Genomic DNA, 72,089 nt, shown 5'->3' with positions numbered 1-72,089 from the left:
AGTGGATAGTAGATTTGCATAACTGTCTATTCTTGCTATCCCTTCCTTTTTTTCTCTTTCTTCTTCACTTGGACTTGGTTGTGATTTTTTTCATGGACTGGAGACATTTTTTGGCTAACTGGTAGTGATTAAACTGCTTCAATACTTGCTTCAGTTGCTATTGTAACTCATGAGGTTGGTGAGTGCAATTGTCATAAAGGTATTTAGTACAGTGTTGCTTGTACTCAAGACACAACAACTGAGGAACAACAGAGCATAAAAATAAGAAACACATAAATCAAAAATATGGGTAGATCAAAAACAAATAAAACTGCTACTCCAATGAATGAAGACAGGAGCCCAGAAGAAACTACAAATCAGCCAGAAGTAACCATAGATAAGAAAAGTATGCAAACCCACAATGACCCTGGGTCCATGCTCCCAGAGGGATAGAGAATGGGAAAGCTATCAGGGGAGGGGGTAGGAAATGGAGATTGGGTGGTGGGAATTGTGTGGAATTGTACCCCTCCTACCCTATGGTTTTGTTAATTAATCCTTTCTTAAATAAAAAATTAAAAAAAGAATCTGTCAAACACAGTTTAAAAAACAAATAAATAAAATAAAATATTAGACTGTAAAAAAAAGAAAAGTATGCAAGCAATAATAAACTTATTAATCACAGAAATGAAAACAACATTGGAGGAAAGGAATGGAAGTATTAGGGAAACATCAGTTGAGACCCCCAAGGAAAATACTGATTATCTTGAGGCAATTAGAGAACTGAAAGCTGAAATAGCTGTAATGAAGAAAGAAGCTGAGGCAAGGGAAAGCAGACTAACAGAAGCAGAAGACAGAATTAGTCAGACAGAGGATGAGTTATAGAAAACTAAGAAAGAGGGAGTCGGGCTGTAGTGCAGCGGGTTAAGTGCAGGTGGCGCAAAGCACAAGGACCAGCATAAGGATCCCGGTTCGAGCCCTAGCTCCCCACCTGCAGGGGAGTCGCTTCACAGGCGGTGAAGCAGGTCTGCAGGTGTCTATCTTTCTCTCCTCCTCTCTGTCTTCCCCTCCTCTCTCCATTTCTCTCTGTCCTATCCAACAACAACGACAACAACAATAATAACTACAATAATAAAACAACAAGGGCAACAAAAGGGAATAAATAAATAAAATAAATGTTTAAAAAAAAGAAAACTAAGAAAGAGGTGAAAGAGCTCAAAAAAAGATTGAGAGATACTGAAAACAACAAACAACAACAGAGACATATAGGATGATCTCAAAAGAAGTAACATTCGTATAATTGGCCTGCTAGAGGAAGAAAGAGAGGAAGGGGAAGGAAACATTCTAGAGGAAATAATAGAAGAAAACTTCCCAGACCTGAGTAACAGAAAGGACATCAAGATTCAAGAGGCCCAGAGAGTTCCAAACAGAATCAACCCAGTCCTGAAGACACCAAGACACATCATAGTCACAATGAGAAGGAGTAATGATAAAGAAAGGATCCTAAAGGCTGCAAGAGAGAAACAAAATGTCACATACAGGGGAAAACCCATAAGATTATCTGCAGACTTCTTCACTCAAACTCTAAAAGCCACAAGAGAATGGCAAGATATCTATCGAGCCCTGAATGAAAAAGGGTTTCAACCAAGGATAATATATCCTGCTAGACTTTCATTCAAACTAGATGGAGGGATCAAAACCTTCTTAGACAAACAACAGTTAAAGGAAGCAACCATCACCAAACCGGCCCTGAAAGAGGTTCTAAAAGACCTCTTATAAACAAGATCATCACTATAATACTTGAAATATATCAGAGCAAAAAAAATTTATTTTGAACAATGGCACTACAATATATTAATTCCATAATTTCAATAAATGTCAATGGCTTAAACTCACCCATAAAAAGGCACAGAGTAAGGGGATGGATCAGAAAACATAACCCAACCATATGTTGCTTGCAAGAATCCCATCTGTCACAACAAGATAAACACAGACTTAAAGTGAAAGGATGGAAAACTATCAACAGGCTAACGGACCACAAAAAGGGGCAGGAACAGCCATTCTCATCTCAGACACAATAGATTTTAAATTAAATAAAGTAATAAAAGATAGGCAAGGACATTACATAATGATTAGAGGATCAATCAGCCAAGAAGACTAACAATTATTAACATATATGCACCCAATGAGGAACCATCTAAATACGTCAAGTACTTACTGAAAGAATTTCAAAAATACATCAATAGTAATACAATAATAGTGGGAGACTTCAATACCCCACTCTTACACTTACACAGATCAACAATGCAGAGAACCAACAAATATACAGGAGAATTGAATGAAGAGATTGACAGACTAGACCTCTTGGACATTTTCAGACTCCTTCACCCCCAAAAAGTGGAATACACCTTCTTTTCAAATCCACATAACACATACTCAAGGACAGACCACATGTTAGGCCACAAAGACAGCATCAATAAATTCAAGAGCATTGAAATCATCCCAAGTATCTTCTCAGACCAAAGTGGAGTAAAACTAACATTTAACAACAAACAGAAAATTATTAAAAGTCAAAGAATTTGGAAACTAAACAACATACTCCTAGAGAACCACTGGGTCAGAGATCCACTCAAGCAGGAAATTCAAATGTTCCTGGAAACAAATGAAAAGGAAGACACAACCTATAAAAATATTTGGGACACAGCTAAAACAGTACTGAGAGGGAAACTTATAGACATACAATCACATATTAAACACCAAGAAAAAGCTCAAATGAACGACCTTACTGCACACCTCAAGGACTTAGAGGAAGAGGAACAAAGGAACCCTAAAGCAACCAGAAGGACAGAAATCACTAAAGTTAGAGCAGAAATAAACAATATCGAAAATAAAAGAACCATACAAAAGATTAATGAAGCCATATGTTGGATCCTTGAAAGATTAAACAAAATTGACAAACCCCTAGCCAGACTCACCAAACAAAAAAGAGAGAAGACTCAAATTAATAGAATTGTAAACGATGGAGGAGATATCACAACTGACACCACAGAAATCCAGAGAATCATGTGAAACTTCTATGAAGAACTATATGCCACCAAGCTAGAGAATCTGAAAGAAATGGGACAATTCCTAGAAGCATATGCCCTTCCAAAAACTGAACCAAGAAGAACTACAAAATCTAAATGCACCAATCACAAAGAAATTGAAACCGTTATTAAGAATCTCCCCAACAACAAAAGTCCCCAACCAGACGGCTTCACAAACGAATTCTACAAAACTTTCAGGAAACAGTTAGTGCCCATACTTCTTAAGCTTTTCCATAATATTGAAGAAACAGGAATACTCCCTTCCACCTTCTATGAAGCCAACATCACCCTGATACCAAAAGCTGATAGGGACAGAACAAAAAAGGAAAACTACAGACCAATATCTCTGAAGAAGAAGACATCCAGAAATCACTCCCATTTACTGTTTCAGTAAAGTTAATAAAATACCTAGGAATAAAGTTGACCAAAGAAGCGAAAGATTTGTATACTGAAAACTATGAGTCGCTACTCAAGGAAATAGAAACTGATCCAAGAAATAGAAAGATATCCCATGCTCATGGATCATAAGAATAAATATTATACAAATGAATATTCTCCCCAGAGCCATATAAAAATTTAATGCAATACCCATCAAAGTTCAAACAAGCATCTATAAGAGAATAGAACAAACACTACAATTATTTATCTGGAACCTGAAAACACCAAGAATTGCCAAAGCCATCTAGAGGAAAAGAAACAGAAATGGAGGCATCACATTCCCAGACCTTAAACTATATTATAAAGCCATCATCATCAAAACAGCATGGTACTGGAACAAAAATAGGCACACAGACCAGTGGAACAGAATTGAAAGCCCAGAAATAAATCCCCACACCTATGGACATCTAATCTTTGATAAGGGGGCCCAAAGGATTAAATGGAAGAAGGAGGCTCTCTTCAATAAATGGTGCTGGGAAAACTGGGTTGTAACATGCAGAAGAATGAAATTGAACCATTTTATCTCACCAAAAACAAAAATCAACTCCAAATGGATCAAAGACCTGGATGTCAGACCAGAAATAATCAAATACTTAGAGGAAAACTTTGGTAAAACACTTTCCCACCTACACCTCAAGTACATCTTTGATGAATCAAACCCAATTGCAAGGAAGACTAAAGCAGAAACAAACCAGTGGGACTACATCAAATTGAAAAGCTTCTGCACACTCAGCAAACTTAGTACCAAAAAAGCAAATGACCCCATCCAAAAATGGGCAGAGTATATGAACAAAACATTCACCTCAGAGGAGATCCAAAAGGCTAACAAACATATGAAAAACTGCTCTAGGTCACTGATTGTCAGAGAAATGCAAATTAAGACAACACTAAGATACCACCTCACTCCTGTAAGAATGGCATACATCAAAAAGGACAGCAGCAACAAATGCTGGAGAGGATGTGGGGACAGAGGAACCCTTTTACATTGATGGTGGGAATGTAAATTGGTACAGCCTCTGTGGAGAGCAGTCTGGAAAACGCTCAGAAGGCTAGACATGGACCTTCCATATGATCCAGTAATTCCTCTCCTGGGGTTATACCCCAAGGACTCCATAACACCCAACCAAAAAGAGGTGTGTACTCCTATGTTCATAGCAGCACAATTCAAAATAGCTACAACCTGGCAGAAACCCAGGTGCCCAACAACAGATGAGTGTCTGAGAAAGCTGTGGTATATATACACAATGGAATACTATGCAGCTATCAAGAACAATGAAGCCACCTTCTCTGACCCATCTTAGACAGAGCTAGAAGGAATTATGTTAAGTGAACTAAGTCAGAAAGATAAAGATGAGTATGTGATGATCCCACTCATCAACAGAAGTTGAGTAAGAAGATCTGAAAGGGAAACTAAAAGCAGGGCCTGATCAAATTGTAAGTAGGGCACCAAAGTAAAAACCCTGTGGTGAGGGGTAGACATGCAGCTTCCTGGGCCAGTGGGGGGTGAGAGTAGGTGGGAGGGATGGGTCACAGTCTTTTGGTGGTGGGAATGGTGTTTATGTACACTCCTAGTAAAATGTAGTCATATAGATCACTAGTTAATTAATATGAGAGGGAGAAGTTTTTTAAAACACAGACTGAGCCTTTTTAATATATAGGCTGTGTATTTGATATGCGGACTCCCTCAAAAGCCTAGACCAAGTAGATCAGAGGCAACCAATAGCACAGCTATATACAAGATACTGGGTACTGTACAGCAAACCATAACAAAACGACTTTTCAAAGTTAACCCAATTACCAAATAATGTGATGATAACATTAACTATCGATTGTCTTTTTGAACCCTAAGACAGCAGGAACCTCACATCTCCACTATAGAGCCTCTACTTCCCCCAGTCCTGGAACCCTTGGATAGGGCCCACTTTCCCACATGCCTCTCCCAATCCATATCGAATAATATTGCATCTGCTGATCACAACCTAATCAATACAATGATTGCCACCTCAGCATGCTTCACTTCAGACTGTGTCCAGAGTCTTCACGTGTGGAATGACAACCCTTCAGCTTCATTACTCAGATGAGACCTTTCCTTTCATGGTATACTCTAATTCTATCTCAGGTGGTTCACTTTCTAACAAAGTCCCAAAACCTAGATATACATCAGTTTCTGTGAAAGAGAGCATATGTTCACATGTATCCATAAACTACTGCAAAATATATACCTGAAAGCAGAAGTACACTAGAGTTTGCAGTGAGTATCCCCCTAACACTTCCTCTCCACTCTTCCAGCCTTTGGGTCCATGATTGCTCAACAATTTGTTTGCCTTCGTATATTAACTCTCTTTTCAGTCATCAGGTTCCAGATGCCACCAGGATGCCGGCAGGCTTCCCTGGACTGAAGACCCCACCAATGTGTCCTGGAGCTCCGCTTCCCCAGAGACCCAACCTACTAGGGAAAGAGAGAGGCAGACTGGGAGTATGGACCGACCAGTCAACGCCCATGTTCAGTGGGGAAGCAATTACAGAAGCCAGACCTTCCACCTTCTACAACCCACAATGACCCTGGGTCCATGCTCCCAGAGGGATAGAGAATGGGAAAGCTATCAGGGGAGGGGGTGGGATATGGAGATTGGGTGGTGGGAACTGTGTGGAGTTGTGCCCCTCCGACCCTATGGTTTTGTTAATTTATACTTTCTTAAATTAAAAAAAAAGATAAAAAGGAAAAAAAAAGAAAGAAAGAAAGAAAGAAAGAAAGAAAGGGGGTTGGGCGGTGGCGCAGTGGGTTAAGCGCATGTGGCGCAAAGCGCAGGGACTGGCGTAAGGATCCCGGTTCGAGCCCCCAGCTCCCCACCTGCAGGGGAGTCGCTTCACAGGCTGTGAAGCTTGTCTGCAGGTGTCTATCTTTCTCTCCCCTTCTCTGTCTTCCCCTCCTCTCTCCATTTCTCTCTGTCCTATCCAACAACGAACTGCATCAACAAGGGCAATAATAATAACCACAACGAAGCTACAACAAGGGCAACAAAAGGGGGAAAAATGGCCTCCAGGAGCTGTGGATTCATGGTGCAGGCACCAAGCCCAGCAATAACCCTGGAGGAGGAAAAAGAAAAAAAAAAAAGAAAGAAAGGTAGCACAGCAGGTTCAGCACATGTAGCGCAAAGTGCAAGGACAGGCATAAGGATCCCAGTTCGAGCCCCCAGGTCCCCACCTGTAGGGGAGTCACTTCACAAGTGGTGAAGCAGGTCTGAAGGTATCTATCTTTCTCTTGCCCTCTCTGTCTTACCCTCCTCTCTTGATTTCTCTCTGTCCTATCCCACAATGATATCAATAACAATAATAACTACAATAATAAAACAACAAGGGCAACAAAAGGAAATAAATAAATATAAAAAAGAAAGAAACCTAATAAAGAAGGAAGAGCATGAACCAAGGAAGAATGGAAGGAGGGAAAGGTTTGGGGCTAAATTATATGTTTACATATGAGATACTATCACTGAATATGGTGGGCATAACAGTCAGAGAAATAGATATACTGATCAAAAAAACAGGGATGAATAGTGTGTTGTCTCTGTGAGACTGGGAGCAACTTACTTGGACTTGAAGTCCATTCAGCACTTGTGTATTCATGATAGATGCTGCACATTTGTGCTTTTATTCACAAAACAACATCATTAGCATTGTAATGTTGGTGCCAGTGATCAGTAATTCATCAGAGACATAGGACTACATTTTAGGTTCCAGTCATTTTGTGCTTTTTTTTTTTTTGCCTCCAGAGTTATTGCTGGAGTTTGGTGTCTGCATTACAAATCCACTGCTCCTGGAGGCTATTTCCCCCTTTTGTTGCCCTTGTCGTTTATCAGTTATTATTGTTGTGGTTATTGCTGTTGTTGTTGGATAGGACAGAGAGAAATCTGGAGAGTATGGGAAGACAGAATGTGAGGAGAGAAAGGTAGACACCTGCAAACCTGCTTCACTGTGAAGCGACACCCCAGCAGGTGGGGAGCTGGGGTCTCAAGCCCGGATCCTTATGCTTTGTGCTTTGCTTCATGTGCACTTAACCTAATGTTGTGCTATCACCCAGTCTCCAGTCACTTTGTACTTAAGGATTTTTTTCTTGAGTCATCTACACAGGCCAACTATGAACCACGTCCGTGACTTCTTTAAAAGACATATCTACTGCACACAAAGAAGCAGAACATATGGGAATACAGGTATCCCTTTCTTCCGGACCCCTAAATTAGCTATACAGCATGGAACACCTACACACATCACTCAGAGTGGTATTGCTGAGCTCCATCCCTAGAAAGAACTTTATCTTCTGCATTTATCATCTAATTTCTGACTTGACTACGTATTAGTGTTATTTTAGGTTTTACATGTTATGTGATACAATTTGATAGATTATGTACAAGATCTTGAATTGCTCATAAATTTTCTTCTTTATTATCTTTATTTATTGGATAGAGACAGGTAGAAATCTAGAGGGAAGAAGGAGATAGAGTGTGAGAGAGACAGAGAGACACCTGCAGACCTGTCCAAACACTCAAAGCCTTCCCCCTCCAGATGAGGACTGGGAGTTCAAACCTGGCTCCTTGCTCATTGTAATGTGTGCTCAACTAGGTACAACGCCATCCTTCACAGATCATATTTTTTACATATAAAATAATAGTAATTGGTTCTAACTTTTAGCCATTTTGATTTATTAAGGGGTTCCATTGGGATATTCTACTTTAAAACCGAGGAAAACTGCATGTAGACTCATCTGGAGCCAGAAACCACTATGTTTTGCCTAGTGGAAGGCTATGCTCACTCATCCTTCACATTTCTACTGGACAATTAGCAGGTATACTAATAAGCATGCTTTGTGAACCAATTGCTTCTCTCAGTCTTCTGCAACCACTGTGTTTTGAATACCTGATGGACTTCCAATGGTAGGTACTGTGCTGATTCAAGGAAAGCAGAAGTATTTCACCAAGACTCCATGCCTTAAAATTTATTACATGAAGACAGAACTTCATACAGACTCTTGATTATAGTGATGACAGAAATAAAGCCCAAGCGGCTTTTTTATTTCACTCCTATGTAACTGTGGATAAGCACTAAGAAGCAGAAAAAAATACTTCTCAGCAGAGGCAAGGTTCATGGGGTAGTTACTTGTTAAAATCACATATTAGAAATGGGATATATCTAGGTTAGAGATAATCACTTGCTGAAGGCTGCATAGCTACTGAAGGAGTCAGATTTAGAGTCTAGCCATTTGGGCAACAGAAAACCAGTTAATCTTCATCAACTATGACACAACCTTCCCCCCAACAGTGTCTCCTTTCACATATCCAGAAAGTTTCTAAAGTGTGTTGAGGGCACTTCCTAAACACAGTGTACAGCTGTGTACACAGTAAGACTCCAGGTACTTCTGGTATATTTTCTTTCCAGGCAGATTGTTCAGGACATCTCTCTTAAAATTGTCCTCCACTTAAAGACATGACAGGTGTGGTTTATTGCCATCTCACTAAGGAAGGCATCCAAATTCCCACCACAATTCTCTATCAATGGTGCAGTCACTTTACAATCTGAGACCTCCTTCCTAGATTAAAAAAATACAAATGAAATTTTTGCACATGGTAGATTTGTATATTTCAATGTAGACCATTGTTGCTTTAGAATTTCACATGGAAGCTATGCTTTCCTGACAGATTGAGAATTTTAAGAGAGTAAAAAAAGTACAAAGGTAGGACCACAAATGAGGGCATGTGCTTGCATCTTAGCACCTATTATTAATGTGAAATCTGTCATAGAGATAGAAGGATGATTCCCAGCTGGTGATGCACGTTGGATTGCACACACTAGAGGGAGAAAGGACCTGAGTTCAAGTCACCACAGTCCTCAACTACAGGGAGGAAGCTTCATAGCAGTGAAATGCTGCTGTTGGTGTCGGTCTCACCTATCTCTCTGTCTCTCTCTCTCTTTCTCTCTCTCTCCCACCCTCCCACTCCAACTCCCTCTCTCCATAACTTCCTTTTCTTCTCAAGTTTGTTCTGTCTCTATCCAAATTAAACAAAAATTCAATAAAATTCTTTTTAAAGGATAGAAAGGCATATGGTTGCCTTTGAAGTCAGACAGGCCAAGGTCTGTGTCTCTGCTCCAGCATGTACTGCTTGACTTAAAGGTATCTTGGGCCAACTCACATCCTTTTCAAGGGGGGGGGGGCTTTAAGGTTTTCTTTTCTCTGGGTAGCTCCTCAAATAGAGCAACCCAGCAGCATATCAATCATTGCCTAGAGTGACAGCAAAAGAGAACAGCTCATTTTCTGTGTCTCTTCATACCCTTGTATGTTGGCAAGGAATATTAAATATCCAAAAAGGTAATATGTGTATTTCACAGACTTTATTGGTCAGAGGGAGGTAATAGCTCAGGTGACCTTTTCACTACATAGAGCAAAAAGGAACAACGACATGGACAGCACCAGTCTTTGAACTCAAGTGACCGTCAGCAAATGAACAAATTGCTGAAGCATCAATTCTGAACATCACCAAGGTCTGACAGAACAAACTGCAGCTCTAAATTAGAACAACAACATCTTTTTGACAGGGCATAGGGATGATGTGAGAACATGGACTATGGAGACAGATAGACTTGAATTCAAATGTAAACTTAACCGGGAAACTGATTTGAGTGGACACCTTAGGGATCTGTTTAACTGTCAGCAGTCACAGGACTGGGTGCAGGTCACAGCACACACTCCACTGGCAAAAACAAAACTGAACAAACAAACAAACAAAAAACCGTTTTGGAGCCGGGTGGTGGTGCACCTGGTTGAGCACACATACTACAATGCACAAAGACGAAGGGGATTCAGCCCCCGGTCCCCACCTGCAGGGGGGAAGCTTTGCAAGTGGTGAAGCAGTGCTGCAGGTGTCTCTCTGTCTCTCCTCCTGTCTTTCACCCCTTCCCTCTTGATTTCCGGCTGTCTCTATCCAGTAAATAAAGTTAATAAACGTTTCTTAGTGTCATTACTTTCCATGTGACTGCAGTGAAAGCTCAAGGGTTCCCTAATCAAGCAAATATATGTATTTATATATTATGTAAAATGTTTCTCTATTTCTGGTTGAAATTTGACCCATGGCAGATAGTGATATCTGCTCTCTTTTGATGCCTAGCAAACCGTCTCTCAAATTAGAAGTCACAAGCTAGCACCAGTTCTTTCGCTTGCAGTCTGCGATCAACACTTAAGCTGGGCTTATCTGAGAGGTTTTTCTGCTGCTTTCATGAGATGTTTTTCTGCAGCTGTGGTCACTGGCCTGTCAGCCAAGTGGTTCTGCTGGGGGCTGCATGGTCTGGGAAGATCTCAGCTACAGCTCTGGTAATTGAATCACTGCCAGTGGGGGTGGGAAGGTTGAATGGGTCAGGAGTCTCTCATTGTTCACCTAGCCCTGACTTCTTCACGTTGTTGTCAATGTGTTTCAGTCTCTAAAGGAAGGGCAAACCCTAGTATGCAAGCAGTTTTTGAGTTTTGTGTGCTCATTGTCATTGTCCCTTTGGACAAAGCAAATACCACTGTCAAGAAGGCTGGGGAAGGAGACACAGGGGAGAGGAGATACAGGTGGATCAACAGAGGCAAACTGTAGTTGTTAGTGTTAACAGACTGCTCCTACAGTGGTTTTTATTCATGAGTTAGAAAATAAATCCATGGGGTCAGGTGATAGCACAGCGGGTTAAGTACACCTGGCATCAACTCAAGGACTGGTGTAAGGATCCTGGTTTTAGCCCAGGCTCCCCACCTGCAGGGGGTCGCTTTACAGGTAGTGATGCAGGTCTGCAGATGTCTATCTTCCTCTCCCCTCTCTGTCTTCCTGCCGTCCTCTCTCCATTTCTCTCTGTCCTATCCAACAACAACTACAGCAATAACAACATCAACAATAATAACAACAAGAAGAGTAAACAACAAGGGCAACAAAAGGGAAAAAAATAACCTCCAGGAGTAGTGGATTTGTAGTTTAGGCAGCGAGCCCCAGCAATAACTCTGCAGGGAAAAAAGAAATCCATGCCCTCTAAGAGTCTCTCAGTAGGAAAATGGAAAAAGTAAAAAGAGATCTACATGATATGGCAAACACCATGAATTCATTTCAATATCCCAAAGTAAGTCAAGGAAGTAGGCTAAACTATGTAGAAAAAAGAATATCATGAATAGAAGACAAAGAAAACACAGTTGTTGCCTTGAGAGTAGAAGGTGAAAAAAAAGCTTAAACCCTGTTATCTTATGATTTTGTAAATCAATATTAAGTCACTAATAAAATTAAAAACACAAAATGTAAACATAGACTTCTTATTTTAAAATAATGTCAATTAAATTTCATTTTTACACCAATAAAAGAGAGAGAGGGAAATAGAGACTTAGGAAAATGCAGCAACTCTTGGAGAGACTGAAGATTGCATCACAAAAGCAAATAGAAGAGTTCTGGGGGGGTTGAGGAGGAAAGAAGGGGCAGAAGGCCTTTGAAGCAAAATTTAGGAAAATAATAGCAACAAGTTTCCAAATTTGAGATATGGTCAGGATGTAGATGCTCAAGAAGCAGAGAGAATGCACGCATTCCTAAACACAATTAGACTTACACAAAACCACAGCATTCTGAAACTATTAAAAATCAAGCACAAAGGAAAAATATGTAAACAGCCAGAAAAAACAAGAATGTGACTTTGAAAAAAATTATTTTTGTCCGTCTCTCTCTCTTTTTTAAATTTTTTATTTATAAAAAGGAAACATTGACTAAACCATAGGATAAGGGGGTACAACGTCACACAGTTCCCACCACCAGAACTCTGTATCCCATCCCCCTCTGATAGCTTTCTTATTATTTAATCCTCTGGGAGTATGGACCCAAGGTCATTGTGGGATGCAGAAGGTTGAAAAATTTTTTATATTCATTGGATAGATGCAGCCAGAAACTCAGAGGCAGGGGGAGATAGAAAGGGAAAGAGACAAAGAAACACCTGCAGACCTGCTTCACCACTCGTGAAGCTTTCCCCCTGCAGGTGGGGAATAGGGGTTTGAACCCGCATCCTTGTGCATGGTACAATGTGCACACTCAACCAGGTGCACTATAACCGAGCCCCGGAAAGTGACTTTTAAAGGCAGCATAAGCAGAGCCATAATTAGGCTTTTGAGCAGGAACCATGGAAGCCAGGAAAGAGGAGGATGGCATATCCAAGGCCTCAAAAGACAACAGCTCCCAGCCACAAGTACTTCACCCCACAAGACTATCACTCAAATAGGAAAGATTAATTAATACAGTAGCAGAGAGAACAAGATTGGAGGAGTTAATCATTACCAGACCTGTCTTGAAGAGTTACTGAACCAAGTGTGATAGGAACAGAAACAAGGAACATTTAATTCTCAGTAAGGTGATACACAGCCAAAACAGACCCAAAACTCTAGCCAAAGAAATATGAGAAAACATTGAAATTTGAAAGGGGAGAAAGAAATGGTGTTAAAACAAGGAATGATGAGCAAAAAACATTTTTAAAAAGACTCTCTTAGAAGCATTTTTATATAATACACTTATGTGTAAATGTCATATGTCTTTTAAATACTATATACTTATACATAACTGTACTCTATGTCTTTGTAAATGATATAATATTTTTTCATTCATTTTCATTTTTATTTATAAAAAGGAAACACTGAAAAAAAAAACATAAGATAGGAGGAGTACAACTCCACACAATTTCCACTACCAGAAGTCCATATCCCATCCCCTCCATCAATAGCTTTCCTATTTTTTATCCCTCTGGAAGTATGGACCCAGGATAATTACGGGGTGCAGAAGGTGGAAGGTATGGCTTCTGTAATTGCTTCCCAGCTGAATAAGGGCACTGACAGGTTGCCATACTCCCAGCCTCTCTCTCTTTCCCTAGTCAGGCTGGGCTCTGGGTAAGCTGGGCTCTGGAACACACTGGTGGGGTCATCTGCCCAGGCAAGTCCATTTGGCATCATGGTAGCATCTGGAACTTGGTGCCTGAAAAAAAGAGTTAACATAAAAAGCAGAACAAATTGTTAACTAATCAATGAACCTAAAGGCTGGAATAGTGCAGATGAAGAGTTGGGGGTCTCCATTCTGTAAATAATTAATAGGCCTATTTTAGTTATATTCCAAAGGACCCATGACTAAACTAGTTTTCTTTTTTTCCTTTTTTCTGAGCCTGACGTCTGATATGCAGGTGGTTCCATGACTTTCCATTCTTTATGACTTTTTAGCCTTTCTTATATTTCTCTTTCTTATTATCCTCATATAATATCTATAATTTTTTAATTAGGCAATTCTTTATGGAATCATTTTATGCTTTTTTGTATTTCTTTACAATGTTCTTCCAGTGCCAGTTCTTGTTTAGCCCATCTTTTTAAAGAACAAACACCTCCAGATAGCTAGCTTTTTCTTTCTGTAGCTTTCGTGTCTTTTCTTGTCTAAGGCCATAGCATCCAGAACACGCTCCAACTCCTCTGGTCTCAGCAGCTAGACAGGGTCAGGCCTGTTTAGTATTTGAATGGGAGACCATGTCTCTTCTTGTATGAGAACTCCCAGAATGCTAGGAATGGACCTATTATGACCCAGCAATTCCTCTCCCGGGGACACAGTCGCCCCTCCTTCACTGCTGTTAGTCAGTTCCAGACTCTACGAGATAAGTGAATCTCTGTGAAATAGGATTCATTATTTATGAATCAAATATTTTCAGAGTTAGAGACCCTGTTTAAGACCTCCTGAAAACAGTTTTTAATATTATTAGAGCCCAGTAGTCATGAAACAATACCCATTTAGCTTTGCTTCCTTGTTGTAAGAGACAGTAGCCATTGCACAGATGTTCTTTTCATCTTTACAGATGGAGCAAATGGGAGACTTGTTCAAATTAAAATGGCGGGTAACCTCCACAATTTTCTTGCCATCTTTGATCATATCCAAGAGTTTCACCTTCTCCTGGATGGTAAGCATCTTCCTCTGGCACTTAGTTTCATCATCAGAAGGATTAGAAGTAGCAGCACGATTAGGAGCTATTGTGGGGCTTAGATAAAGGTGCTCATAAATTGCAAACACTTAGTAGGGCAAAGATGCTCCCAATGCTTAGTGATGTAGAAGTGCGTATGAGAGAAATACGCTCTGATTGGCTTGGTTTCAACGCACCAGTTTTCAGACACAAACTAGAAGCGTTCTGCAGCTGCACCTGACATTGAAGGATTTGTGAGGGCGCTCAGATGCATAGGCATACAGTCCATACATACAGTAATTTAAATTACAATTGTAATGCAATGGTGTATAATGTATAATTGACTCAGTCGATTTAACACACATGCTGTATTATTTTCACTATCTCAATCAACTTTTCAATGAATATATTTGAAACAACTGCAATAGACTGAAGCCACAAAAGTAGAAGTGTGAAACTCAAAGTGGTGATGGACGCCTGTATATCCTAAAGAAATACACACAGAGATATATATCTGAAAGCAAAAGTACACAATAGTCTGCAGAGAGTACCCCCCAACACTTCATCTGCACTATTGCAGCCTTTAGGTCCATGAGTGTTCAGCAATTTGTTTGGCTTTGTATGTTAACTCTCTTTTCAGCCTTCAGGTTCCAGATGCCAGCGTGATGCCATCCAGACTTCTCTGGACAGACGACCCCACCAATGTGTCCTGGAACTCCACTTCCCCAGAGACCCACCCAACTAGGGAAAGAGAGAGGCAGCCTGGCAGTATGGATTGACCAATCAACACCCATGTTTATCAGGGAAGCAATTACAGAAGCCAGACCTTCCACCTTTTGCAACCCACAATGACCTTGGGTCCATACTCCCAGAGGGATAAAGAATGGGATAGCTATCAAGAGAGGGGATGGGATAAAGAGATCTGGTGGTAGGAATTGTGTGGAGTTGTACCCCTCTTATCCTACGGTTTTGTTGATGTCTCTTTTTTAAATAAATAAATAAAAAGATAATAAATATCTTCAATAAGATTTGGCTTAATCTCAAAAAAAAAAAAACAGAAACACACACACACACACACACACACACACACACACAGGCAGATCTATGCAGATAGCAGCACAACTTGTAAGAGGCCAAACTTGGAAGCAACCCACATGTCCAGGGACAGATGAGTGGCTAAGAAAATTGTGGTATATATAGACAAAGGAAGACTACTCAGCTGTTGAGAATGAAGTCATCTCTCCTTTGACTGATTTTGGATGACCCTTTAAGAAATACTGTTCAGTGAGATAAGCCAAAAATAGAAGGATAAATGCAGGAAGATCTCACTCATAAGTGGAATGTAGGAAACAGAAAGGGGAAACAGAAAGTTAAAATTGGATTGGGTATGGTGTATTGCAACAAAGCAAAGGTCTCTGGGGAAGGAGGGCAGTGACAGGACTGCACAAGTGTGGGTGGGTGGCTTTGGGGTCTTGGTGCATTATGTTGGGAAAGGACCTAAGTTATTGGTGAGAGTAGTTTTTCAGACAACTATCATGGAAAGATGAGAATTTTTACCCATGTGTCAACCACTATTCTATAAACAATTAACCTCCAATAAAATCATAAAAATAAAAACTGTAGGCAGCGGCAAGAGGTAAAGCCAATCATTTTTATCCTGTGTGTGTGTGTGTGTGTGTGTGTGTGTGTGTCTGTGTGTGTGTTCAATTGCTCTCATTGTGATAGTGTATATCTGTTATGAAATAACCTGCGTTTTCCTGAAGCACACCTTCTGCATGGTGTCACTCTTATTTTTTATTATTGATTTAATAATGATAGAGGAGAATATCGGATAATAAGTGTACCAATTGCACACCATTGCCATCACCAGAGTTTCGAGTCCCATCCTCTACATTGGAAACTTTTCTGTTCTTTATCCCTCTGGGAGTATGGACCCAGGATCCTTATGGAGTGTAGAAGGTGGAAGGTCTGAATTCTGTATTTGCTTCTCCACTGATCATGGGCATTGGCAGGTCAGTCCATACTTCCAGTCTGTTTATATCTTTTTTTTATTTTTTAAATTTTTATTTATGAAAAGGAAACACTTACAGAAACCACAGGATAAGAGGGGTAAAACTCCACACAATTTCCACCACCAGAACTCCGTATTCCACTCCCTTCCCTGATAACTTACCTATTTTTAAAAAATCTTTATTTATCAAAAAGAAACACTGACAGAAATCATAGGATAAGAGGGGTACAACCTTCTGCACCCCATAATGTTCCTTGATCCATACTCTCAGAGGGATAAAGATTATGAAAGCTATCAGGGAAGGGGATGGGATACGGAGTTCTGGTGGTAGGAATGTGTTTTTAAAACATTTTCTCCAGAGAAGCAAACACAGCTTTTATTTGATGCCACGTCATCTACATCATAGTTACTAGAACAGAATAATAATAAAAAAAAAAACCAAAAGCAACTCATTATTCACAGATTAGTTTAGGAAGGACTATTTTGCCCCAGTTACTTCCAGTATAACTTCATTTGTATCTGGCTTTGGCTTCACTTATAGTGGCTCACTTTATAGTTTGTTTCTATCTTTCCCTAGTGGGACAGGGCTCTGGGGAGGTGGGGTTCCAGGACACAGATAAGTCAGGTTGGCATCATGGTAGCATCTGTCACTTGGTGCCTGAAAAATCATTAAGATATAAAGCAGAAAAAACTGTTTAATTATCAGGTAAGACTTGAGCAGATCAAACTTGGGGTCTTCCTTTTGGAAAAGCTAGGAAATCTATTTTAGGTATATTCTCAAGGGGGCCATGACTATTAATTTGTGTTTGACCACGATAGCTAACGTGCAGTTGGACAAGAGGTATTGTCTCTAGAGATGATGCCAGAACTGGGAAGAGAACTAGAAATGTGGATTAGGGAGAAGAGTAGTTCCCAATGCGGGAAAAAAATATAAATTCTGATGAATGTAAACACCATAGAGCTGATCTGGGGCCCATATTCAAGCATAGTAGCCAGTGTAACCTCTGCATCCCTATAGGTCCGTGCTTGCCTTCCTTGGTCATTGCTAGGAACATTCTAGGCTTGCATTCATCTCCAGACCCATCTTCCTCATTCAGAAGAATATGTTCACCCAGTCTCCCTTTGGAGACTGGGCCAGTCCCTACCATTGTTGTTTCACATTGAGCACAAGGTCCTGTTGAGGCCAGGGGTTGGGTCACGATGCTGTTCCTGTTGCAGATGACCAGAGATGGTGGAGAGAGACATCTGTTAGAGGTGTAGACTTATCAAATCTATCTGGGATTCACAGGATTCCCTGACTAGGGCCCCAGATGATGGAGTGGCCTGGAAGTGCCCAAATGAGCCATCATGAAAGTATACCAATCTCTTGTCTTTATCCAGCTTCTGTAGTCCTTACTTTGTCTGATAAGGGTAGCCTTAGAGTGACCGAAGGAAGTGTAATAGGAAGTAGATGAGGAGGGTATCTAGGTCTTAGTAGACACAATTTCATTAGGTGTTTTATAGCGTCATTTTTAGGCCTTCCTACATGCTTGCTGCATTTATTATTGAGTCACTGAAACTACTGTGCACTTTTATTTTAAGGTCTGTATTTCCCCCTAACTTATGGATGCATGTGCACATGTGCTCTATCTCATGGGCCCTGGTCTATATCTAAGTTCTTTGTCTTTGTTAGGAAGTGCACTGCCACCCAAAATGGAATTAAGGAGTCCCCTGAGACCTTAGGTAAGGTCTCACCAGAGTATAGACCTGGAGTCTATGGACACCGGCCTGCAGTGAAACATACTGAGGTGGTAGTGGTTGCTGAGCTCAGCAGATGCAGTATCAAATGGTGTGGATCGAGAGAAGCATGAAGGAAAATGAGCTACAAACCAGAGTTTCCAGGACCGGAAGAAATATATATATATATTGGTAGTTAAAAAACAGAAATTTATTACTTTAGGACTCCCGTGGAAAAAAATTCATGGCTGATATAACCCTTGTATGCTTAGGCTTGTACCAGTCTGTAATTCAGATCATAGTCTCAACTGTGATTTTACTTAAGGCTAAGAGTCTTCTTTCCAGAATTCAACATTTAAGTTGTGTGTCAATTTTTTTTGTTCTCTCGAAGTGTTTTTTGCTAGGAACCACTTTCTTTTTGAAATTTAATTTATTTACAAAAGAAAAAATATAAAATATCGACAAAACCATTGGATAAGAGGGGCAAAATTCCACACATTTCCCACCACCAGAGTTCCTCCACTGGAAACTTTTTTCACTGAAGCCTGGGACCATTGGAACCCTCTCCTCAACCCAAACCCCTGGATCTCTTCATCTGCAGGCAGAGGCCAAAGTCTCTAGTTGACTTTGCTTGTCCCCTTCCTTTGTCTCTTCCTTTCCTCCAGATGAGAGTGAGCACTCAGCACCTTTAGTATTTCTTGGAGAGCAGGATTAGTATTGGAGAGCAGGATTTAGTATTTCTTGGACAGCGGTCCCTGGGCCGCTGGAAGGGCTGCATGTCTTCATTACTCTTGCTCACCGGATTGATAACATAGCAGAGTAGTGTATTCCTGGGTGTAACTCATCCCCTTGCAAACACTGCAGGTGCCCTGCCAGTCTATCCTGGCCTTTAGAGTTTCTGTGGACACTGTCAGGTGGCAGTCTCATGGGATTTCCCTTATAGGAGACACTTAGCTTTTTTCCCCACAGCATTTAAGGTTCTCTCCTTGTTGTTTTCTGTTGCCACTTGAATTGAGATGTGTCCCTAAATGCTTAGGCTTGCATGTCTTTATTGTTTGACATCTTTGAGCTTTCAGGGTGAGAGGGTCAATCTTTGTCCTCCATTTGGAGGTACCACTTAGCTAAGAATTCCATATTTTTTATCAATATTTTAGTTATTTATATATTTGCTTATTTTTGGCTAGAGATAGAGGGGGTGGTAAAGACTATGTGAGAGAAAGAAAGACACCTGCTTCACTGCTTCATCACTTGCGAAGCGTTCCCCTGCACAAAGGTGGGTCCAGGGGCCTTGAACCTTGGTCCCCGAGCACTAGTAATATGGGCATTCGACCAGGTGTGCCACACCCCGCCCAAGGGTTACATCTTGGAAGAAGAATTCAGTTTTCTCTCTCTTCTCCTCCTGGCGCCACTCAGGTGAGAGTATCATTCCTCTTGGTGTTGACCCTGAAAATCCTGAGTTATCTTCCTTTGCTTCAGTTTTTTCTCCTGGTATTTTTGGGATTATTTGAGTGACCTGGACCTCGTCCCTCCACTCCCAGCTTTAATTTCATGGCTTGTGTCTCTGTAGCTATGGGCCCTTTATGCCTGTTTTTTTTCTTTCATTCCTGTCACTTTATATCTCTGATCTCTGTCATATGTCACCATTTTCCTGACTCTAGAGTTGAATTCTTCTTCTGGTAGCCTTTTTAACATGTTTGTGAACATGTATAGGACCATAGCCTTGTCAACCACCTTAGGAATTCTCTGTAGTGCCATTGAATGTGGGGGTTTCTTCAGGTGCAGTCTTGGCTCATCATTGTTTGTGTGTGTGTGTGGGGGGGGATTTTCCCTCACTGCTAAATTGATGTGACACTCTGCCAGGACCACGGCCATGGGCCTGCCTGCAGTGGAGCAGGTCTGAGTGGTGACAGGGGCATCAGAGTCTCAGGTGCTGGGTGGACCCTAGGCTATGGAGGTGTGCCTGTTCAAAAGTTTGAGTCTGCAGCCACAGACAGGCTGGTGGGAGAACAGCTATAGCAGACTGGGCGTCACCCATGCACACAGTACTCTGCTCTAGCACCCGTCTCCTCCCTTGTGTGCCTGTGGAACCCCACAGCCCAATATGGCCGAGTCCACCCCGGGTCAGGTCAAGGAAAGGTTGTTTCTGCCTCTGAGGCTGCTGAGCTGAGGTTGTGAATCCCAGGATGTCTAGGCTTGGGTTTCCATTTCCCACTGTTGTAAAGCTGTAAGCACAGAGACAGGGTTGGGGTGCCGGTCTCTCTGTGTAGCCTGTGTACCGTGATCACCTGATTGAAGATCTGTGTCTTTGGGGTCTGTCTCTTGTGGGTGGTAATAAGGTGGCGCCCAGCAGAGGAGGTCTTTCTTTGCCTTTGGGTAGGAGTCTCTTTATCTCTATTTCTCTGTCTCTCTGACTCTCTGTCTCTCTCTCTCTCTCCCTCTCTCTCTCCAGTACCCCTGCCTTGATGCTGAACCTTTGTTCTTCCTTGTGCGAGTTTATCTTAGTTCCCAGTCCATCCCTATCCTGGATAGATGGTCCAGGTATGCTGTGGCTTTGCAGTTGCTGTCTGTGGAGGGCAAGGGCAAACAGGTACTGTGAGCCTGCTGACTGGGCTCAATCACACTTCTGTTTTCTTTTTCTTTTTTAAATATCTTTATTTTTTGGATGGAGACAGCCAGAAATTGAGAGGGAAGGAGGAGATAGAGAGGGAGAAAGGCAGGGAGACAGGGAGACACCTGCAGCCCTGCTGCATCACTTGTGAGGCTTACCCCTGCAGGTGGGGACTGGGGCTTTGAGCCTGAGTCCTTGAACATTACAATGTTACAAACATATGCGCTCGCTCAACCAGGTGTGCCACCACCCGGCCCCCACCTCTGTTTTCTACACAGTCATTGCTGCAGACACCAAACCTATTGATTTCCCTATTGTAAGGCTTCTCTCTACTAGGGAAATAGGTCATTGTTTGCATCTGTACTGCCTGTGGCCCAAGGACACACCCACCCTCTCTACTTACACTGTCAATTCTTGACCTGACAGAGGCTTTACTCTCTGCACACTCTCCGCCCACTGGAAAGAGCTCCTGGCACTACATATAACAATTCCAGGGATAAAACACGAATTTTCCCCCTCAGATCCTGACTACAATGTTATTTTTTCCCTTCCAAGTTATCGAACACCTTGTGTGTAAGCTGTCTGTATGGCCACCCAGAGGAGCCCAGCCTGCTCCAGTCCATCTCCTGAGATTGCTTTCACTGGTGGGCTGTTGCACCTTTTCAAATGTTCTCTGATAGCCAGCATGCATGTAAAAAGCTATCAGGGGAGGGAATTGGATACGGAGCTCTGGTGGTGGGAACTGTACCCCTCTTATCCTATGGTCTTGTCAGTTTTTCCATTTTATAAACAAACAAATAAATAAAATAGCATCTGTAGAAGTTGTCTCTCTGCTTATTGAGCAGAGAATTTTATGAATTTCTCCCATATGACCGACACATTATTGTGTGCTAAACCCTGCATTTGCCAGTCAGAATGAGGTGATGATGATGATGAGGAGGAGGAGGAGGATAAGGGTGAGGATGAGGATGGGAGCTATTTGGGATATTATGTGGTAATGAGATAGTAAGGTGCAGTATTTGGGATATTATGTGGTAATGAGATAGTAAGGTGCAGTATTTGGGATATTATGTGGTAATGAGATAGCAAGGTGCAGTATTTGGGATATTATGTGGTAATGAGATAGCAAGGTGCAGTATTTGGGATATTATGTGGTAATGAGATAGCAAGGTGCAGTATTTGGGATATTATGTGGTAATGAGATAGCAAGGTGCAGTATTTGGGATATTATGTGGTAATGAGATAGCAAGGTGCAGTATTTGGGATATTATGTGGTAATGAGATAGCAAGGTGCAGTATTTGGGATATTATGTGGTAATGAGATAGCAAGGTGCAGTATTTGGGATATTATGTGGTAATGAGATAGCAAGGTGCAGTATTTGGGATATTATGTGGTAATGAGATAGCAAGGTGCAGTATTTGGGATATTATGTGGTAATGAGATAGCAAGGTGCAGTATTTGGGATATTATGTGGTAATGAGATAGCAAGGTGCAGTATTTGGGATATTATGTGGTAATGAGATAGCAAGGTGCAGTATTTGGGATATTATGTGGTAATGAGATAGCAAGGTGCAGTATTTGGGATATTATGTGGTAATGAGATAGCAAGGTGCAGTATTTGGGATATTATGTGGTAATGAGATAGCAAGGTGCAGTATTTGGGATATTATGTGGTAATGAGATAGCAAGGTGCAGTATTTGGGATATTATGTGGTAATGAGATAGCAAGGTGCAGTATTTGGGATATTATGTGGTAATGAGATAGTAAGGTGCAGTATTTGGGATATTATGTGGTAATGAGATAGTAAGGTGCAGTGTTGGTCTCAGATGGCTAGTTCTACTCACAGTGCTGATTCCATTTTCCTTCCCGGAGTGGATGGCTTCTTTGGTCAAGTGAGCTTCTATGAGCTTGCCTGCCAGCTGCCAGCAGTTTTTGGTGAGAGAAAGTGTGCCTGTGGAGGGTGGGGTGGGGTGGTGGCAGGGAGACCAAGATTGTGGCTGGGGTTTGCAGTATAGCCAAAGTACAGGGATGTCAGAGATTCTCTCCAGAGTCTAATGTTAGAGCAAAAGCAGAATGGGACCAGCCTGTTGGTGGTGCAGTCTCCCAGAGCACACAGGTAACCACACAAGACCCTGGTTCAATCCCTGCTCCTCAGGTCCAGAGGGAAGCTTCTTCACCAGTGGTGGAACAGTGCTACAGTCCTCTCCCTCTCCCTCCCCCTCTCTCTGTGTCATTCCCTTGCCCTCTCCCTCCCTCCCTCTCTCCTTGTCTTTCTTATTCCCTCTCCCTTTGCCCTTCTTTCTCCCTCTCTCCTCCTGCCCACTCCCCCCCTTTCTCTTTGTTCCTCTCTCCTTCCTTCTGCCTCCATTTGGTCCTTCCCCTCTCTTCCTCTCTCTAATTCCCTCTCTCCCCTCCCACCCTCTCTTTCATTCCTTCTTTGTCCTTCTGTCTCTCCCCCTCTATCCTTCTGTCTCCCTGCTCTTCCTAACCCTCTCCCTCCCTCTCTGGCCTACTCTCTCTAACTCATTCCCTTCCCCCCCCCCCCCCCCCCCCCGCCTCTCCTTCTCCCCACTCTCCCTCCTGCCCACCCTTCCTCCCCTTTTCTTATTCCCTCTCCCCTTCCTCAGCTTTCCTTCTCCCTCTCCCCCCTACTCCTTCTCCTGCCCAATCCTTCTCTAATTCCCTCTACATCCATTTCTTTCTCCCCCTCTCTTCCTATCTCTCCCATTCCCTCTCCCTTCCTCCCTCTGCCTGTCTCCTCCTATCCCCATCCTCTCCCTCTTGCTAACCCCCCTCTCCTGCTCCCTCCTCGTTTTTAAAAAAAAAATCTCTTTCTCTCACCCCTAATGAAATGGCAGACAGCAGTGTTGGAGATCTGCAACCCCTGGGCCCCAGCAGTAGCCCTGGTGCGGGGGGGGGGGGGGGGGGGGACGGACAGCAAAAACAAATAAACAAAAACTCCATAAGGCTGAGTGTAGGGAAGGCTTCCCTGAGGTAGCATGTTGGCAGTGGGGTCCCTCTGTGTGGCCCAGAGAAGCCCAGGCCCACACTGCTTGACTGGCCCTGCTGCCAGGGCCTCAAAGGGAGACAACCGGAAATGAACACAGCCTAGGAAGGGATTTCTACAGGCATGTTGTGCAGACCCTTCCCTGCCTCCTTGCAGTGCTCAGCTGTGAGAAAGAGAAGGGTGGGCTGTGTGGACAGTGGAGTCTTGGGATGCCACAGAAGGCAATGAGGGGCGGGGGTCTCCAGCTGTTGGCTGACAGCCAGAGCAAAGGGCTGCAAGGGACAGGCCAGGAGCTCAGAGCCAGGAGGATGTCAGCAGGCTCCACCACACTGGAGAATGGCGCACAGCCATGGGCCCGCCTGATGCCTGGCAAGGGAAGAACCTGTTGCAGACACCAAACTGCATGAGGTGACTCAGCACAGAGCAGGTGCCTCTGGGCTGGGAAGAGGCAGGAGCCCCAGAACAAAAACCAGGCAGGCCTATAAATAAGCCCGCGGGGAAGATGCCACTGGCTGGCACTCAGTGTGCATGTGCGTGTCCGTGACAGGACGTGGGTTTCCTGGGACCCGGGCGGTGTGTATGTGTGTGTGTGTGTGCGTGTATGTGTGTGTATGTGCCTCTGTGTGTGTGTGTGTGTGTGTCCGCGCGGGGAAGGGGGTGGCGGCCGGAGGGGGGTAAGTCCGCGTGCGCCGCGGCAGCCGGGTTGTGCGAGGGGCTCACGTGGACCAACCCTGCCCGTCCGTGTCCCCAGTGCTGCAGTGCACTCACTCCACACACAGAAGCCACTGGGGCCTGGAGGTGCAGCGCGTGCGCAGTGGGCCTCGAGCGCGGGGCCCTGCGGGAGCCGAGAGACCCCCCCTCTGCCCCTCCGCCCCTCGCCCTCCGCCGGGGACGCGCACGTGCGTGGGGCCGCGAGCGCGCACGCGAAGGCGCTTCACCTCGCTCAGCCCCGCCAGGCGAGCTGGGGGTAGCGCGGAGACCGCGTACATGCGCGTGGGAGCGCGCAGGGCGAGCGCGGGTTTCGGGCGGCCAAGGAGGCTGAGGCGGCCCGCGGGGGCGTGTGCGGGCTGTGACCCTCCGCCAAGCAGAGCCCGGGGCCCGGGCGGCTGACGTGTGGCTCCCGCGCCCCGCCCCTCCGCACCCCGCCCCGCCCCGCCGCGCCGTGCCGTGCCGCGCCGCGCGCGCGCTTCGTCCTCCTCTGCGTGCTGGGCTGCTAGCTGGCTCGCTCGCTCCCTCGCTCGCCGCCTCGCCCCCTCGCTCCCTCGCCGGCTGCTGGCTCTCGCGGGCCGGGCGCTCCGTCTCCCGCCCGTCCGCCCTCCCGCCCTTCTCTGTCTCTGCAGGCGGCGCCTCTACTCAGCCCCCGGCGGCCCGGCGGCGGCATGAAGTGCAAGCCCAACCAGACGCGCACCTACGACCCCGAGGGGTTCAAGCAGCGGGCGGCGTGCCTGTGCTTCCGCAGCGAGCGCGAGGATGAGGTGCTGCTCGTGAGCAGCAGCCGCTACCCCGACCGCTGGATCGTGCCCGGCGGCGGCATGGAGCCCGAGGAGGAGCCCGGCGGCGCGGCGGTGCGCGAGGTGTACGAGGAGGCGGGCGTGCGGGGCGAGCTGGGCCGGCTGCTGGGCGTCTTCGAGCAGAACCAGGACCGCAAGCACAGGACCTACGTCTACGTCCTGACGGTCACGGAGATGCTGGAGGACTGGGAGGACGCGGCCAGCATCGGCAGGAAGCGCGAGTGGTTCAAGATCGAGGATGCCATCAAGGTTCTCCAGTGCCACAAGCCCGTGCACGCCGAGTACCTGCAGAAACTCAAGCTGGGCGGCTCCCCGACCAATGGCAACTCCGTGGCCCCGACCCTCCCCGCCGGCGAGCATCCCTAGTAAGTCCCGCTCCTCTGCGCGCCCGCTGGTGCCGGTGTCGGTGCCGGTGCCGGTGCCGGTGCCGCCCGCCCCTCCTCCTCGCCTCCCCGCCTCCCCGCCTCCCCGCCTGCCGCCTCGCTCAGCAGCCAGTGCCCGCAGCTTTTCTGCCGGTGCCATGTGCTGTGCGGGCTCACCGGGAGGAGGGAGGTTCCTTTTGTCTCCTTGGCAGACCGCTGGCTCCCTCGCTCGCGCTTGCGAGCTGCCTCGGGCTGTGCCAGGCGCGGCTTTGGTGCGGGCTGCGCGCTCTGCTCCTTTCTGACGGGGGCAGCCTCTGCCTGTCGCCGCCGCTGTTGTGGGGCGGCTTGTGGGAAGCCACAGCCTGCTGGGGCTCCTCTCCTCTGGGGTGTCTGCCCTGCTAGGGGCGCCTGCGCCCGTGTCTGTGCCTGGGCCACTCTGCTTGGGGCGTGTGCCTGTGTGTGTGCATGTCTGTGTGCGCATGTGTCTGCATGTGTGTTTGTGTCTCCGTGTGCGTGTGTCTGCGCCTGTGTGTGTCTGCGTGTGTTTGCCTGTGTGTGTGCACACGCGCATTTTGATGGCAGCCTGTGCTTTGCTTTGTTGCCAGGGGCTTTCAAGCCTGGGCTGCAGGTGGGAGGGCAGCTGTCCTGCCTTCCCCCACTGCTTTCCTCAGGAGCCCTGAGCCTCGGGCCTTTCTCTGATGGGCACTGCTGTGAGCCAGCGACCATTGTCCAGTGAGTGAGTGAGTGAGAAGCCACACCTCTGTGGTGTCCTTGGTGGTTCACATCCTGTGCTCTTGCCACACTCAGCTGTCCTGTCTTCGCGGGGGTGGGGGCTGCTGCGGTGCGATCTGATGCACCCTTTTCAGAAACGCCTTGCTGCAAACCTAGGTCTTGGGTTTTCCAACCCTTGTCACGACTCCCAGCTTTACCCTGCGCGTACATCACATGACTTTTGCACATCAGGCCCAAGCGTTGTTGAGCCATCTGTGGCTCGATAAGGTATAGATAGATCGATGGATAGATAGGTGGGTGGGTGGGTGGGTGAATGGATGGATGTATGTATGAATGGGTAGGTAGGTAGATTAGATAGATAGATAGATAGATAGATAGATAGATAGATGGATGGATGATAGATGGATGATAGATGGATGGCTTCGCCAGACACACCCTGGCCTACCCATTTTCTTTATGTATGTATTTATGGAGTGGGGCCCCACCACACACCACATTCTCCTGCTCCTGGACTCCTTCCTTTTTTTTTTTTTTAAAAATTTATTTATATGATAGAGATAGCCAGAAATTGAGAGGAATGGGGAGACAGAGAAGGGGAGAGACAGAGAGACTCCTGCAGACCTGCCACACCACTTGTGAAGCTTTTCCCAGCAGGTGGGGAGCAGGGCCTTGAATCCAGGTCCTTGTGCATTGTTGTATGTGTGCTCCACCAGGTGGCTCACTGGCCCCCCTCCTTCCCTTTCTCTGTCCTTCCCTGCCTCCCTTCCCTCTCCCTCTGTCCCTCCCTTCCTCCCTCTCTCTGTCCTTCCTTCCTTCCCTCTCTTCCTCTCTCCCTCCCTCCCTTCCTCCCTTCTTTCCAGCATAGCACTGCTCAACTCTGGTTTTTGATGGAAGGGAGATAGAACCTGGGGCCTCAGAGCCTCAGGGGAGAGAGTCTGTTTGCATAACTCCCATTATGCTACCTCCCCTGCCCCTGGATTGATTCCTCATGGGGACAGGTGGACAAGGAAGCCCTGCAGTTTTCCTTATGTACCATGGCACCTCCCACGTGGTGCCAGCATTTGAGCCTGGCCTGTGCACTCTACCTGGGGAGCCACCTCCTGGCTAGCTGGCCCCTTGGAGACATCTTGTCTGCACTCCAGAGTATGGTTTGGTGGGCTCCACCTCCAGCTCCACCCCCACCACACCCCCATTTTTTTTCAACATTTTTTTTCCTCCAGGGTTATTGCTGGGCTTGGTGCCTGCACCATGAATCCACAGCTCCTGGAGGCCATTTTCCCCCCTTTTGTTGCCCTTGTTGTTGTAGCCTCCTTGTGGTTATTATTATTACCATTGTTGATGTTGTTCGTTGTTGGATAGGACAGAGAGAAATGGAGAGAGGAGGGGAAGACAGAGAGGGGGAGAGAAAGATAGACACACCTGCAGACCTGCTTCACCACCTGTGAAGCGATTCCCCTGCAGGTGGGGAGCTGGGGGCTCGAACCAGGATCCTTACGCTGGTCCTTGCGCTTTGCGCCAAGTGCGCTTAACCCACTGCGCCACCACCAGACCCCCACACACCTCCATTTCTTACTACCTCAGAAGGACCTTGGTTCTCCCAATATGAGTCCCTTTTTAAAACACAATTCTTCTCGGTAGTGTAGTTCCTGAAGCCTCAGTGAATCTTGTCTGCATACCAGGAAAGGAAGTCATGGAAAGCGATATGGTAATGACATCTCAGTCCAGGGGTTTCCATGTCCTGGTATTGATTCTCCTTGACCATGGCAGACTTCTCAAACTCTTAGGACACCTGAACTGCCTCCCTTATGTTTGGGATAGATGTTTTTCTCTCACACCACTTACTTTTCTGTGTGCCCAATTACACTCTCTTACATTTATTTGTCCTAATGGTCCCTTCTGAGCAGGGATTTCATCTAAGAAGCAGAAGTCTGTTCTGAATCTTCATTCCCCCCCAGCCATGCCAGTAGTACAATGAGTAGTAGGATTAGATAGTTTCTGATTAATAGAGTATGCCACACTGCTTAATCACTCAATATTTGTGTGTTTGTCACACCCTCTGAATTAAAACATTTTGCTTATTTACATTTCCTGGGAGCTTTGATCTCTCAGAAAATAGAGTTTATGGCTTTGAATAGCTTATTAATGGAAATAGCTTTTTTTTAAAAAAAATAGAAAGTGAGACATAGAGATAGGGAGAGAGACAGTAAGAAGGGGGGACATCTAAAGATGAGCTCCACTTCTTCAAGACCTTCCCTCATTCTGGTGGAGACCAGGGACCTGAACCTGCTGTGTCTTGTGCTCTATAATATGTAAACTCTATGATTTGTACCACCACCCAGCCCATTGGCAAGATCTTTGTATTGATATATTTTACAAATATCCATAATATGGCCAGGTGGCATCACAGTTGGTTAATTACACACATTACAGTGTACAGGAACCCAGATTCAAGTTCCTGGTCCCCACCTGCAGTGGGAAAGCACCATAAGTGGTGAACCAGGGCTGCAGGTATATCTTTGTCTCTTTCCCTCTCTGTCTCTCCTCTCAATTTCTCTCTTTCTCTATGCAGTAATCAGTGAAAAGATAAAAAATATCTATAACTAAAACAAGTAGAAAACATTTTTAATTTAAATATTTTTACTCTTCAAATTTACCTATTATAAATAATACAATTGCTATTAAATTTGAATATTATTTTTCTTTTGTTTGCACTGTTTAAAATAATATCATTGCAATATTAAATATGTCTAAATAATGGATTACAGTTAAAAATTATGTCAAAAGTATAAGTAAAATAAAACGGACCAATTGGGATTCTGGCAGTAGTGCAGCGGGTTAAGCACACCTGGCACAAAGCACACGGACTGGTGTAAGGATCCCAGTTCAAATACCCGGCTCCCCACCTGCAGGGGAGTCGCTTTGCAGGTGGTGAAGCAGGTCTGCAGGTGTCTATCTTTCTCTCCCCCTCTCTGTCTTTCCTTCCTCTCTCCATTTCTGTCGTATCCAACAACTAGGACATGAATAATAACAACAATATTAAGTACAACAGTAAAACAACAAGGTCAACAAAAGGGAATAAGTAAATATCTAAAAAAAATTTTAAAATATTTATTCATTTTCTCTTTTTGTTGCCCTTGTTGTTTTATTGTTGTACTTATTATTGTTGTTGTTATTGATGTCTTCGTTGTTGGATAGGACAGAGAGAAATGGAGAGAGGAGGGGGATACAGAGAATGGGAGAGAAAGACACCTGCAAACCCGCTTCACCACCTGTGAAGCAATTTCCCTGCAGGTGGGGAGCCGGGGGCTTGAACCAGGATCCTTATGCCAGTCCTTGTGCTTTGCGCCACCTGCACTTAACCACTGTGCTACCGCCCAACTCCCCCCCCCCAAATTTTTAAACAGACCGATTATATGGTTTAATATCATGGAAAATATTTAATTTTGTGTGTGTGTATGTGTTAAGAAAATTTCTAATTAAAACCTAATATCAAACCAAGGAAGCCCCAGCCTGGTATCATGAAGAGGTTAGAGGCTCCAGTACTCAAATCTGACCTCTCTGGGAAATACTCAGTTTTTAAAAATCGTCAGTTTCTTTGAACAGAAAAAGGTCTTGTTTTGTCAACAATCTTTATAAATCCTACAGTAATAATCCACATCAAGTAATGATTTTCTCAGTTACCTAAGATTTTTCAAAATTTACAGGTACTGCAGAGAAACTGAGTTATTGCTTTATGACTGATTCATATATAAAACTGCCTTCTGAAATGGGACACCTGAAAGGTTTGATTTATACAGACTGTTCTTAGAGGCAGTCATGCATAATGTTATGAATGTGATTTTTTTTCACTTTTCCCACAAGAGTTTTGCTGGTAGGTTGTGCCTACAAAATTCCACTGTTCTTGGTGGACTTCTTTTATTTACCTGATAAAGGATTGGAGACTGAGAGAGAAAAGAAAGACACAGAGAGGGGAGATATCACAACACTAGTCCCCCACTCTTGAAGCTTCCCCTTGCATGATGCTCCCACGAGTGACCTAGGACCTTGAATCCAAGTCCTTCCTGCATGGTAAAGTGTGCGCTTCACTGAGTGAACTGTTTGCTGGCCCACACAATAGTGTGACTTTAAAACTATGTGTTTGACAAGTTTGAAAAAAATATAGTGATGCCCTAAGGTGCTCATTTCTAAATGGCAGCATTCTAGAGTTATCACCTTTAAGTTAAAATTCACCGGGGCAGTTGTTGTTATATTGTCTTCTGGAGTTCAGTCTGGAAAAAAGTAAATGAATCCAGAACATCTTTATTTTAAAATAAAATGAAATTAGGCTAGAATAGTTGACAGTCAGGCAGTAAATTAAATTAAATTCTTATCCCCATCCTCCTAGAGGAATGCACAGTTTGAATTTTCACTGTACACTCATTAATTATTTAATAATAACACTAAAAATGTACAAATGAATTTCTTGACTAGTGTCTCCCAAATGAAAAGAGTACACTAATCAAAGATAGTTAAGACTTAGAGAGATAGCATAGTGTTTATGCAAAAAGACTTCCTTGTCTGAGGCTCCGAAGCCCCAGGTTCAGACCCTAGCATTAACTAGAGCTGAGCAGTACTCTAGTGAAAAACAAAAATAGAGTAAAGACTTTGAGACATGAGATAGAAATTTTGTTTTGACATATTTTTAAAAGATATTTTTCACTGGGAGTTGTGCGGTAGTAGTGCAGTGGGTTAAGTGCAGGTGGCGCAAAGTGCAAGGACCAGTGTAAGGATCAGGGTTCCAGCTTCTGACTCCCCACCTGCAGGGGAGTTGCTTCACAAGTAGGGAAGCAGGGCTTTCTCTCCTCCTCTCTGTTTTCCTCTCCTTTCTCCATTTCTCTCTGTCCTATGCAACAACAATGACATCAATAACAACAACAGTAATAACTACAATAAAACAACAAGGGCAACACAAGGGAATAAATAAATAAATAATTTTTAAAAGATATTTTTTCACCAACTGCATACATGCCTACTTTTTAAGAAGCAAAGTTTTAGAACATTTGGGGGTGGAAGTAATTTTTAATTTGCCTATTACATAGTTTCTGTGGCTGTCTAATCATTTATTTTGTAAAACCTGTGTTGATCAGATCATTGTTGAAAGAAGTAAATAATGGAGTGGGGACTATCCAGACATATTTGGTTTACTTTGTATGGTTTTATTTAAGAGAATTTAGGTTTTCAATATCTGTATTAAGAAACTAAAGTAAGTGTGTACATATGCGCGCATGTATGTGTGTATAAGAGTTGGAACAAGTATTTCCTAAAGTAGCATCAGTATTAGAGGACCTTTGTGGGACTGACAGTTTAAAGGTTTACAAATTGGAACTGCTTTTAGTTTCCTTTAAGTGGAATCCAATTCTAAAAACATAATAAAAAATAAAAAAATAACATGATGTCTTCATCAGTTGTTAACTGGAAAAAGGGCTGTAAATATGTAAAAAAAAAAAAAAAATACTGGTTTGGAGTCTATGGTGCCAACTGCTGGCCAGAATTTTCTTTTTCAGGATTTCTTTTGTGGAATCACCAAACAAAGGAAAATATTAGCAGTATTACTTAAATATTCTAATTATCTGAATCACTGGTGGTTTCTTAGACAATGAATTCTTCAAAGACTAGGATCCCACTTTCTGTGAGCCTAGACCAGTGGCTAAAATTTGAAGACATCTATTATTGACCCACAGATTAGTAATACTTAGTATTGGTGTATTCCTGATTTCTTTTTATGGCATCCTAAGGACTCACTCATGCACAATTGCGCTGATCAGGGCCTAATTTTTCCCAAGTGGAGACATAGAGAGAAAGAGATAGAGACACTACTTTACCGAAGCATTCCCTGGTGCCATACTATTCTCATGTGGTCTGCTGGGGGCTCAGACTTGGACCCATGTGCATGCCAAAGGAGGTATTCCACCAGATGAGCTATTCACCAACCGCATTTTTGATTTTTAATTTTAAATTTTAGCCCAGAGAGTTTATTATTTTTATTTCTTTATTGGGGAATTAATGTTTTACATTCAACAGTAAATACAATAGTTTTTTACATGCATAACATTTCCCAGTTTTCCATATAATAATACACCCCCCACTAGATCCTCTGTCATCCTTTTTGGACCTGTACTCTTCCCTACCACCCACCCCAGAGTCCTTTACTTTGGTGCAATACGCCAGTTCCAGTTCAGGTTCTACTTGTGTTTTCTCTTCTGATCTTGTTTTTCAACTTCTGCCTGAGAGTGAGATCATCCCTTATTCATCCTTCTGTTTCTGACTTATTTCACTTAACATGATTTTTTCAAGCTCCATCCAAGATCAGCTGAAAATGGTGAAGTCACCGTTTTTAATAGCTGAGTAGTATTCCATTCTGTATATAGACCATAACTGCTCAGCCACTCATCTGTTGTTGGGCACCTGGGTTGCTTCCAGGTTTTGGTTATTACAAATTGGGCTGCTAAAAACATATGTGTACACAGATCTTTTTGGATGGGTGTGTTGGGATCCTTAGGATATATCCCCAGAAGGTGAATTGCAGGTTCATAGGGTAGATCTATTTCTTTCTCTCTTTTTAAAATATTTATTTATTCCCTTTTGTTGCCCTTGTTTTATTGTTGTTGTAGTTATTGTTGTTGTTATTGATATTATCATTGTTGGATAGGACAGAGATAAATGGAGAGAGGAGGGGAAGACAGAAGGGGAGAATAAGACAGATACCTGCAGACCTGCTTCACTGCTTGGGAAGTGACTCCCTGCTTGTGAAGTGACTCCCCTGCAGGTGGGGAGCCAGGGGGTCAAACCGGGATTCTGCTGCCAGTCCCTGCACTCTCTGCCAGGTGTGCTTCACCAGATGCGCCACAGCCAGGCTCCCAGGGTAGATCCATTTCTAGCCTTCTGAGAGTCCTCCAGACTGTTCTCCACAGAGGCTGGACCAATTTGCATTCGCACTAGCAGTACAGGAGGGTTCCTTTGACCCCACAACTTCCCTAGCATTTGCTGCTGCTACCTTTTCTGATGTATGACATTCTCACAGGAGTGAAGAGGTATCTCATTGTTGTCTTTATTTGCATTTCTCTGGCTATCAAAGACTTGTAGCATTTTTTCATGTGTTTCTTGGCCTTTTGGGTCTCTTCTGTGGTGAATATTCTGTCCATGTCCTCTCTCCTCTCAGACTCTGATCTGATCTTAATAGAACTGCACTAGATAATTCACTAAAATCTTTTCAAAAACAAAGTAGTTCATTAACCACAAGAGACCCTCAGTAAATGTTTTTTGGCTAAAGGAATCAGTGAACCAATACAACTATTAATGATATATTTATTTATTTTTTAGGTGAATGACATAGCTGTCCAGATTTACTTCAAAAGAAATGAGTTTGTGAATTCAATGATGAGCGGAATTGTGAAGCACAGGTGAGCTCTTTCATACTCCGGAGACCACAGCTCATCCTATACTTCTGGACACTTCTCTGTTGCTTACAATGCCTATTATCCAGTTTGTAACACTATCACTATATTTCACTATCTCTGTACAGACTTCTAAGTAGGCACCTGTGGCCTTTTTTGCTATTATGATTATTTGTCTGTATTTCCCACCAGGCTATATGACCTTGAGTGCAAGTACCTTGTTCCTTTAGTTTTTTTTTATATATATATCTAGCATACAAGATATAACTTGAAACATTGTAGGTATTACCAAAGGTTTGTTTAAATAATATTTTGTAATTACACTGAGTGGTAAAGCTTTTGCTCTCCGATCTGGTGTTAGTCCAGTAAATATTGTCTGTGGCTTCTATATATCAGATGTCACACAAATGTGTCAAGGAAGCTGTGAGATATTAAAAATAAAACAGTTCCAACCTATGTGTCTATGTTATCCCAAGCATTATGTGCCTCTTGGTGCAAGTACACAACACCACGTATGAAATACATTTGCTAAAATTTTGATTGTGCCTCTAGACATATTACATAATTTGTGGGAAGTACTGGTTAAAGAGAAACACTACTCTGCACCACAGAGATGATTTTAGTAGTATTCTAACTGTAAGAAACATGAATGGAGAAATGACCCAGTTTTATCAGAAATTATCAGTAGTTCCTAGGGTGAAAGATGGCAGGCTGACCTATAGATTAAGAGAGACTTAAGGAAACATAACAAACAATTGTAATATTTGGATCTTTTGAGATCCCTATTTGACCAAATTGTAACATAAATACATTTATGAGACAATCAGGATACTTGATGACCTGATATTTGATATTAGTTGGAATAACAGTATTGTTTTTACATTGAAAACAAAAGTCTATCTTTTAGACATGCATTCTCAATAATTTATAGTTGGAATAATAATCTAGAATTTGCTTCAAAATAATAAGTGGATGTTAAGTGCATTGGAGATATTCATAAAATAAAATTGGTATTGAGTTTGATAATTACTGTAGCTGGGTGATAATTAAACGATGGTTCATTATAGTTGTTCCTCTACTTTTGTATGTTTGACATTTTCATAATAAAAAGTCAATAAAATTGTTATTGGAGTTCTTTTTTAATGTTTTACTTATTTATTTATTGGATATAGATAGAGAGAAACCAAGGTTGAAGAGGTTGATAGAAAAGGAAAGAGAAAAAGAGACATCTACAGTACTTGCTTCACTGCTGGTGAAGCTCCCCCACCGTAGGTGGGGTCCTGGGGTTTGAATCCAGGTCCTTACACACTGTAATGTGTGCTCAACCAAGTGTGCCCAGGGTTCTCATTAAAACTTTTTTTTTCATTTTTAAACTGAACCATTATATATTCTTTTCATTTTAATTAATGATTTTTAATAGCTTCTTGGCCTATTGAATCTTTTGTTGTTTATCATTTTTTATTTTCTTACTAATGATTTTACAGTTATCCAAAGTTATAAGATTTCAGCATTAAGAATTTTTACACCGGGTGGGGGTATAGCATAATGGTTATGCAAAGAGACTTTCATGCCTGAGGCTCTCAAGACCCAGGTTCAATCCCCCACACCACCATAAGCCAGAGCTGAGCAGTGCTCTGGTAAAAAAAAAAAAAAAAAAGAATTTTTACACCATCTAATTCTTTCAGATTGACAGAAGTTTTTGTTTGTTTTTGTGGAAGCTAGACTCTTACAAATGTGAAATATCACCAATCCTGAATTAGCTTTTTATTACTAAGATAAAGATTAAAAAGGAGAGTTGAGGAGGAGAGACACTTCGGCACCAGGGTTGCCCCCAGTGGCGTGGCACATCCGTGTAGTGCCCTGACTTAAACTTGGGTTATGTACCCACCTTACCCAGTGAGATAGCTCCACAGTCCCATATTAAAGATTTTGATTACTCATATATTTTTTTAATTTTACAGAATATTTCTTAACAACTTTTCACCACTGAGTATCAGCTCTCTAGAAAGTTATTAGATACTACTTTCTCAAAAAAGTCTGTGTGGATATAGTGGGTTAAATACAGCTTTTAATATTGGAAAGTTTCCTATGGATCTTTGTTTTATACCTCAGAGACATTGCAGGTTTGGTTCCAGGTCATCACAATGAAACAAATATTGAAATAAAATTATGGAAATGTAAAACTAAACTTTAAGACTTAAACAGGAAAAAGAAAGAAGGGAGGGAAGAAAGGAAGGAAGGAAGGGAGAAAGAAGGGAGAAAAGAAAGAATAGTGTCGTTTAAAAAGTGACTCAAGGTTAAGTTACCCCCCCAAAAAAAAAGAGGGTAATATTCCATGGAATGGCTAATGTCTCCCTAGCTGAAGATTAGTGTTAGTAGTTTTCTTTTAACCTGCCTCATTGAAATATGAAGTTAAGATTTTATTTATACCTGTTACAAAATGGAAAGAGATTCTATTGTTCTTTTAAGCAGAAGTTTCAACAGCACTTACACTCCAGTTCACATCAGTGTGAAAAATCAGAGGTGGAGGCTCTGAGGATCACATTTATGAAATTTTATAAAAATGCACATGACTTCTTAAATAGCCATTTCTGAATGGAATGGTGACTGTAGACTTTCTTGTTGTGCATTCATTAACTTTAAAGTGAAATTTGAATGTAGTAAAATAAGAACATTTCTAACCATTTTGTATTTCAAAGGCTGTGGATAGTCCTTTGATTTTGACTAAGAATTTGCTAAAAGCTAAAAATCTTCCAAGTAAGAGTTAGTGAAACTCTACTAAAACAATGGACATGGGAAGCTTGCCCTGACATTTTGTGGGAGTCAAGAAGGAAGCAAGCTGAAAGTGGGGAAAAAAATTAAAACTCCCTGCCAGGATCTATAAACACCTTCAGAAGTGTAAAACGCTATGAAACTAAAGCTACCCATTCCATTCCTTCTCCCTAAGTGTGTTTTGATCCCCCTAACAAGCAGTTCCCTGGAAACAACTGATTCCTGGAAAGGAATAGATGAAAGGTTTACCCCCAAAGCCTTTATTATCTACCTCAAAGCTGGGCAGAGCTCCCAAGATACTCTTGTTAGAAGGAATCATAAAATACTTGAACAGGGTTCATTAGTCTTTTCACCATAAAATGTTTCCTAACGTGAGTTAGCTCTAATTTTAGAAGATTTATTTAAATGTAAAGACAAGCCTGCCCAATGGAACTGGAACTAGAAGTGCTAAATATAAACTTAAAATTAATAGTGGTTTGGAGTTTGTCATGCCATGGCTCAAAGTTTGTTCGATCTACTAGTTTTTGTTTTTTTAAAGATAGAGACAGAGAGATAGAATTAAAAAGATCACAGCATCAAAGCTTCCTTCAATTTGGCAGGGGCCGTGCTCCAACCCAGGTCACATACATGACAAAGCAGCACACTATCCAAGTGAGCTATTTTACCACACCCTGAGCTACTTGTTTTGTGACCTCTACCAAATTTATTTACCTATTATTTTAAAGATTTTGTTTATTCTTTAATTACAGAGAGATCAAAGTGCTGCTCTGGCCATGTGTGATGTGAGGGAATGAGCCTCACTCTCTAATTTTTAGTTTTCTCATCGGTAAATAGTAAGCTTTTGAAAAGCCCTTCTTGATCTGCGAAAACAATGTGTTCATTTTAAAAATTGCTTCATTGGGGGAAATAATGATTTACAAGACAATTGTCACATGTGTACAGTCTCCCATCTCCTTGTAATAGGTATCTGCACATCAGTCCTAACACTAGTGGACAACCCCCTTTCAACTTCCTCTTCCTTTTGATTCTGTTGAGGTATAGTTCCCTTATAATTTATATTCCCTGGTACTCCATTGCTTTGTTATGTCATAGTTCTTATCAAAACCACATTAATTAACCTAAATAGCTCTGCCTTTTCACCTCCAAGATTCACTGGACTTGGGACCCAGTCTAGAATATCTCTGCCCCAGAATCTGACATGGAACACCTATAACATATTTGATATATATATGGCTATCTTACTACCTGCTTGTAAAAACTATATTGCTATTATTTTACCAGGTATCTACTGGAAAAAGTGAAAAATGAAACACCATGATGACTCATCTGTACTTGATTTTTTTGTTATTGGGGAGAATATTTTGTCTGTAGATTTTGTTTCCGTTTTTTTAAATATCCTATGATCAAATTAATTCCTTTTAAGATATTATTTATTAATTATTGATAGAGACAGAAAAATTGAAAGGGGAGAGGAGATAGGGAGAGAGACACAGAGACACCGACAACCCTGCTTCACCACTCGTGAAGCTTTTCCCCTACCGGTGGGGACCAGGGGTTTGAACCTAGGTCCTTGAGCACTGTAATGTGAGTGCTTAACTGGGTGTGCCACCACCATATCAATTATTCCTAAAATATTCTTTTTTATCTCAATAGATGTAGATAAAGCCTTGCTTTCTTTTTTTAAATTTTTATTTATAAAAAGGAAACAGTGACAGAAACCATAGGATAAGAGGGGTGCAACTCCACACAATTCCCACCACCAGAACTCCGTATCCCATCCCCTCCCCTGATACTTTCCCTATTCTTTATCCCTCTGGGAGTATGGTCATTATGGGGTACAGAAGGTGGAAGGTCTGGCTTCTATAACTGCTTCCCCACTCAACATGGGCACTGACAGGTCAAGCCATACTCCCAGCCTGTCTCTCTTTCCCTAATGAGGCAGGACTCTGAGGAAGCAGGGCTCCAGGACACATGGTGGGGTCCTCTGTTCAAGGAAGTCTAGTTGGTATCACAGTAGCATCTGGAACCTGGTGGAAAAAAAGAGTTAACATACATATAGAGTCAAACACATTCACTAATCATGAACCTAAATGCTGGAATAGTACAGATAAAGATTTAGGGGTCTCCGTTTTGTAGGCCTATTTTACTTATATTCCAAAGGGCCCATGACAATACTCATGTTTTTCTTTTCTTTTTCTGAGCCTGACATCTGATATGAAGGTGGGCCCAAGATAGAAACTAATGTACACTCTCTACCGTTGTTGATCCATGTTGAGAGCAAGGTCCTATGGTGGCCCATTAGAGGGGTCTATTGTGTTGTTTCTGATAGAGATGACCAGTAACAGTGGAGAGAGGGATTTATTCAAGGTCTAGGCCCATCTTGTCTCAACAATGGTAGAGAATGTTCCATCCTCTGAAGGGATGCTGGAAAGCATACTTTTATTTTCCACCTGAGGAAGGTGGGTTCTGAAATTGGGGCAGGTTGGAACATTCCTAATCATGACCACAGAATGTGAGCTCAGATCTACAGAGATGCAAAGGTCACATAGGCTTCTAAGCTGAATATGGGCCCCAGATGAGTTAAAATTGATGGGGTTTACAGTCAACAATATTTATGTAACTTTCCCATATTTGGGAACTACTCTTTTTCCCTGATCCAGATTTCTGGTCCTTATATATCACCTTATCCAGGCAATTATGCAAAGTATCTTGTATATGAATAACCTTGTAACTCGCTGCGCATGTCAAATACAACAGTGAACATACTATTGCTTGACAGCTAGCTGAGCCTCTCTGTACAGTGCTTAGGTTGTCTCTCTGGTTAACTAACAGAAAAAAGAGTGAAGAGGTGTTCTTAAAATCACATAAATAATTTTGATATAGTGCATTTTAAGATTATTTTGCAATAATGTCAATATATTTGGTTGTCCGAAAAGTTATGACATACTTCATGCAAAAATGCAACATGACTTTTCCAATAACCCAGTATTATGAATAATGAATGCAATGAACTTTCATTAAAGTTCCCAGCTTCCTGAAGATCAGTTCTACATTCCAAATACAGCACATTTGATTTAATTTTATTCCTAATATCTGAGCTCCATAAAGTAGTATGTGATATTCCTTGAAGTGTTTAACTGGCTGTACATTTGATTATTTACCAAAGGTTTCTCAAATACAAATGATTGAAGGACACGGTAATTCCCCAGTCATTATTCAGTCTGAAAAGTAGACTATTCGTTTAACCTGCCGAATAAAGACAATTATGCTAATTATATTTTATGGCTAGAAAGTATAGATAGAAATCAGAATTATTTGGTGACAAATTCATACATAAAAGATAAGGCAGTGTCAAGATCCGATTGATTTGACTAATATTCCCCAGGTCTTTGTTCAACATCTCCTAAAAACAATAAAGACAATATTGACTATATGACTAACACATATTTTGGGATAATATATTGATGATGACTCAGATATAGACTACATATGAGTAGTGTTATGCCTTACAGCTCTATTCTGAAAATCATAGGACAGAAAATCCCATGTAGGGGATGAGACTCTAATGACAACCTCTTAGGGAGATGGTAAGGAGGTGTGTAGGAGGACTAGCATTTAACATTTAGAATATCAATTTAAGTTATTAGTGTTTTGTAATAACACTTAGTGATAAAACATCATTTTCCCTTTTTAATTTTTATTTATAAAATGGAAACAATGACAAGACAATAGGCTAAGAGGGGTACAATTCCACACATCATTTTCTAATGGCCCATCCCCTTTTGTGAACTCATTTTAGCATATTTGTATGTTATGCTTCAGGAGATTGCCAAAGATATTTGTACCCCAAAATGGACAGTCTTGGATAAGGAATTTATATGGCTGTCATTTGCCAAACCAGATAACCAGGCCGTTTGAAATAGTCTAGGATTCTAAAAATTTGCAAATAGGGCCAATTTCTGGTTGGCCAGGGCATCCAGTGCTAACTCTCTGATGTTTAGTCAGTTATGCTAATCTTTGAGACAGACTATTTTCTGAAACATACTGAAAAAGAGCAACAATATGCTGAGTTTTTCATGTGAGATTATGATGTTGTTTTCATAAAATGTACAAATTTCCATTGGTACCCACTCAGTTGATCCCAAGAAGGTCCCCACATAGTTAAGAGGTAACCTTTAACACTATGATATCTGACACATGAAATTGACGATGGAAAGACTATCCTTATTTGCAAAGCTGATATACCAGAGGACCTAGTATGGCTCCATCCTATTGCAGAGAGGTATCATTACAGTGATGAGTTTGCAGGCTGCTTTCTCCCAGGTCCAAGACTATCAATTGGAAGTATATGATCATGAGCTTAATGTCAATGAAAATCATTTTTAGGAGACTTCAGTGTTACCACTCTAATGACACAATATGGAGGTCTAAGAGGGACATTTCTTGCATCAGAATTTCATGGGCAATTTATGGCAACCATAGTTGATCCAGAGACTCCCAGAGGTGTGAGATGACATTACTAAGCCCTCATAATGAAGTCATTTCTAGGGAATACTGATAAGAATGCATATAATACTGTAGTCTAAAAAAAAAAACTAGAGCCTTTTGTTAGAGAGAGATTACATTAGTCTATGTGCAGGCAACATTATAAAGGGACTATATGTAAGTGAGGAATATGTTGCCTACACACACACACACACACACACACACACACACACACACACTCTGTTTTAATGTGGGTGATGATACATTCAGTCAGTGCTCTTTTTGCCTTTTTCTTTTCTTTTTTTTTCCAGTGGCAGTGAGGGAATAGCTCTCATTTTACCTAGTAATTTTCAGGAATTAATTCCAAATGTTGAGGATTTCACTATAGGTAGGGCAATGCCCCCCCCCCCCACTTTTGAGCTCCTTTTTGAATATTTGTATGTCCTGAGTGAGTGTTTTCAGGAAAATCCCTGGGAAACATATGGTGTCAATATAGTGTCATAGCTGTGCTCTTGGGGAAAGCTGAATTAAAATAAGATTTTCCCTGCAAAGATTGTGTGATGTAGATGAACTTTTTAGGCAGTATTCTTTTTAATTTTTTTTTATTTATTTAAGAAAGGAGACATTAACAAAACCATAGGATAAGAGGAGTACAACTCCAAACAATTCCCACCACCAGATCTCTGCATCCCATCCCCTCCCCTGATAGCTCTCCTATTCTTTATCCCTCTGGGAGGATGGACCCAAGGTCATTGTGTGATGCAGAAGGTGGAAGGTCTGGCTTCTGTAATTGCTTCCCCGCTGAACATGGGCATTGACTAGTCAATCCATACTCCCAGTCTGCCTCTCTCCTTAGTAGGGTGGGGCTCTGGGGAAGCGGAGCTCCAGGACGCATTGGTGGGGTTGTCTGTCCAGGGAAATCCGGTTGGCATCATGCTGGCATCTGGAACCTGGTGGCTGAAAAGAGAGTTAACATACAAAGCCAAACAAATTGTTGAACAATAATGGACCTAAAGGCTGGAATATTGCAGATGAAGTGTTTGGGGGTACTCACTGCAGACTAGAGAAAATGAGGCAGATAGAGAAGAAACTATGGCACCAAAGCTCCTTTCAGTGTGATGGGGCTCAGACTTGAACTTGGTTGCACACATGGCAAGACTAAGGTAAAAGATTTACCATTTACCTTTGAAGGGGAAGGGATTTTTGGCTGAAAGGCTTTTGAAATGGCACTAAACAGATTGTATTAGCCAAATCTATAATTAAGATCATTTATCAGTTGTTGGCAGGACAGAGATCATACTTTTCATAATATTAATGATGAGGGCTTTAATGAGTAAGATCACTGCATTGAGGCTATGGTAATAAATAGTGAAGTGATATTCACTGTTTCCAAGCAAAACAACAGGTCAAATTAGGCAGTCATATGAAAAAACAAAAAACAAAAGGTGGTAAGGATGTTAACCCACCCCTATCTTTACAAATTTTTTTTTTCGGGAGTCGGGCTGTAGCACAGCAGGTTAAGCACAGGTGGCACAAAGTGCAGGGACCAGTAAGGATCCCGGTTCAAGCCCTGGCTCCCCACCTGCAAGGGAGTAACTTCACAAGAGCTGAAGCAGGTCTGCAGGTGTCTATCTTTCTCTCCCCCCTCTGTCTTCCCCCTCCTCTCTTCACTTCCCTCTGTCCTATCCAACAACAACAACAATAATAACTACAACAATAAAACAACAAGGGAAACAAAGGGAATAAATAAAATATTTTAAAAATATTTTTCTTTTTTAAAATATTTATTTATTCCCTTTTGTTGCCCTTGTTGTTTTATCATTGTAGTAATTATTGATGTCGTTGTTGTTGGATAGGACAGAGAGAAATGGAGAAAGGAGGGGAAGACAGAGGGGGAGAAAGAGAGACACCACCTGCAAGTGGGGAGCTGGGGGCTCGAACCGGGATCCTTAGGCAGGTCCTTGTGCTTTGTGCCACCTGCGCTTAACCTGCTGTGCTACTGCCCGAATCCCTTTACTTTTTTTTTAAATAAGAGAGATATAAATAGACAGAGACAAAGAGAGATACCCTTGAGTCTCCTGCATGAAAGTCTTTTTGATAGCCATAACTATGCTATCTCCCCAGTGCCGCCTCCTTTTCTAGGAGTCTTGTATAATGAATTTCAATCATGAAGACTTTGTTTTAAATTCATTGGGCTGTATTGACTAAAAGTGGGAAGAATGTCCATGGGTTCCTATTTTCTTCAAGACAGGTTTTAATTGACAAAGATTTAATTTTGATTTATTATTAAACAACTCAGAGTATCCATGTCCAGAGTTGTTTATTTTAGGGCAGTGGGGCAGTGGTGCTATGACCAAGGCAATAGCTGTGAAGATGAAGGTACGGCCTACCTACTTGTCCTCTGTTATCCATTAACTACCGTTTGGAGTTACCATGTACACTACTTAGCTTCTCTATAGAAAGAGAACCAATGAATATGTATATATCTAGATTTATTATAAGGAATTGGCTCGTGGAATTATGGATACCAGTGTTTTCAAATCTGAATTATAGGTTAGCAACCTGAATATTTAAGAAAGTTGATGGTACTTTACAAAGTTAAAAGGTTATTTACTGAATTACCTCTTTCACAGGATACCAGTCACTTTATTTTATTCAGGTTTCAGTTGAGTGATTGGGTGAGGCCCACTAACATCATTGAGAGCAAAGTGTTTATATGGCAATTGATTTGCTAATCTCATCTAGAACACCTTCTTGCTTGACATATAAAATCAAACATCGCTCCTTCTCAAATTAGTACTCATACATATCTCCTTAAACCCTAATCCCCAGATAAGAGAATGATAAGACCACCTGGCTAGGTAATAAAATACATTCTTCTACCTACTATCTTGGATACAGTGAAAATACACTGACTCATTTCACATGTGTGTGATGTGTCCTCTTATCCTTCGTATTTCACAAGTTAAATATTATTTACTTTTATTTTTTACTGGACCAGGGATATCACTGGGAATTAGTGCCTGCACTACAAATCCACTGCTCCTGGCAGCTATTTTTTTCTTTCTATTTTGAGAAATTGAGAGGAGAGGGGAGAGAGCAAGGAGGAAAGACAGACACTTACAGGCAGACCTGCTTCACCACTCATAAAGCATCCCCTTTCTGTGTGGGGAGCGGGGACCTGAACCTGGATTATTATGCATGTTAACATGTGCTTAACCATGTATACCACTGTCCATTCACCAAGTTAAATATTCTGATGTAGGGTTAACAGTTATAAAACACTGTTATATGAAATTAATGTATCGTATAATACATCATAAAACATAACATTTCACAAATAGTCATCCATTTATAAAAGTAGCAGGCAGGGAGTGGTGCACAAGGTTGCGTGCATATATTACAGTCCACAAGGACCTGGGTTCAAGCCCCTGTTCCCCATCTTCACAAGTGGTGAAGCAGGGCTACAAGTGTTTCTCTGTCTCTCTCTTTCTATCTCCCTTACCCCTCTTAATTTCTCTCTGTCTCTCTAAAAAATAAGTTTATCTTTGCCTCTATACAAAATAAACATAATTAAGAAAGCAAGCATAAAAGCAAGGAGTAAATACTTGTGAAGATTACAGTCTTCATTTCTATAACAGGTCATGTCATAGCTGGTATTCATAAATACCTTCTCCTCCTCCTTTTCCTTCTACGTATTCCACATTTCCTTCTAACATACACCACTGGTTGTGATTCTTTACATGCTGCCTTCATTCCTGATGCACCCAGCCATTACTAGTAGATTAGAAATTAGTAGACTGGCTGGAATCATAGGGCATAATAATACTAATAGATACACTAAAGGGTGCCCTGTATTCCAAACATTCTTTCTCATCTAATTACACTTTTGTAGGCAAGAACAATCATCTCAACCAGCACAATGGCTACCATCTTTGCCTATTGATTCATGGGGATGAAGAGTCCGAAATGGACAGGTCTTCGAGTTTAGTATAACCATTATTGTGTCTACTGGTGGAACTAAGACCTTAGGTTCAGTACAATATAATGTGTGAACAGGAAGCAAAAGTTTTACTTGTGGATCACCAGTGGCAACATTGTATAGTGTCAATAAATAAGCAAAGCAAGGGGAAAATAATCAAAGTCAAATAAAGTAAAACCTTTGAAAATGAAGTCTTTGGACTATGACTGCAAAGCTGAGGTTCCCAGAGGGAATTAGTATCAAGGGGATGGGGCAGAATGGGTTGCAAGTATAGAGGAGATCCAAAAGACTTGGGTGGAAGGATATTGGTACTTTTGTGGTGGGTGGAGTGTGGGACAAGACCTTATGAAGAGGTGTGACATTGGATTTCTAAAAATGTTTATGTTTTGTAAACAAAGTTTCCCTCAAAAAATTAAAATATTATATATATTGAGTGCTACCATTGACATCGTCACCTTTTGATTTCCAAACTCATGACCCTTTGTTATGAAAGAAATAGCACCATATATTGGATATTGATTCAAAGTACACTGGATTTCCTGAAAAATTCTGCCCACAAAGACCCAGGTAAATTTGGTTAAGTCTATCAATGTGAATACAGTGCTGTACTTTTGTTGTGAAGTAGGTCCCTTGATTAGAAGAAAAACTAAGAATTGCCATGATGATAAGACATTCTGTAAGTCCACAGATAGTGGTTTTGGCAAAATAACTGTATACAGGGAAGAAGATATATAAATGTATACCTTAACATTTGAATATTTTTAAAAAGAATATAAACGAAAGAAAAGCACACATTCTTCAGAGCTGAAATGGGGTGGGGGTGGATCTCCCTCCCAACTAGAGTGAGGCTTTTACCAAACCCAAGACCTGGGGTCCCAAATCCCACAATACAGCAGGTCCAAGATAGGAGCAAAAGACAAGAAATCTTGAAATTTGACCATACCAATGCTGTACACCACCCTTGGGAGAGCTTTTGACAGAAACGTCCACAAACCAATGCCAACTACCTGAAAGTTTCCTGGTAAGAAAGACCACACTGTAAGCAGGGTAAATGACAGAATCCCCACACCAACTGGTACATGGCTGCCCACCTTGGGTTCCTGTCATTTTGTTCTATTTAATTATGTGGGAATATCCCTGTCTGTGAATTGCCACTACATACCCTAACTCAGGGCTGTAAAAGCCTCTACTGTTGCCTCCACCTCCCTGCTGTACCAGTGCAGGGATTACATTACAAATGAAGGTGGTCAAACCTACTCCTGAGGAACCTAGAAGGTGGAGTGAGGGAAAAGAAGCCTGAAGAAGTGGGTGCAGTCAGACTGCTAGGGACAAAGAGAAAATAAATTTTGGTGCAAGGTTCTATCTTTAAGGAATGCACCCTGGTTTGCAAGGTTGGTGAACACAGCTGACTGCTACTTCCAACACAGGGTGGCTGGTGTATATGAATGTGACTCCAAGGGAGTGAACCTGAGTTGATCACTTCTGACTGCCTGGGCATCAAGGCAACTGTGCTGAGTCTTGGGCATGGCCCCTGGCCTGCCAGGCAGGTAAGATGACTGAAGCATGCCACTGTGACCATGCATGGCCATGAATCTGAGTTGATTACTTCTGCCTACTTGAGCTTCTAACCAACAATCTGTGCTGAAGCTTCAAAATTCATCCTCTGCTGCTTGTCATGCCTAGAGCAGAATGGCCAAGACAGAGTTGTAGTCCTGAGGCTGCAAAACTGAGTTTCACATTGCTGTCAGCATAGAGGAGTTTCAATCCATTTGTACTGAGTTCTTTAACGCCCAGGTAAGTGCCAAGTCCAACTGTCAAGCCCACCCAGCATAGCACACCTATGGCATATATCTGTGCATCCAAGGTTGTGAAAGTGAGTTGAACTCTGTTGTCTACATCCAACTTTGATACACCTGTGTTGAGTTTCTCAACCATGTCTCTTGTTCTATCAGGCAAGGCCAAGTTCAACTGCCTGTCACATTCAGAGCAGTGCTGCCAGGATACACAGCTGTGTATCAGAAGCTATGGAGCCAAGTTGAATGCTGCCCTTTTGCACCCAGTTTCTATACTTCTGTTCTTAGTGTTCCAGGACATGCCCAGCAAAGTGCAGCATGGGTCAGCTATATTCAAGCAGATGTGAAGCTGAGTAAGAACCTGCTGTTTACAGCTCCTGTAAATCTGTGGTGAGGTTCTCAAGCATGTTTCTGGGTTCATTATTAAGAGAGTCCTCAGAGGCAATTATTTTCCCTTTAATCTTCTTTAGATACAGAGATACAGAGAGACAGAGTGAAAGAGATCTTAGCACCAGAGATTCCTTCAATGTTTTGAAGCAGGGTTGGGGAGATAGTATAGTGGCTATGTAAAAGATCTTCATGCCCAAGGCTCAGAGGTCCTAGATTCAGTCCTACATTACCTTAAGCCAGAGTTAAGAAGTGCTCTGTTAAGAAGGGGATGCAAGGGGAGGGGAGGGGACTCAATGTAGTTGGGGCCAGACTTGAACCTGGGTTATGTGTATGGAAAAACAGTACACTATCTAAGTGAGATATTTCTGCAATTATTTTTTACAGTGAACCTCTGCAAACATTTTTTTTACACCAGGGTAAAATGCTTCATCAATCTGACCAAAGACTACCTTGTTACACAGGTTTTGCTGTTAGTCTTCCACAGTACCCTTAACTTCCTTTTAATCAAATTTTCTCTCTCTTAAAATGTGGACTAGCAGGAGTTTACATTTTTTAACTTTATTTATAAAAAGGAAACATAGACAAAACCATAGGATAAAAGGGGTACAACTCCACACAGTTCCCACCACTAAAACTCTGTATCCCATCACCTCCCCTGATAGCTTTCCTATTCTTTATTTTATTTTATTTATTTATTTTCCCTTTTGTTGCCCTTGTTGTTTTTATTGTTATAGTTATTATTGTTGTTACTGATGTTGTTGGATAGGACAGAGAAATGGAGAGAGGAGGGGAAGACAGAGAGGGGGAGAGAAAGACAGACACCTGCAGACCTGCTTCACTGCCTGTGAAGCGACTCCCCTGCAGGTGGGGAGCCAGGGGCTCGAACTCAGATCCTTATGCTGGTCCTTGTGCTTTGTGCTATGTGCGCTTAACCCGCTGCACTACCGCCTGACTCCCACCTTTCCTATTCTTTAACCTTCTGGGAGTATGGACCCAAGGTCATTATGGGGTGTAGAAGGTTGAAGGTCTGCTTCTGTAATTGCTTCCCCGCTGAACATGGGCGTTGACAGGTCTATCCATACTCCCAGCCGTTCTCTCTCTTTCCCTAGTAGGGTGGGGCTCTGGGGAAGCGGAGCTCCAGGACACATTGGTGGGGTTGTCTGTCCAGAGAAGTCTGGTCGGCATCCTGCTAGCATCTGGAACCTGGTGGCTGAAAAGAGACTTAACATACAAAGCCAAACAAATATTTTAATTCCCCACCAGCATTCCCACACAATAGTTAACCTGCCATCTATCCGATTGTGCCCTAGCAATGCCTTCTCTTCTTGAGTGACGTGGGTTCAGTAAGTGACATTATTCCAAAATAACCCAGTCTAGTTACAACTGAAGACTTGTTGGGGAAAGGAAACCCTCAGTCTCTGTACAGTCACTAAACTCCCCCCCCCCGTAAAAGGTTTCAGCAGCTTCTTTGTTGAAACAGATTCCCTCCCCATGCCTCACCACACTGTGAATGCCAGTTCTCTTTTAAATTTTATCAAACCATCCGTGACAAGCTTTAAACACTCCACTACCTACAACACTCATTTCAGGCTCTTAACTAATCAACAGACTTTCTTACAAATTTTTGCCTCAGAAATAACTATCACTAAATGTTTTTCATTAATCCAAATATACAAAAATGACTCCTCTCTTCCAATGTCCATGATCTATGCTCAGTATAGTCATCACACTTCTAGTAACACTGGCTCCTTCAATAGCTTCCTCATTTTTCACTATGATAGATTCCTTTCCTTTCTTTTTCTTTCCTTTTCTTCTCTTTTCCTTTTTATCTCACCAGAGCACAGCTCATTTCTGGATTATGGTTGTGCTGACTATTGAACCTAGGACCTTTAGTACCTCAAGCATTAAAATCTTTTTGCAGAACCATTATGCCATCTTCTTTAGCACATAAAATCATTATTTTTTTTCTTTCCTTCTCTTTTCTTGTTTTTGGGATTGTGATCTAGGTATTTTATAGTCTGAGGTGAGGTCAGATATATGATCATTGTGTAAGGTAGTGGTTCTTATTAATTTTGTTTTGTGTTAAGTGGTACCACTTCAAATTCATGATTACTACTAAAAATAAAACACTATCTTTAAATAAAAAATTCAAGTACATGGTGAAATATGTCGAATCCTTCACTGAACATGAATTACTGTGAAACTAACGTGTCAGTATTTATTTAGTATAGAAAGAGGGGATATAGGGTGACATCTTGACTCATAAAATTTTTTTCAGTGAGTGGCACAAGTACCAAGCAAGTAGTGTATCTTGGAATATTTTTTCTAGTAATATGTATCAAATAATAAATACAATGAGTTTTGAAATAAATGAATGCTGTGGAATGTATGTACCAGCAAGCTAGAGGATTGAGAAGGAATGGATAAGTGCATAGAATCATATAAAATCAAAAGACTGAATAGGAATAAATTAGAAAATATGAGCAGGTCAAATATAATAAAAGATATTGAAGCATTAATCTAATGTCCCCAGAACATACGGTTACACCAATGAATATTTTACAAAGTCTTCAAGCAGGGCCTATTACCTAAGCTCTTCAAGCTCTTCTAAAAATCAGGAGCATATTAATAGTTCCTAATGCCTTAAAAATTTTTCATTTTGTTTACTTTTTTTTGGACTGAAATAAAAGAATAGTCAGACATACAGGGGGGGGAAGAGAGAGAAAAGGATGAAAAGGAGGAGGAGGAGGAGGAGGAGGAGGAGGAGGAGGAGGAGGAGGAGGAACTGCTTCACTGGTTGTGAAGCTTATCTCCATGCAAGTGAGATCAGGATCTTGAACTTGGACTGTTGAGCCTACTATGTGTGTTTTACTAGGTGCACTACTCTCTGTCCCCTCTCCAATACATAAAAAATCCCAAATACCTTTGTATTTGATAGGACAGAAAAATTGAGAGGGGAGGGGTGAATAGTAATTAAAACAGTGTGAAACTGGAATAAAAATGGACACTTGGATCAATAGAACATAATTGAGACCCCAGAAATGTACCCACATATATACAGCCACCTAATATATGACTAATGGGCCAAAAACATTCAATGGGGAAAAAGAAGGACTATAACAAATGCTGTATTCAAAACTGAACAGCCACAAGTAGAAAAGTGAAACTATGTCCTCACTTAACACCATGTACCATAATCAGATCAAAATGTATCCGAGACCTGATTATAATTCTAGAAAGTTTAAAATATATAGAAGAAAATATTCACCACCTTTGTTTCACCTTACATGAAGCTTGAAGGAATAGTGTTGGGTGGGATGAGTCAAAAAGAAAGGGGTGAGTACCAGATGACCTCACTCATTGGTGGAACTTGGAAAACAGGGACAGAAGGGGAAAGTACAATATTAAAGCTTGAACTAGAGTTGGTGTACTGCACCAAAGCAAATGACTGTGTGGAAGGAGTGGAAGAGAGGAACCTGGGGGCTCTGAAGTGAGATTGTTTTGCAGACACCTATCATAGCATGATGGAAAATTATATCCATGTGTCAACAACTGTACTGTAAACGATTCCTCCCCATGAAATGAAAAATAAAGATAAGAAAGACACAAAAATAGAAAGATATTCCATGCTTGTGAACCAGAAGAATAGCATTGTTAAAATGACCATCCTACCCAGAGCAATATAGAGATTTAATGCAGCCCCTTCCAGGGGACCACTAATTTTTTAAAAAGAAAATAGAATAAATGCTACAGAAGTTTATCTGTAACCAGAGAGAGAGAGAGATAGAAAGAGAGAGAGAGAAAGAGAGAGACACCAAAGCAAGCAATCCTGAGGGGGAAAAAGAAAGAGAATGGAGTAATTATATTTCCTGACATTAAACTACACCACTATTAATAGTCTCATGTAATAATAATAATAACTGTGTGATGCTAGAACAAAGCAGACACGGGGAAAAATGGAATAGAGTTAAGAGCCTAGAAATAAGCTCTCACACCTATGGATGGTTAATTTATAACATGGGTGTCCAGAACAGCAAGTGGAGAAAAGAGAGTCTTTTCAGTAAATGGTGCTGGTAAAATTGGGTTGAAACATGTAGAAGAATGAAAACTGGGCCACCACATATCACTATGCACAGAAGTCAACTCAAAATGGGTGACAGCCTTGGATGTTAGATCAGAAAACATCAAATAAAGAGAGAAAAACATTGGCAGAGCACTTCTCTCTATAATGTCTGCTTCTGTAATGTCTTCAGAAACTGAAGTTCAGCAGCAAGAAAAACAAAGTAAAAATATACCATTAAGACTACTTCAAACTGAATAAAACTTCAGCACAGCAAAAGGAACAGTCACCAAACAGAAAAATGCTCCAATGAATAGAATATTTTTACACACCATACATTAGGCAAAAGACTAATCCAAAATATGTCTATTAAAAAATCTCACAAATTTCAGTAACAAAAAAATGGTGAGAGGATGAACAGAATTCATCCAAGAAGAGCTCCAGAGGGCCAATAGACATATGAAATAATAATTGAATTCTCTGATTATGAGAAACATGCAAATAAAGACAATAATGTGACACTACCTTATACCTGTGAGAATGTCATACATCAGAAAAGATATAAATAACAAGTGCTGGAAAGGATTCAGTAAAAAAGCAAAACCCTTTTACTCTCTCTCTCTCTATATATATATATATATATATATATATACATATATATTCTATCATCTATCATTTCACTTTGTCTTTCATCCTCTATCTAGAGGAAATAAAAGAGATAAAATACCACTATGAGCAGTGGAGTTGTGTAGGCATTAAGCTCCAGTGATAACACTAATGGAAGAAAAAAGAAAGAAGTGAGAGAGAGAAGAAGGAAGAAAGGAAGGAAAGGAAAAGGGAAGGAAGGAAGTAAAGTGCACACATGTAATAATGGTCTTGTAATTCAGTATTTCCTCAAAAAATTCTAAAGAAATTGGAAATATATGGTGAAACTCAGATTAGCTGTGGTCTATTGCAACAAGGCAGAAGGGGATTTAAAGGGCATTGGGGACTCAGTGCACTATGGTAGAGAGTGATATTAATTGGTGGTGAATGTAGTATTCAGGCACCTATCATAATTAAGAAGCTATACAGCTGACAACTGTCCTTTTCCTTTACTTTGTTGTCACCAGAATTGTCAATGGGGATCAGTGACTGGATGATGATTTCACAACTTTTGCTGATATATTTTTTTCTTTTTTCAATAGAAGGTGAGAGATTGAGAAATATAGAGAAGGCGCACACAAGGGAGAGAGAAGAGGTTCCTTCCTGCAGCAGTGTTTCACTGCTTGTAAATATTTCCCTCTGCAATGGGGACTGGGGGTTTGAACCCAGTCCTTACGCACGGTTAACACACACTCTACCAGGTGCACCACCACCTATCTTCATAACAGTTGTCTTGTAAATCATTAGTTCCTCCCAAATAAAGTGATTAAGAAGATAAATAAAGATTTTTTTATTTTTTATTTACTTACTATTGGCTAGAGAGAGAGAGAGAAATTGAAAGAAGAGTGGGAGATAGGGAGGGAGAGAGACAGAGAGACACCTGCAGACCTGCTTCACCACTTGTAAAGCCTTCCCCCCTGCAGGTGGAGACCAGGGGCTTGAACCTGGCCTTGCACACTGTAATGTGAGCACTTAACCGGATGCGCCACCACCTGGCCCGGAGAAATAAAGATTTTTATAGAAAAAAAGGAAGATAACAATACTGATAAAAGCAGCCCAATGTAATCAATTTACTATGATGTAGCTAGTTGATTAACCTTGGATAGGTACTGGCCTTTGCTGCTGTCAGACTGGACATTCAGCAGGTTAGACTTAGTGAATGTAACTCCATGTTGCGAGGCCCAAGAGTTACCTCCATGCCTGTAACCTTCAACACAGGGTTAAAGAAAAAAAGGTATTTCCCATATCAGTAGGAGGTGTTAGATGTATGAAATCTCTTCTGTTTCACAGTTATTATTAGAGAGTCAACTATAAGCCACCTGGTCAGCCTAATGATGGTCCTCTTGTCATTTCCCAAGAACTATCTGTTTTCTGTATAAGTCATATAGATGACTTTATGTATATGTAGGTAGATGATTTATAGATGTCAGATAAATGATGATATATGATGGATGGATATATAGATAGGTTTTGTGCAATTTACTTCATATGTTTGTGTTTACAGAGGCTGAGACCTGGTCATCTACCCATCACATTAGCACGTACCCACTGTGCCAGCTGACTGGTTCTTGCTTATGGGTCAGTAACTATGTAACAGGGTGCAAAGTGGTGATTTCTAGGGTAAAATCATGGATATATACTAGTTAACAGTTCCCTTTCTTTACACAATTTTCTTTGGGACTGAACAGGAGCAGTGCCTCTGTACATCACATTGGCCTTTAATATAGTTGATCTTCAAGAAGCTTAAGAATACTAAAGCTCTCAAGAAAGCTAACATGCTGGCACAGATTCCAAATCTAAAACTGTGTCATAGGGGATTGACCAGTAACTTATTCATATAACTGAGAATTCATAAACCCTAGGTTACTTTAACCTCAAATATAACATTTTTCATAACACTTCTTGTTAGGCGATATCTATTTAATCAGTGTTTTCATATAGTTGATTATTCCAATGGTAGAGATAAGGACAATAGCAATGCTGTTGCTTTTTAAGTCTTTCAGAGTCCACCAAAACCAAATAAAAAGCCATTGAATGTATCTCCTATATGGTCAAAATAACAGGTAGTCATTTGCTGACTGAAAGGGAAATTATCCAAAACCCTAAGGAACACTGCTGCCTATGGTCAGATTTTTTGTTACGTGTTCCACTATGCACAATTGTCAATTACTGACGCTTAAAACTGCAAGGGTTTCTTATAGCAGACCGGTCCAAGTAGAATTACGTATTAGGGTGCATTTAAGGATGACTACTTTATAAATGTTCTTATTTTTTTAAAAAACGTTTATTTTTTAAAATTTTTTTTATATTTATTTATTTATTTATTTATTCCCTTTGTTGCCCTTGTTGTTTTTATTGTTGTAGTTATTATTGTTGTTGTCATTGTTGGATAGGACAGAGAGAAATGGAGAGAGGAGGGGAAGACAGAGAGAAGGAGAGAAAGATAGACACCTGCAGACCTGCTTCACCGCCTGTGAAGCGACTCCCCTGCAGGTGGGGAGCCGGGGCTCGAACTGGGATCCTTATGCTGGTCCTTGTGCTTTGCGCCACCTGCGCTTAACCCACTGTGCTACAGCCCGACTCCCAGAAATGTTCTTATTAATGGCTTTGAGTTGTGATGCTTTGAGTCATGAGTTAAGATATACTTCAAATAAAAAACAAATCTATCAGATGTTGGACATCCATTTTTTAAAAATTTTTATTTATAAAAAGAAAACATTGACAAAAACCATAGGACAAGAGGGGTACAACTCCACACAATTCCCACCACCAGAATTCCATATCCCATCCCCTTCCCTGATAGCTTCCTTATTCTTTATCCCTCTGGGAATATGGGCCAAGGGTCATTGTGGGGTACAGAAGGTGGAAGGTCTGGCTTCTGTAATTGCTTCCCCTCTGAACATGGGCATTGGCAGGTCGATCCGTACTCCCAGCATGCCTCTCTCTTTCCCTAATGGGGCGAGGCACTGGGGAAGTTGGGCTCCAGGACACATTGGTGGGGTCGTCTGTCCAGCAAAGTCTGGTTGTTACATGGTAGCATCTGGAACCTAGTGGCTGAAAGAAGAGTGAACATATAAAGCCAAACAAATTGTTGACTAATCATGAACCTAAAGGCTGGAGTAGTTTAGATGAAGAGTTGGGGGTCTCTGTTTTGTAGATAGCTAGTAGGCCTATTTTAGTTATATTCCAAAGGGCCCATGACTATATTAGTTTTTTTTTCTGAGCCTGACATCTGATGTGCAGGTGGACCCAAATTATTGTCTGGTGAAATGATGTCATGGCTGGACAAAGACTAGAAAGCTGGATCAGGGAAAAGAGTAGCTCCCAAATATGGAAAAGGTGCATAAATATTGTTGACTGTAAACCCTATCAATTTGATCTGATTTGGGACTTCCATTTTTGTTATTGTTGCTGTGAAAGTTTTTAAGGGTGTTTATTAGTTTTTACCAAGTTTAGGATTGTTCTCTGGAAATCATTAACATTACTTGAGATACTGGTCACTGATTCTGGACAGGATTTTCTTCCAGGTCTAGTTACTCATATATTGAGTCATCTATTTTAAGCAGTTTTATTCTGTCTTTAACCCTTCATTTAGAATAATGTCATCCATGTGAGATTTCAGTATATCTGCTGGTGAGAAATCATGGGGGTGTTAAGCTCTCCTTGTGGAAGCACAGTAAACACATTTTCATCTGAGTCATAAGAAGGTAAATTGACTTTAATTATCTAGAACAAATGGAAAGTTGAAAAAGCATCAGCTATGCTCAAATCTACCATCAGAATCCTTTATTTTTTACATTAAGTGAAGCCATAGTTATGATGCCTGTAACATTGAATTTGCAGTGAAGAATCAAACACCATTGGCTTTTTTCCAACACACACACACACACACACACACACACACACACACACACACACACACACACACACACACACACAGTTTCTCTAAACACTTCTGTCTTAGCCCTTGATATAGTGAGCCACATTTTCCACTATGGTAAATGTATTGCTTTATAGCAACTACATGACTTGACTCAGGAATTCAGTTAGTCTCCCACTTAAAACACTACTAGTATTATACTTTTGACATTTCTCTACATAAGATATTCTTAACCATCAAGAAAAATGTGTTAAAACCACTTGAGTGGTTACTGACTGCAAAGAACACACATAGAAGCTTTATAAAATATTATGTTCATTGTTCATTCTGATACTTATTTCCAAATCTCGTTAATATTGAGGTTATATTAATTTACTTTTGGTTTAACTAGTTAGCACAAACTGAAAATAACACAAGTGGTAAAATAACACAAACATATTCTATTTATGGGGTTTAAAGGTCTAAAATTAAGGTGTTGGCAGGACTGTGTTTCTTTAGACTTCAGAGAAGACTTCATTTATTTACTTCTAACTTCTAGAAGTCATGTGCAGGCAGGGTAAACAGTATAATGGTAATGAAAAAAAAAAACTCTCATGCCTGAGGATCCAAGGTCCCAAGTTCAATACCCCACACCACCATAAGCCAGAGCTGAGCAGTGCTCTTGGGGAAAAAAAAAGCAGCTGTAGAAGTCACTTACATTCTTTGGTTATAACTTCTGTTATCTTCAAAATTAGTAATATAGCACCTTCTCTGCTATTTGCCCTCCTCCTTTTTTTTTTTTTTTTTAAAGACTATAGTAAGTACTCACTTTATGTTGCCAATAAGGTCTTGGCAATTGTGACTTTAAATGAAATTAATATAAGGAAACCTATCTGTAAGTAGGATGACTTTTTCTTTCAAAGATATAATAAAGCAAGAACAGGTCTAGATGCATACTGACCCTTAGAATATATCCCCAGCATACTACACCAAAGTAAAAGACTCTGGGGTGTGGTGGAGGGTTCACGTCCTGGAACATGATGGTATAGGAGGACCTAGTGGGGTTTTAATTGTTATATGGAAAACTGAGAAATGTACACATGTACAAACTATTGTATTTTACTGTTAAATGTAAACAATTATTCTCCATTAGATAAATTTTAAAAAAGAATATATCCCCAGGAGAGAAATCACCAGGTCACAGTGTCAGTCAGTTTCTAGCCATATGAGAGTTCTCCAGACTGCTCTCCACAGGGTTTGGACCAGTTTACATGTTTCCACCAACAGTACAGGAGGGCTCCTTTGCCCCTGCAAAGGTCCCGTATTTTTTGTTGTTATCACTTCTAATGTAGAACATTCTCACAGTGGTCAAATGGTATCTCATTGTCTTTATTTGCATTTCTCTGACAAATAATGATTTGGAGTAACTTTTTATTTCTGTTGGCCTTTAGGGTCTCTTTTTTGATGACTATTCTATTCATATCGTCTCCCCAGTTTAGAATGGGATAATTTGTTTTGTTTTAAATTTTATTTATTTATGTATTTATTTATTTATTTATTTACTGGATAGAGACAAGAGAGAAATAGAGGAAAGGGGGATACAGAGAACAAAACACATGCACCTGTGGCTTTGTTTCACCACTTATAAAGATTTACCCCCTTCAGGTGGGGACTGGGGACTTGAAACTGAGTCCTTGCTCATTGTAACATGTGTGCTTACTCAGTATGCCACCACCTGGACCCTTAATTTTCATGTGGGCTTAACCAGTATGCCATCACCTGGACCCTTAATTTTATTATTATTGTTGTTGTTATTATTTGCTTGCTTGATTTTGTTGTTGCTGATGAGTTTGGTGAGCTCTTTATATATTTTGGTAATTATCCTTTTCTCTGATGTATGGTATGTAAAGATATTCTCTCATTCTGTATGGAGTTTCTTTGTTTGGGGGTAGTTTCTTTTGCTGTACAAAAGCGTTTCAATTTGGTGTAGTTGCATTGGTTTGTTTTTGTCTTCTTTTCTTTTTTAAAAAATTTTTATTATGTATTTTTCCCTTTTGTTGCCCTTGTTGTTTTATTGTTGATGTTGTTGTTGTTGGATAGGACAGAGAGAAATGGGGAAAGGAGGGGAAGACAGAGAGGGGGAGAGAAATAGAGACACCTGAAGACCTGCTTCACTGCTTGTGAAGTGACTCCCCTGCAGGTGGGGAGCTGAGGCTCGAACCTGGATCCTTATGCCAGTCCTCTACTTTGCACCACCTGCACTTAACCTGCTGAGCTACTTCCCGACCCCCTTCTTTTCAATTGTACTTGTGTTATTGAAGATGTCTATAAAATCGAGATGGAAATAGTTCTGTCTATATTTTCCTCTAAAAATTTGATAGTTTCTTGTCTAACATCCAAGTCCTTGGTCCACCTGGAATTTACTTTTTTACTTTTAAATTTAATATTTTATTTTACATTTTCATCTAAAGTCTGCAATTCAAACAGTAATAGTTAATGTAGCAAAACAACACAAGTTTAAAGTGAAACTAGTGGGTTCTACTTATAAAGTTTAATAAAGTAGGAATATCAGAGAAAATAATTTCTTTTCTCTTTTATTAGTGATTTTATAATGATCGACAAGATTATGAGAAAAGAGGGGTATGATTTCATACAATTTCCACCACTAGAGTTCCGAGTCCCACCCCCTTCATTGGAAAGTTCCCTATTCTTTATCCTTCTGGGACTATGGACCAGAATTCTTCATAGGGTGCAGAAGGTGGGAGTCTGGCTTCTGTAACTGCTTCTCCGCTTGACATGGGCATTGCTGGGTCGATCCATACCCCCACCTGTTTTTATCTTTCCCTAATGGGGTAGGAGTCCAGGGAGGTGGGGTTCTAGGATTCATTGGTGAGGTTATTTGCCCAGGAAAGTCAGGTTGATATCATGGTAGCATCTGCAGCTTGGTGGCTGAAAAGCATTAAGATACAAAGCAGAACATATTGTTTAATAATCATAACACTGTGGTTTAATGTTTAGTTAGTTCTTCTGCACATTTCAACCCAATTTTCTCAATGCAATTTGTTGAAGAGACTCTCATTTCTCTATTTAATAGTTTGGGCCTCCTTGTCAAAAATTATATATCCATAGCTGTAGGGGCTTATTTCTGAGCTCTAAATTCTATTCCACTGGTCAGTGTGTCTATTTTTATTCCAGTACCAGGCAGTCTGAGATCTTGCAGTATAATATATCCAATTCTTTTCTTTTCTTCTCTCAAGATTGCTTGCAATTCTTGGTATTTTCTGTTTCCAGATAAACATTAGTTTTCGTTCTATTCTTTTAAAAAATTGGTGGGACCTTGATGGGGATTGTATTAAATTTGTGTATGTCTCTGGATAGAACAGTCATTTTGATAATGTTAATTCTTCCAACCCTGGGACATGGGATATCTTTCTACTTTTTGTATCTTTTTTCTATTTCCTTGAATAGTGACTCATAATTTTCAGTCTATAAGCCTTTCACTACTTTTGTTAGGTTTATTCCTTGATATTTTATTATTTTGCTTCTATAGTGAATGGGACTGGTTTCTGGATATCTTTTTCTTCTGACTTAGTGTTAGCATATAATTTTGGTTGTCACCGATACTTCAACAGTGCAGGCCAAATTTTTCAGCTAGAAAGACAGGAACAGAGGTAGGAAGACAGGGAGACAGTCCTGGAACTTCTGGGACTTTGCTTGTATTTCTTCATGCCTCTCCTCTTGATCTACTTCCCTGTGATACTGCCTCTGCTAACTTCAACTAAACCAGTGTCTCTATGCCAAGTTTTACTTTGGACTGTATCCAGAGATGCTGAGCCTGAGATGTCAACCCTCTAACTCCAATAATCTGGTGAGACCTTCCTAACTCATGGACTTCCTAGTTCCATTTCAAATGGTACATTCCCTAACAAAGCTACAGACTATAGACATAGAACAGGGCCTAAAGAACAGGATGCATGTGCACATGTATCCATAAGTTAGGAGAAAATATGTATAACAAAGTAAAAGTACTCAGTAATCCACTATAAGTAGACTTAGACTCAATAAGTTCAACAAGTAAGTAAAAGCACCTAAAGGAGACACTATAAAGTACCTAATCAAATATTTTACTACTTATGCCTAGAAACCCTCCTCTCCTACCCCCTCACTTCACGTTCCTCAATCACTTTAATCTCATCAGATAAAGTATGGACTACAAAAAATGGATAAGGGCAAGAGACTGGCACAGTTTAACAAGGGCCTTTTTGGTCAATTCCAAGCCATCTAGGGCCCTAGTCAGGAAATCCTTGGATTTCCACATTGATATGATGGGCCTAAACTTCTAGTAGATCCCTTTCTCCACCATCACAGGTCAATTCCTTCAGAAATGTCATCATGATTCCTCTTGTAGGCCTCTACAGGACCTTGTCCTCACTATAGAACAGCACTTGTAAGGACTGCCCCACTCTCCAAAGGGAGACTGGGTCAACCTACTCTGCTATTTAAGGAAGACTGGTCCTGAAATGACTGCATCTTAGAATGTTCCTAGCTGTGATCATGGACTGTGAGCCTAGACTGACAGGGACGCAGAGGTTACACAGGCTCCTACGGTAAGTATGAATAAATATAGGCTTTAGGTCAGATCAGTGGGGCTAGCAGTTAATGATGTTTATATGCTATTCTCATATTTGGGAGCTACTCTCTTCCCTAATCCAGCTTTCTGGTCTTATTCCCAACTCTCATACCAATTTCCCAGACGATACTTTTAGTCCACCCAAATGCTAGCTATCAGGCTCAGGGAAAAATTACTAAAGTTGTGGGCCACCTGGAATATACCTAAAAAAGACTTCGCAGATAACTCCCATATGAAGACCCCTAGTTTTATTTGCCCCATTCCCACCTTCGGGTGCCTATTTATTGAACAATTTGCTTTATATCATACTGCCTTTTAGTGACCAAGCTGCAGATGCTACCATGATGTCAGCCTGACCTATCTGGACAGATGACCTCACCAACATGTCCCAGAACCACACCCCACCAGAGCCCTACCCCACAAGGGAAAGATAGAAACAGGCTGGGGTATGCATCAACTTTTCACTGCCCATGTCCATCGGAGAAGCGATTACACAGCCAGACCTTCCACCTTATATACCCCATTAATAATTTTGGTCCATACCCCCAGAGGGATAAACAATAGGGAAGCTTCCAATAGAAGGAATAGGGCAAAGAACTCTGATGTTGGGAACTGTGTGAAATTGTACCTCTGTTATCTTACAATCTTGTTACTCATTATTAATTAACTAATAACTTTTTAAAAAAATTCTAAAAGAAAGAAATAAGGAAAAGAAAATCAGGGAGAAAGACACCACAGCACTGAAGTGTCCTTCAATGCACTGGGGACTAAGTTCAAATCTGTGTCATGCACATAATAAAGCCAGTATACTACCTAAGTGAGCTTTTTACTAACCTCTCCTCTCAAGGTTCTGAGATGAATTACATCTGCTTAGTTATCTTTGCATCATAACATATATTAACAGATAATAGGGAATATAATATGGACATATCTGAGGAGGGCATTATTCATCATACCATATGAATTCCCAGCACCACAGTGACTTTGCATTCTAGTGTTTAAAAATGTAGTTGAAAAGGTTTGGCAACCTTATTTGCCACAAAACCCTCAACACATCTGGACCAGTGCACAGATCCTTGGTTTCTCTTAGGGAGGGAGAGACTTTGGTCTTTGTCCTAGGGCTATTTATTCTTGAAGGTAACAAAGTCCAGATAAATAGATGGTGCTGGATCAACATTAGATTGACCAGCTCAAAATCTGAGCAAGGTCCTCTTAGTATTCCATTTTTCCACAATAAATGCCAAAGCTAACTTGAAATCTCTTCTTGCTAAAGTCATTTTTTTTGGTTTATGATACACATTTTTATTTGATACATTTATTTTATTTATTTATTATTTAAGAAATGATAAATTAACAAAACCACAGGATAGGAAGGGTACAAATCCACACAATTCCCACCACCCAATCTCCATATCCCATCCCCTCCCCTGATAGCTTTCCCATTCTCCATCCCTCTGGAAGCATGGACCCAGGGTCTTTGTGGGTTGCAGAAGGTAGAAGGTCTGGCTTCTGTAATTGCTTCCCCGCTGAACATGGACGTTGACAGGTTGGTCCATACTCCCAGTCTGCCTCTCTCTTTCCCTAGTATGGTAGGAGTCTGGGAAAGTGGAGCTCCAGGACATATTGGTGGGATCTTCAGTTCAGGAAGCCTGGCCGGCATCCTGATGGCATCTGGAACCTTGTGGCTGAAAAGAGAGTTAACATACAAAGCCAAACAAATTGTTGAGCAATCATGGACGCAAAGGTTGGAATAGTGGAGAGGAAGTGTTGGGGGGTACTCACTGCAAACTCTAGTGTACTTCTGCTTTCAGGTATATATTTTGCACTAGTTTATGGATACGTGTGAACATATGCTCCCTCTCACAGAACCTGGTGTATATCTAGGTTTTGGGACTTTGTTAGAAAGTGATCCACCTGGGATGGAATTAGAGAATGCTATGAAAGGAAAGGTCTCACCCGAGTAATGAAGCTGAAGGGTTGTCATTCCACACCTGAAGTCTCTGGACACAGTCTGAGCTGAAGCATGTTGAGGTGGCAATCATTGTGTTGATTAGGTTACGATCAGCAGATGCAATATTATTTGATATGGATTGGGAGAGGCATGCAGGAAAATGGACCCTATCCTAAGGTTCCAGGACTGGGGGAAATATAGGCTCTATAGTGGAGATGTGAGGTTCCTGCTGTCTTAGGGTTCAAAAAGACAATGGACAGTTATTGTTATCATCACATTATTTGGTAATTGGGTTAACTTTGAAAAGTTCTTTTGTTAGGGTGTGCTGTATAGTACCCAGTATCTTGTAAATAGCTGTGCCACCAGTTGCTTCTGATCAACTTGGTCTAGGCTTCTGAGAGAGTCCACATATCAAATAAACAGCCTATATATTAAAAAGACTCAGTTTGTGTTTTAAAAACTTCGAGACATACAATTAATTTCCCCCCTCTCATATTAATTAATTAGTGATTTATATGACTAGGAGTGTACATAATCACCATTCCCACCACCAAAAGAATGTGTCCGAACCCACCCACCCACCCCCTCCCCCTACTGGCCCAGGAAGCCGCACGTCTACCCCTCACCACAGGGTTTTTACTTTGGTGCCCTACTTTCAATTTAGTCAGATCCTGTTTCAGTTTCCCTTTCAGATCTTCTTTCTCAACTTCTGTTGATGAGTGGGATCATCACATACTCATCTTTATCTTTCTGATTTAGTTCACTTAACATAAATCCTTCTAGCTCTGTCCAAAATGGGTCAGAGAAGGTGGGTTCATTGTTCTTGATAGCTGCATAGTATTCCATTGTGTATATATACCACAGCTTTCTCAGACACTCATCTGTTGTTGGGCACCTGGGTTGCTTCCAGATTTTAACTATTATGAATTATGCTGCTATGAACATAGAAGTATACACCTCTTTTTGGTTGGGTGTTATGGAGTCCTTGGGGTATAACCCCAGGAGAGGAATTACTGGATCATATGGAAGGTCCATGTCTAGCCTTGTGAGAGTTCTCCAGACTGCTCTCCACAAAGGCTGGACCAATTTACATTCCCACCAGCAATGCAAAAGGGTTCCTCTGTCCCCACAGCCTCTCCAGCATTTGTTGCTGCTGTCCTTTTTGATGTATGCCATTCTTACAGGAGTGAGGTGGTATCTCAATATTGTCTTAATTTGCATTTCTCTGACAATCAGTGACCTGAAGCAGTTTTTCATATGTTTGTTAGCCTTTTGTATCTCCTCTAATGCAATACCCATCAAAGTTACACTAAGCTTCCTTAAGAGAATAGAACAAATACTACAATCATTTATCTGGAACCTGAAAACACCTAGAATTGCCAAAACCGTCTTGAGGAAAAGAAACAGAAATGGAGGCATCACACTCCCAGATCTCAAACTATATTATAAAGCCATAATCATCAAAACAGCATGGTACTGGAACAACAATAGGCACACAGACCAGTGGAACAAAATTGAAAGTCCAGAAATAAATCCCCACACCTATAGACATCTAATCTTTGATAAGGGGGCCCAGAGTACTAAATGGAAGAAGGAGGCTCTCTTCAATAAATGGTGCTGGGAAAACTGGGTTGAAACATGCAGAAGAATGAAATTGAACTACTTTATCTCACCAGAAACAAAAATCAACTCCAAATGGATCAAAGACCTGGATGTTAGACCAGAAACAATCAAATACTTAGAGGAAAACATTGGTAAAACACTTTCCCACTTATAACTCAAGGGCATCTTTGATGAAATAAACCCAATTGCAAGGCAGACTAAAGCAAAAACAAACCAATGGGACTACATCAAATTCAAAAGCTTCTGCACATCAAAAGAAACTATTAAAAAAGAGACCCCTCACAGAATGGGAGATCTTCACATGCCATACATCAAACAAGAAACTAATCACCAAAATATACAAAGAACTCAGCAAACTTAGCACCAAAAAAGCAAATGACCCCATCCAAAAATGGGCAGAGGATATGAACAAAACATTCACCTCAGAGAAGATCCAAAAGGCTAACAAACAGTCATTCTTAAGTAATGATACTTAGTCCTACTCATGGTTTGATAGTGAGAAAGTTATTTTCATGGGTGCAATGGACTGACTCTCTGTGTCTCTCCCAAATTTATAGGGTAAAACCCCAGCCCCTAATGTAATACTAATTGGAAAAATATTTGAAAGGCAATTAGATCATGAGCATTGAATCCTCAGGAATAAAGTTAATGCCCTTATAAAAGACACTCCAGAGAGTTCCTTCTTTCATGTGAGGCTAAAGCAAGACGATTATCTAGACCTTTTTTTTTCCTCCAGGGTTATTGCTGGGCTCGGTGCCTGCACCATGAATCCACCGCTCCTGGAGGCCATTTTTCCCTTTTGTTGCCCTTGTTGTTGTAGCCTCGTTGTGGTTATTATTATTGCCATTGTTGATGTTGTTTGTTGTTGGATAGGACAGAGAGAAATGGAGAGAGGAGGGGAAGACAGAGAGGGGGAGAGAAAGATAGACACCTGCAGACCTGCTTCACCGCCCGTGAAGCGACTCCCCTGCAGGTGGGGAGCCGGAGGCTCAAACCGGGATCCTTAAGCCTGTCCTTGCGCTTTGCGCCACATGTGCTTAACCCACTGCGCCACTGCCCGACCCTCTATCTAGACCTTCTAAGATAACAATCATTGAATCAGAAAATAGACCCTCATCAGACAACATATATTTCAGCACCTTGATCTTGGACTAACCAGCCCCTGAAAGTGAAAGAAATAAGCACTGTCATGTAAGCTTTTCAGGTTCCGGTATTTTGATAAGGCAGCCTGAGTGGAATAACGGAAGACAAATTATCAGTATTTCCTTAGGATCCCCCCAACCCCCAACAATAATAGCCAGGTCTAAAAGGTCATATGATCTAGAACTTGCATAGGTATCTTTATTTTTTAAATAATTTATTATTTATCCATGAGTTATTTTATTTATTTATTTAAATGAGATAGAGAAGGAGAGGGAAAGGGAGAGAGAGAGACTGGGTGGTGGTGCACCCAGTTAAGTACACATAGTACTAAGCACAAGGATTGACACAGGATCCAAGTTTGAGCCTCCACTCCCCACCTGCTGCAGGTCCACTTCTCTAGTGGTAGTAAAGCAAGCTCTGCAGGTGTCTCTTTTCTGCTCTATCTTCCTCTCTTCTCTCATTTCTCTCATTCTTTTTTATCAGAGCACTGCTCAGCTCTGGCTGACGGTAGTGCAGGGATTGAACCTGAAACTTTGGAGACTAAGGCATGAGAGTCTCTTTGCATAACCATTATGCTATCTACCCCTGCCCCCTTCTCTCAATTTCTCTCTGCTTAATCCAATAAAATGGAAACAAAATATCATCAGGAGTAGTGGATTTGCAGTGCTAGCACCAAGCCCCAGTAATAACTGTGGATGAAATAAATGACAGAGAGAGAGAAAGAGAGATAGGGAGAGGGAGAGAGATACAGAGAGAGCGAGAGAGAGAGAGAGAGAGAGAGAGAGAGAGATGGACTGACTAGAGCACTGCTCAGCTCTGGCTTATGGTGAAGCTGGGAATTGAACCTGGTGCCTCAGAATATCAAGCATGATATTCTTTTACATAGTCATTATTCTATCTTCCCACCCCCTTTTATATCCTCACTAGCTTGACGGAAAATTTTTTCTAGTCCTTTGTCCAGAATTCCAATAGGTAGTATGTTAGTCAAGATCTAGAGGTTAATTTTTTTGGTTAATTTTTTGTTTGATTTTTAAGAATTCCAACCTGGAATTCTTTTTTTTCTTTCTGCTTTATTTTTATTTGATAGGACAGAGAGAAATTGAGAGGGGAGGGGAGATCGAAAGGGAGAGAGAAAGACACCTGCAGACTTCTTTTGCCACAGCTCATAAAATGTCATCCCTGCAAGTAGGGAGCAGAGGCTCAAACCCAGATACTTGGGCTTTGCTGATATGTGTGTTTAACTGAGTTCACCACTGCCTGGCTCCTGAACTGGCAGTTAATTCAGAGGCACAATAAATGGTTTTACTGTCCCTGATAGTGTGGTAGTACCAACTGAACAAACCAGTCATTCTGACCCTGGATAGCTATCTCATCATCTCAGTGCTTAGAGTCTCTATTATACATTTAGGTTCAGGGTATAGTGGTTATAAGAAAAGGCAACTTCTATTGATCTTATCCATATGTATTTCTCACACAATGAAAACTCATCTCATACACACCACAGCTTTTTTATTAATGTAGACTTGCTGCAACGAGACATGGTTGTTCTTCAAATCTTCTTCTGATATATGGCATGTTTTTAATGGAATTGTTTATAAGAAACCTTTCAGAAGTTCTTGTAGGGCAGGCTTGGTGATAGTTAATTCCTTCAACTGTTCCTTGTCTGAGAAGGTTTTTATGCCTCCATCCAGTTTGAATGACAGTCTAGCAGAACACAGTAGACTTGGTTGAAAGGCTTTATCACTGAGAACTCAATATATATCTTGCCATTATCTTCTGGTTGTTAGTGTTTGTGTGGAGAGATCTGCTGCTAATCTTATGGGTTTTCCTCTGTAGGTGACTCTTTGTTTTTCTCTTGCAGCATTCAAGGTTCAAGATCCTTTCTTTATCCTTATTCCTTTCCAATATAAACATGATGTGTCTTGGTGCCTTTAAGTCTTAATTAATTCTATTTGGGACCCTCTGGGCTTCTTGAACTTTTATGTCTTTTATGTTGTCTAGAGTAGGGAAGGTCTCAGCTATTATGTCCCATAGAATGCTCTCTCCCCTCTCTCTCTCTCCCTCCGGCATGCCAATAATGCATATATTACTTCTTTTGAAGTCATATCACAACACTCTAAAATTTTGGAATAATGGCATTAAAATATTTTCATTCTATATTAATAAATGTAAATGGCCTGAATTCACCTACTAAAAGGCATAGAGTAGGAAGATGGATCATAAAACACAACCCAACAGTATGATGTCTGCAGGTATACCACCTAACTCAACAAGACAAAAACAGACTCAAAGTGAAAGGATGGAAAACTACCCTACAAGCCAACAGACCACAAAAAAGGTAGGAACAGCTATTCCCAATCTGACATGGTAGACATTAAAAAAATAAACTTTTAAAAGATAGGGATGAACATTACTTAAGGCTCAGAGGATCAGTCAATCAAGAGGTCTTAATGATTATTAACATCTATGCACCCAATGAGAGGACATCTAAATACATCATATGTCTACTTAAAGGGTTACAACTATAAATTAACAGCAACACAGTAATAGTAGGGGATTTCAACACCCCTTGGACGTTAGACCAGAAAATACTTACTTAGAGGAAAATATTGGCAGAACTCCTTTCCATCTGAATTTTAAAGGCACCCTCAATGAAATGAATCCAATAAAAAAATTTGATACACCTATGTTCATAGCAGCACAATTCATAATAGCTAAAACCTGGAAGCAACCCAGGTGCCCAACAACAGATGATTGGCTGAGAAAGCTGTGGTATATATGCACAATGGAATACTATGCAGCTATTAAGAACATGAACCCACCTTCTCTGACTCATTTTGGATGGAACAAGAAGGAATTATGTTAAGTGAGCTAAGTCAGAAAGATAAAGATGAGTATGGGATGATCCCACTCATCAACAGAAGTTGAGAAAGAATAACAGAAAGGGAAACTCAAAGCAGGATTTGACTGAATTTGGAGTAGGGCATCAAAGTAAAAACCCTGGGTTGAGGGTGAGGGTCCATGATCAGTTTCATGGGGTGAGGGCGGGGAGAGGGAGGAAGATGGGATAGGACATAGATTTTGGTGGTGGGAATGATGTTTATGTATACTCCATTAAAATTGCAGTCATATAAATCACTATTTAATTAATAGAGAGTAAAACTGATTGAATGTCTCAAACTTTTTAATGCACAGACTATAGGCTGAATCTTTGATAGGCTTACTCTCTTAAAAGCTTAGATCAGGAAGAACAGAAGCAACTGGTGGCACAGCTATATACAAATAATGTCAAAGGACATAAATTATGGTGATATTGTGTATGACACAGCAAATCCTAATAAAGGGATATTTCAAAGTTAACCCACTTGCCAAATAATGTGATTATTACAATAACTATCTATTGCCTTCTTAAACCCTAAGACAGCAGAAACCTCATGCTTCCTCTATAGAGCTTATATTTCCCCCAGCCCTGGAACCTCTAAGGTGGGGCTCACTTACCTGCATGCTTTTCTCAATTCATAACAAATGATATTGCATCCGCTGATCCCAACTTAATCAATGCAATGAGTACCACCTCAGCCTGCTTCATTCACCTCAGGCTGTGTCCAGAGACAGCAGGCATGGAATGTCAACCCTTCACCCTCATTACTTGTGTGAGACCTTTCCTTTCATAGGATTTTCTAATTCAATTCCAGGTGGTTCACTTCCTAACAAAGTCCAAAAACCTAGATATAGACCAGGACCCATGAGATAGAGTATATGTTCACATGTATCCATAAATTAGGGCAGAATATATAACTGAAAGCAAAAGTACACAATAGTCTGCAGTGAGTCAGTATGAAGTTCATAATGAAATAGTGTCTACTTAGACTTAGATACCCTCCTCACACTACCCTATTACACTATTACACTACCCTCACTCATTCCAAAGCTAATCTTATCAAAGCAAGGACTGCCAAAGCTGAATAAGGGCAAGAGACTGGCATCTTTTAACGATGACTCTTTAGTCACTATCAGGCCATTCCATCAGCTGGGGCCCTATTCGGGGAGTCCTGAGTTTCCCAAACAGACATTATGGGCCTAGACCTCGAATAAATTCCTCTCTCCATTGTTACCCGTCATCTCTATCAGGAGCAACAAAATAGATCCCTTTGTGGGCCCCCATAGTCCCATGCCCTCAACGTGGATCAACAATGGCAGAGAATGTTCCATCCTCCGAAGGGAGGCTGGACAACATGCTCTATGTTCCACCTGAGGAAGATGGGTCAATATTGGGGCAGCATGGAATGTTCATGACCACAGAATGAGCTCAGATCCATGGGATGCAGAGGTCACATAAGCTGCTAAGCAGAATATGGGCCCCAGATCTGGTCAAATGGATGGGATTTACAGTCAACAGCACTTATACACTTTTCCCATATTTGGGAGCTAATCTCTTCCCTGATACAGCTTTCTGGTTCTTTTTCCAGCCATGACATCATCTCTCCAGACAATAACTCGGATCCACCTGCATATCAGATTTCACGTTCAGGTGAAAGAAAAAAAAAAACTACTAGTATAGCCACAGGCCCTTTGGAATATAACTAAAATACGTCTACTAGCTATTTACAAAACAGAGACCTTCCCAATTCTTTATCTGCACTATTCCAGCCTGTAGGTTCATGATTAGTCAACAATTTGTTTGGCTTTATATGTTAACTCTCTTTTCAGCCACAGGGTTCCAGATGTTAGCATGATGTCAACCAGACTTCTCTGGATGACAACCCCACCAATGTCCTAGAGCTCTGATTCCCCAGAACCCTGCCCCACTAGGGAAAGAGAGAGGCAGGCTGGGAGTATGGATCGACCTGTCAGTGCCCATGTTCAGTGGGGAAGCAATTACAGTAGCCATACCTTCAACCTTATGCATCACACAATGACCTTGGGTTCATACTCACAGAGGTTTAAAGAATAGGAAAGCTATCGGGGAGGGGATGGGATACGGAGTTCTGGTGGTGGGAATTGTCTTTAGTTGTACTCCTCTTATCCTATGGTTTTGTCTGTTTCCTTTTTATAAATAAAATAAAATTAAATAAATAAATAAATTTAATAATAAACACAAAGCAGACTTTGGACTGGGTATGGTGTATTGCACCAATGTAAAGGACTCTGAGGTAGGGGGATAGGCAGGAATTGAACAAGATCAGAAGGGAAAACTCTAAGCAGAACTTGGACTGGAGCTGGTGTATTGTACCAAAGTAAAAGACTCTGTGTTGGGGGGGGGGGCGGGGTTCAAGTCCTGGAACATGATGGCAGAGGACCTAGTGGGGTTTATATTGTTGTATGGAAATGTTATGCATGTACAAACTATTGTATTTTACTGTTTTCTGTAAACCATTAGTCTCCCAATAAGGAAATATTATTATTTTTTTATTTTACTTAATTTATTTATAAAGTGGAAACATTGACAAGACCATAGGATAAGAGGGGTACAATTCTCCTCACCAGAGCTCCATATCCCATCCCCTCTCTTGATAGCTTTCCTGTTCTTTAACCCGGTGGAAGTAGGGACCCAGGTTCATTATGGGGTATAGAAGGTGGAAGGTCTGGCTTCTGTAATTGCTTCCCCACTGAACTTGGGCATTGAGAGGTCGATCCATAATCCCAGGCTGTCTCTCTCTTTCCCTAGTGGGGCAGGGTTGTGGGGAAGTGGGGCTCCAGGACATAATGGTAGGGTTATGTGTCCAAGGAAGTCTGTTTGGCATCATGGTAGGATCTGGAACCTGGTGGCCGAGTAATGATGCTGAAGGGTTGACATTCCACACCTGATGTATCTGGACACATTCTGAAGTGAAGCAGACCGAGGTGGTACTCATTGCAATGACTAGGCTGGGATCCACAGCTGCAGTATCAGTTGGTATGGATTGAGAGAAGCATATTGGAAAGTGAGCCCTACCCTAGAGGTTCTAGAACTGGGGGAAATTTGGGCTTTATAGAGGAATCAGGAGTTTCCTGCTGTCTTAGGATTTAAGAAGGCAATAGATAGTTATTGCTATAATCAAATTATTTGGCAATTAGTTTGACTTCGTAAATCCCTTTGTTAAGATTTACTGTACCATACACGACCTCACCGTAATTTGTCCTTTGATATTATATATATATATATTTATATACATATATATATGTATATATGTATTTTATAAAGTAGTGCCACTGGTTGATTCTGCTCTCCTGATATAAGCTTTTAGAAGAGTCATCACTTCAAAGACTCAGCCTATGGTCTGTGCATTAAAAAGTTTGAGACATTCAATCAATCTGTCCCCTCTCATATCAATTAAATAGTGATTTATATGACTACAAGTTAATAGGAGTCATTCAAACAATCACTTAGAACAAAATGGATGGAACTGGATATTATTATAAGTAAAGTGGTAAAAGACAACTACCAGTTGATTTCACTCATATGTAGAATATAGATGACTAAAACAAATGAATTTGCAAAACATGAGACCAAATTCTTTAGACTTTGTGAGAACTATAGTTGTTATGGCAAGAGACTACAGAACTTTTGTGGAGGGTGTGGTGACTTACATTTACCAAATATGAGTATGAAATTATACCATCGAAATATGATAATTAGTAAAACTCTGTTAAATCAGTGATTAAAAAGAGAAAAAATAGAAACAAATAATTCAATAGAAACATGTTATATGGGGGCCAGGTGATGGTGCACCTGGTTGAGTGCACACATTACAGTGCTCAAGGAACAGGATTCCAGTCCCCCTCCCCACCTGCAGGAGGAAGAAGCAGGAATGTTGAAGCAGTGATACAGGTGTTTCTCTCTCTATCTATCTATCTCCCCACCCCTCTTAAGTTATCTATGTCTCTATCCAATAAGTTTATAAATAAAATATTAAAAAGAAA

The 72,089-nt window shown here is 41.2% G+C and overlaps 1 protein-coding gene across 1 annotated transcript; it reads left to right on the top strand.

Annotated features, from left to right (window-relative positions):
* Window positions 1–25,106: 25,106 nt before the first annotated feature.
* Window positions 25,107–34,979, top strand: LOC132535933 (diphosphoinositol polyphosphate phosphohydrolase 3-beta). The gene is made up of 2 exons (XM_060183557.1): window positions 25,107–25,691; window positions 33,780–34,979. Coding segments are annotated over exons 1-2 (498 nt in total). The 5' UTR covers window positions 25,107–25,194; the 3' UTR covers window positions 33,781–34,979.
* Window positions 34,980–72,089: the final 37,110 nt, after the last annotated feature.

This window comes from Erinaceus europaeus, chromosome X (assembly GCF_950295315.1).
Source record: "Erinaceus europaeus chromosome X, mEriEur2.1, whole genome shotgun sequence".
Classification (NCBI taxonomy): domain Eukaryota; kingdom Metazoa; phylum Chordata; class Mammalia; order Eulipotyphla; family Erinaceidae; genus Erinaceus; species Erinaceus europaeus.
The sequence above is the reverse complement of the archived record's forward strand: the minus strand, read 5'-3'. Positions and strand labels throughout refer to the sequence as shown.

Bases quoted from the DNA above. Each gene is read 5' to 3' on its own strand.
- LOC132535933 (XM_060183557.1), top strand. From the start codon at position 25,195: ATGAAGTGCAAGCCCAACCAGACGCGCACCTACGACCCCGAGGGGTTC.